The 60,948-nt window shown below is 32.3% G+C and overlaps 1 protein-coding gene across 1 annotated transcript; it reads right to left on the bottom strand.

Moving 5' to 3' along the window:
• Positions 1-17,738: 17,738 nt before the first annotated feature.
• On the bottom strand, positions 17,739-36,677 carry wg (Wnt family member 1 wingless). Its single transcript, XM_085956088.1, has 4 exons — positions 36,613-36,677; positions 20,564-20,826; positions 19,245-19,549; positions 17,739-18,310 (listed from the first exon to the last, which is right to left on the bottom strand). Exons 1-4 carry the CDS (start codon positions 36,618-36,620, stop codon positions 17,741-17,743), a joined length of 1,146 nt encoding a protein of 381 aa, XP_085812214.1. The 5' UTR covers positions 36,621-36,677; the 3' UTR covers positions 17,739-17,740.
• Between the last annotated feature and the right edge of the window lie 24,271 nt (positions 36,678-60,948).

Below are 60,948 nucleotides of genomic sequence, written 5' to 3'. Positions count from 1 at the left end.
GTTTACGATAGTCATTTGTAGCTCCATTGAACCAGCAATTTCTTATCAAAAATTGAAAATAGTATAAACCTACATCTTTGATGGCAGATCTAAAAGAGAATTGCTTATCTACGCGAATATATTAATTAATTAATATAAGTACTTATACAAAAATCATGCTTGTACAAAAATAAAAATAATCAATTGTTCAAACACATTTTTTTATACTGGGGAGGCAACAAAATCAGTCAGTGCGTCGGGCCTTTATGTGACTAAACAAATAAGTACTATATATTATAATGAGATCATATTATCACAATTATTCTGAAGCTCAATTATATATAATTATAAAAGCAATTTATGAAAATTGTATTACTTATACATTTTCATTTTCTAGAAAAATGGATGTATTTAAATTAATCAAAATAACATTAAAACCATGAATGATTAAAAATCTCTCCTACACATTAGGTTAGGTAGATGAATCTCAATAAACTACAATTTATTGTTTTTTAACAGATTCTTTTTGAATTTAAAAAAAATATATGTTGTTTATAATGTACATATTGATTAATTAAAAAACCTTTAATGGAAATAAAATCAGAATCCAAATTCCATGTTTTGCAATTCCATCACTGAATATCGTTGGTAGGATTTCAGTTCGTCTTAAAAATAAGATTGAAAATATTATCCGAGTATTTTAAATACGAGTATTATTTAGTGAATATAACTGACCATACATAATTTTGAAAACATTTCTGAGAAAATAATATATTATAACCAATAGAAAAATCGGTACAAGTCGGTTATCCTGGATACAGCGGCAAATACATTTTGAAAATAGCCGATATACTGGATTATTTGTTAGGATAACCTAACCTAACCTAACTTAACCTAAACTAACCCAAGCTAACAAATAATCCAGTATATCGGCTATTTTCAAAATGTGTTTGCCGCTGTATCCAGGATAAACGTGTAGTCTAAGTATGGAACCGAAAAATCTTTTTGAAAAAAGTAAGACACCCCGCAGGAATCGATCCTGAATCTCTCGGGTATCGCGCCCACGCACACAGACCACTATGCTTAAGGAGCTATAGGTACTTAATTGTGATAAATTTTAATTAATTGCTTTTAATATTCACTGAAGCGCTTTCCAAATTGAACTACTATTGGCGATCGGCTTTTGTATTTTAAATCAAAGTAGGTTTACTTTTAATTACTAACCGATGTCACGGATCACTCCATGATTTTTTGTTGTAGCTTACTTGAACTTGCTAATCATTTTCAATTAACATTTTTTTTTTATTCTACAAATAATTCACAAGATTTAAGAATGTCTTCTTCTTCTTCGGCCATATACACCCCTTAGTCGGAGCATATGGACACCACGCGGCGCCTCCAAGAATCTCTGTCCCGTAGCTCTACCATATACACTCTACAGATACTATTTAGCGGTCTTCCAGGACGCCGGAATCCGGTCGGCTTGAAGAACAGGCAAGCCAGGTTGAGGTTCTCTTCTGGCATCCGCAGCACGTGGCCGAGCTAGGTCCAACGTCGCCTCTTCACTCTTAGCATAATGAGAGGCTGCTTGGTGCGTTCCCTTATCTCCTCGTTGCCCCAAAAGTTATACCACTGCACACCCAATATTTGCCGCAAACATCTGTTTTCGAAGCTCAGTATACGGTTGGTCTGAGCCTTCGTAAGGTGCCATGATTCGCTACTGTAAAGCAGCACCGTCAGAATGCAAGCGTCATCGTAATACGAGACAATCTTTTATTACCAATAGAAAAAATCTTTTAAAAAAAAGTAAGACACCCCGCAGGATCGAACCTGCATCACTCGGGTATCGCGCTCATGCACATAGACCACAATGTTAAAGGCGTCATACTTAATTGCGACAAATTTTAAGTAATGGCTTTTAATACTCTCTGAAGCGTTTTCTAGATTGAGCTTTTGTATTTTAAATCAAAGTGGGTATTACGTTAATTACTAAGCGACATCATGGATCACTCCAAGATTTTTTGCTGTAACTTACTTGAACTTGCTAATAATTTTTAATTAACTATTATTTTATTCAACGAATAATTCACAAGATTTAATAATTCAACATTCTAATTATTGAACATACATAATTTTGAAAACACTTCTGAGAAAATATATTATAACTGAGATAATATTATTATTTGGAGATCGCACAGCCAAATATTGTAGTTAAATTTTGTTGTGTGGCCAAATAAGTCGGTAAGACGAACCAGAACGATCGAAGGAAGATGGATTCCGCGTTGTCAGCTAATTGAAACATTCCGAATGTCTATCGCGGACGGGCCACAGTTTCATCATTTATGACGTACAAGAAAAAAAAAACAAAAGGTATTATGATATGTGATCCATTGTGAATTAATCCGTCGATGACCCACGGAAAGATTCGATACAATGAAAGCAATGTTGTCGATATGATGTCGACAGCTCACGGGAACATTATGGAAGCGCATGGATTGGGAGGTCTCGGAGTTCTCGATTTAAAAGCGATTGATCGAATTGTCATGTTTTATCGATCGTGAGATGTCACGTTGTTTGACGGAAGGAAAAACTGAAATATTTTTAGTCATCATATTATTAATATGTTTTAAGGGGAGGGGGGGGGGGGGTAGCAGTAGGTGGGTCTAGGAATATGTCTAGGAAATCATAAATACCGACGTTCCTTCAATGTAAAATTATCAATATTTATTATATTTATTAAGGAAACAAACAGTTGGATTTTGATTGCAAAAGTATGTTTAAATAATCACAAGATAAAAAGAACTTTTTATATACCACGTTATTAAATTTTCTGTTGAATCATATAAACTTGACAATTCTATGTATTAATAATTTAGGACAAATAAGGCAATTGTCAACAAATCATTTTTTTGCTATTTTGCAACACACAAATATAGAATACTGATATGTCATTTTGATTTCCATAGTAACGCACGTATATATTAATAATTTAGTTGCTAGGATCACCCCCTTAGCAACCAATAATAGTGGATTGGATTACGGATTTCTTCCGAAATAACTTTTCATACAAAACAGAATTAAGTGAATTCAATTTTACTTAAAGATGGCTAAAAGTATTAAAAGAATGCATTGGCATCGTGTTCTGATATATTGTAAAAGTTTCTAATGTCTAGCTAGTCGGGAAGTTAGTTAAAAATCGATTGCAAGATTTGTACTGGATAAACAACCACCGGACAAACAAGAATACGACCTAAGAAAAACGTGGTAAAATAAAATAGAATAGTGAAAAGTTACTGCAACCAGCAAAGTTTCCATATATACATTATAATATAGTTAAGCCTAACAAGATATAAAGTAAGAAAGTACGAAGAACATAAGTATAAAGAAATTACATAAGAAAAATGAGGAAGAATATTGAATAATTATAGACAAAAAGGTAACATTTTTTAAAATATATATGTATATAATATACGAGTATAATGTGTGTTTAGAATAATTATTGAAATTTATTCATAATATGAATGATCTAAGAAAACAGAAAAAGAGAATAACTTATTATTCTCTTTTTCTAACTCTTAAAAAAACTCTTCTCTTAAAAAAAAACATACATTTAAAATTCGATTAACGTCCATTAGGTATACAAAATTTTGGAGATAGCGCGTTTAAATAAAACAGGCGGAGAAATACATATTGTAATTTAAACAAGAGCGCCGAATAAAAGAGTTTTGTGCATAATTAGAATCACTACGACTGACATGGTACAATTTAATATTATATAAAATAATATAAAATAATAATGTATCTCTTTCCAAGAAACACACCCATTTACTAAAAAACATTATTATTTAAGATGACAGTCATTACATATTATCTATTATTATAATTATATATATATAATAGTATTAGTGGTTTATTTTTTGTCTACAAGTATGCATGTACCTATTTGTATTAGACTGGAGTAGGTATGTGATTGGTTATGTTATAGTATAGTCACTTTGACGTTGCAGGGATTTTGTTATGCTTTTGGGTAATATTTTGTGAAAAATAATATGCATATTGTTATAATCTTGGCATAATTTAATGCATGTATGACTGATTTGAACTGTTTCCAGCCCCCTTTTTAAATTTTATGAAAAATCGATTACGTATTCTGTCTCAATGAAAATCACCGCTAGGAATTGTAATGCTATTATGAGCATCTAGCGACACGATGTAAAATATGCGATTTAAGACTATTTATTAAATTTTAGTGTTTTATTCAATATGCATCATAAATAATAAAAAAGCAAAAAATAAAATTCATCGACAAACATTAAAAAAATAAACGGTTATCTAATGTGTGTACATTGAACAGTTAACTTCTTTTTATTATTACCTTTTGTGATTATTTGAAAAAGATAGTGATTTTTGAATTAATTATAGTTTTGGTGACAGTATTTTATATTTAATATAAAACATATTATATTCTAAAAATTAAAATATGTGTAACTTCAAAAAAAAAACCTCTCATTATTTGTATAATTTTAATTGGGTACTTGATTGATTTCTATAGGTCATTAGGTTTGTAAACAATTTTGTTCATGTTAGTATGCTTTTAGAGAGTTTTGGAAGTTAATTAAAAAGCATTAACTGATAAGTCGTATTGGGAGAAATAACATAAAGAGTTTTACATGTTTTTGTTAGCATTTTACCATAATGTGAACGATTTATCGGTTTTTGGAAATAGACACCTTATATAATATTAAGTGATTGGGTGGGATACTATATTTTAAACTAGAGATACTTAATTTTATTTCTTTATTTAAATAATTTAAAAGTAAATCAGATGCAAATGACTAGCCTAAATCCTACGGTGGTGAACGATGTGTATGCATAATAATATTATTAATGTTAATACAAGACTATTATAGTGACCACAGTTTGATATTGGAAAAGCGACGCTACGGTGTAAATAACCAATTAATGGCCCGCAAATAAAAATTATTTGACGGCGAGGAATGGAGATCGCAGAAAGAGAAAGAGAGGTGTTCTGGGTGGTCGATCGTTATTGAACTTATTCAATACCGAGCTGAAATTGCCGAATCTATACCCATCTCACTCTAAAATTCAGTGGCGTCGATGAAAATTTAAATATTGCGCACCTGATAAATAAATTTATGGAAAATAATGAATTAATTTTTGTTCCAAGCATATTTTAACATTAAATCATAAAAGGTATTCGATACACTTCCTAAAACAACTAATAAAACTTTAATATTTAGGTGGGTACAATAAAAAATCGTCATAAAAAACTTAACAAATCATCTGCGTATTTTATAAATAAATCAGTCATCAACACAGTAATTCACAGGGGATGTTCTATAAATACATACAAATTCAAGTCAAGAGTTTGGTGAAGGTTTTTAACCATTTTTTAATTTTGTAGATTTAATTCGTATATCGAACTATGATGTTTTACTATTTTAATTATTATCAGGATAAATATTAACTCATCATATACCTACAATGATTTTATCCACCAGTATAAATTGTCCGCTGAGTGAGGGCACCACATCTTAACATTTGACACATATTTTTTTATTAGTTTTTATAGGTACTAAGTAATAGTTCTAAATTAACACATCTGACGATTTATGATGGTATACCCATTATAAATTAGTGCTTGGATCAATGAGATTTGATTTTTTGCGGTGCTCATAGAGATGCCTTTATAACTGAACTAGGTAAAGAGTCCACATTAGTAGGGTTACGAACTTGGTGACCTGACGTACTGACTAATTTTGAAACCCTCTACGATAAAAAAATAAATATATTCTAACTAACAACGGACCCAGTAAAAATAATAATGTATCTCTTCCTAATCCAATTATTATCGAACGGGGTGGAACAATTATATCGGAACATCGATGTTACGTGACATAAATAATTACAAGATAAAAAGAACCTTTTATATACCACGTTTTTAAATTTTCTGTTGAATCATATAAACTTGACAATTCTATGTATTAATAAATACTTTTTTTGTACTTGATAGAAATACTGAATAAATATAGAATACTGAAATGTCATTTTGACATTATATATATTAATAATTTAGTTGCTAGGACCCACTTAGCAACCAATAATAGTGAGTAGTAAATATTACTTTTTAACGATTTTTTCCGAAACATACAAAACAGAATTAACTGAAAGTGAATTCAATTCTGCTTAAAGATGGCCAAAAGTATTAAAAGAATGCATTTTCGTCGTGTTCTGATATATTCTAAAAGTTTCAAATGTCTAGCTAGTCGGGAAGTTAGTTAAAAATCTTGGACAAACAAGAAAAAAATTGTACTGCACAAGAAAAAATCTGTACCGGACAAACAAGAATATGAGCTAATAAACATGTGGTAAAATTGCTAATTTTTTATGTAGGTAGGTATCTGTTTGAGTGGGTATGTTATAAACCGTTTTGGTGTTAGTTGCTTTAACTTATAGGTTATTTGTGACGGATACGTGTATTTTAAAGATTGTAGAATACGTAATATAATATTACAATTTTTATGATCGGTTTGATCTGTTTTAATGCATGTTTTTAAATCTTCTGAAGAATCGATTGCGTCATTCGCTTAAAAGACACATGAGGGTTCATGTTCAGTTTGGGCTCACCTGCGCTTTAGCGATGTAAAACCTCGTTGGCTGGAAACTGTTCGATACCAATCAGCCGACACCTCATTGGCCGAATACCGCTTAATACCAATAAGCCAACCAATGAACGGCCGAATACGAAATGTCAAAAAAGCGTCTGTACTTAAAGGCACATCAGTTCGCACAATAAGAAAGTTATCTACTTTCTGATTGTAACTACTCACCTAAGTCACAATTTTACAATCACACATCAAGAAGTCAGATTCCACAGTGGTGACACCATAATATCATGTAGAGCTTTACAGTGACGTCTTTACTGACAATCATTGAGCATGGTTTCATAGTCAAATCCGGCAGTAATGGAAAATTTTCTAATTGTGCCGCCAAGTCGCAAAATTTGTTCTAGACATTTTTAAAACCCTCTTTATTAAAAATACATCATATTTCCTTGAGAATTGAGTTATTTGTGATTATGATTTCATGTCAGTAAACATGATGAAAATTAAAAAAATATATTATATTGACGTAGTGTGTATGAAATGAAAACAGTATTATGTTTTTTTTTGTTGCAGAGAAAGTCTCCAGAGCACATTTTTTGACTCGATGACTCCAGATTGTTAACATATAATATGAGTGGATAGCATCGTATCGTGTAATTTTAAACATTTTTATGTCAACCGGTATATTATGTTTCTACCTTTCCTTGTTCGATTCCAGTAATAACTTACCTGTACATTGGTAGTTGAAATGAAAGCAAAAGACAAAAAAGAAAAACCCAATTATTGAATTACGATATTGCAAATTATTATACATATTTTCATAGAATGTTGAAAAAAAATATTTAATAAGTAATTTATTTACCTCCTTCACTGGATAGATGAATATTTATTTTCTTTCAATGCAGCTATGCTACATTATTGCTAATTTTATGATCGTAGCTTCAAGTACCTATTAATATTTTACCGCAAATCAGAGACACATAATATTTTACGTTTAGTGTTTTAAATAATATGTTCAACATCTAAATAAAATTACCCATGTTTTGTAAATATCATGAAATAAAAAGATTTATTAGTTGTGAATGACTCGTAAAGTAGTTTTATGCGAATGAAAAATCTGAAATCGCTTTACAAATCTAATAAACCATGAAATTATATACTATTCTTTTAGATTTAAGTATTTATATTTATGAAGGATTATTTTCGATAATGAGCATTTTGAGAGAGACTTAATGATTGCAACTGTGTTGGTCATAATTGATCATTACTACAATTTGGAATACCTCAGACACATTTTTATTACAACCTTTTTATTAGGTCGTATTCTTATTTGTCCGGTGGTTGTTTATCCACTACAAATCTTGCAATCGATTTTTAACTAGCTTCCCGACTAGCTAGACATTTGAAACTTTTAGAATATATCAGAACATGATGCCAATGTATTTTTTTTATTACTTTTAGTCATCTTTCAGTAGAATTGAATTCATTTTCAGTTAATTCTGTTTTGTATGAAAAGTTATTTCGGAAGAAATCCGTAATTTAATCCACTATTATTGGTTACTAGGAGTCTGGGGTCCTAGCAACTAAATTATTAGTATATACGTGCGTTACTATGGCAATCAATATGAAATGTCAAAATGACATTTCAGTATTATTTCTATCAAGTACAATTTTTTTTGATCGTTTAAGCTAGTCAAGTCAAGTTTATATGATTCAACAGAAAATTTAAAAACTCTGTATATAAAAAGTTCTTTTTATCTTGTACTTAATTATTTTCTTTATAAATTTAGCTACATTTATTAGATATACCTACCTCATCACAATGAAAATTCAAACAATAGTATGTTCAATAAATAATGTAAGTACATTTTAAACCTTGTGTTGGACCCACAGTGGCCGATTATAAACTTGTACGTATGCAGTTCACCGTATCACACTTCACAGTAAAAGGTTGTATCGGAAATATAAGGCCGTATCACAGAAAAGAAAAATAAATAGAACTCTGATCCAAGGTCCTGCAAACGCTGCAAATTGAAGCAGGATTTTAGAAGTGTGCGTTAATAGGGTGGGCGGACAAAAAATGACCTTCACAGAGCACACAGAGTTCCCTGGGCCGTATATTAAAGATCGACCAACTTCTTTGGGTCGTATAGCATGGCATAAAATTTATGTCTAAATAAAACACGGTTCTTGTCGTTTTACACTTTACAGGAAAACAGCAGAAAATAAATTTTGAAAATAGCTGGTATACTGGATTATTTGTTAGGTTAGGTTAGGTTAAAATTAATGTTCATATTGAATCTAATAAAATTGGAGACCGTATTGTATACGGTTTCCCATAAGAGAGCTCACAGCGAACTGTGTCATGGTGAAATGTTTTACGTACAATTTACATGTAACCGATTATAACGTGGTGGGTCCCGGGTCTGGTAAATTCACATGTTATTTTCCAATATGTGTTTGGACCGGAGTATGGATCTAGTAGGTTGAGCAACATACACAAGCCCATACACAAATTAAAAAAAAACAATATGTGTACTTGCCAGACCCAGGATTATAACCTGGGACCCACGGCGTTATAGTTCAACGCTTAAGCCGCGCAGCTATCGCGGCAATGCGGTAACATATTCCCAATAAATGAAGATTTTATCATATTTCATTCAAATAATTACCATTTATTTCAATATGCAACAATCAGCATTTTATACAAAAAGTTTACCATAATATTACATTCGAATTTCGGATGTTAAGAGTTTTGTATCACTCCCTGAGTATATATATTCTTCTTCCACCCTGTCACGTCCCAACATTGGGGCATAAGGCAAGCACAAGTTGGCGCCACTTCCCTCGGTCCATCGCCAACTCCTGCTCCTCCCGCCATGTCAGACCTGCAGCACGTAGGTCACTTTTGTAGCATCGCTGCAGGATAAGGGAGGGCCGGCCACAGCGACGGAACCCTTGAAGCTGTGCCACAAGGGTACGAAGTGCCGCACTCTTTGGCGGCATCCGGAATACGTGTCCCAGCCACGTAAATCGTCTCTTCGTGGTAAGTTCAATCAATCACCGAAGGCTGTTGTGTCTGCTCACGAACTCAGGTGTTTTTAATGCGGTCGTACCAATGTACCCCTAAGATTCGGCAGAGACATCGATTCTCAAAGCTCAAAAGCCGAGACTCTTGAAGCTTAGTAAGATACCATGTCTCACAGCCATACAGGAGCACAGGTAGCACAGGTAGGCAGATATATATAATAGTATAATAGTGGGTCTTAGCCTGTATGAAGGAATGTAGGAAATTTTAGATACTTAATTATAACGATTGAAAATAATCTTTTTTGAAATAAAACTACAGCTGTGGAAGTCATTTCATTTACACCAAAGTAATTTGCATTCAGAATAGCTTACTAATTCGCTCCGGAAATAGCATAATAAAAATCTATTAATGATATTACTATTAATCCAACAAAAGACCACGAGATGACAACCGGTCCGCTAAGCATTGTGACTATTTTAAAATAAATAATTAACCGCGACATCATTAGGTCGTTTGCGGTCGATTTTCTTGCTTATTATTACCGAATCTCCTGCCGCGCTGCGAAGGCGACATTCCAGTTTTTATTGAAATTATGACAATTTAATTATAAAGATGCCTACTCGAATGAAAAGATTTAATTTTTTTTCAAGCCGTTTACAAAGCTGTGACGACCACCTTGAATGAATCGTGGTGACGCAAAAATATATTTTTGGAAATTTATTAGTGTCTGCCGAATTCTGAATTAATAAAAGATTAGTTAATACCCTATACAACACGAGTTTTTAAATTTATTTTGCTGTATTAAAATATTCACTGTCTTAAGTTTTATGACCTATAATACATATCAACAGTGGCGATTTTTTTGACGCAGATGACGCCGTAGATTCGCCAAGAGATTTAAAAGAGGGCCCTAACATATTATTTCAATTCCAATGATTAAATTATACTAAAATCTTAAAATTGGTGTGTTCATAAATGGAGGATGCATTATTATCTACTAATGCATAACAAAATCCCTGCAACTAACACCAACCACACAAATATATATGTACTTGTACTGTACACAAAAAACAAGCTGTTAATTATTATTATTTTATGTCATTATAAATAATATATATTTTTAGTTACATAAGTCTAGAATTCATTTATGTGTCTATATATTTCTGTAGTTGGAATTAATGGTTTATGTTCTATGTTTTATCGTGGGGGGTGTCAAAATAAATCAGTGTCTTGGGCCTCCACGTCCCTAACTAACCCCATTACATATGAGTCATTTTTGTAAAAGCATTATAATTATTGTATTTATTATTATAATTACTTATAATTATATTTAATCATCATTATTTAGATACTTAAATAAAAAATACACTAATAATATTTGTGATACCTACATAGTATTATCAGATTAAAATACATTTAAAAAGAGTGTAAGTAAGTCAAAAAAATGGGATACTATAGTTTAATTGGTTTAACAGGACTCCATCAACTGATCCAATTTATTTTAAGTGAGTGTACCCAGCTAAAAGAAGAAACCGGTTCTGATTTTTATTAAATTATTTATAACTAGTGGCTTATTAGAGCAATAGCACATATTTAAACGATATAGAAGATTTTAAATAATATTTTTGTATACATAATATATACTATGTTATTAATGTGTGCAGAAGTGGGGACTATTTTGACTTTTCTATTCGCCCGTTTACTTTTTAAATATTTTTTTTCTAAATTTTGCGCTCATCTAGAGAACCAGGTCTTTTATTCAAGCCATCGAACACCAAATTAGACTCAGTCGTTTTCGAAAATTTCAGAAAAACCATATGAAATGATAATGGCAATACGTATTTACCGTGTATTATGTTTAAATGTAATAAACAACACTGGTAACTTTCATTTTTAATTTAACTAGCGGACCCACTTATTGTGATAATATCTATATTATGTACTCACGATCGAGTTTATTTATATTGAATAAAATGATAATTATGTTGAAATATAATATATTAAAAATCAAGATCTGAGAGAGTTCGTCTTCATGGCACATATCTACATCCAACAATTGGCGATGCTGCGGGTTTAGTCGAGCTCTTAGGTGAGTGTAATACTGGCGTACATATAAATAAAGCATTTACTATATTCTCAAATCTCAACCTTAAATACCAAAATAGTAGGTAATAGGAAGATAAATTACATTCAAACCGAATCAATATAGTTCTTCATTGTGTTTATTCTACAACGTTTTTATTAGCTCGTATTCTTATTTGTCCGGTGGTTGTTTATCCGGTACAAATCTTGCAATCGATTTTTGACTAACTACTACAACTAAATTATTAATATATACGTTAAAATATAAAAATAATAATAATTAATATTATATAAACTAGATAATAAGTAGATAATACAATCATAGATAGATATATATATATAAATACATAATATATATAATCATAGGTTATAATATAAATGTATTAGATATAGTCATTGTCATTTACTTTTTTGTTTGTAAGAAATAAAAAGGCTTTTTTATTTATTGATTAAGTAGAATTGAATTCATTTTCAGTTAATTCTGTTTTGTATGAAAAGTTATTTCGGAAGAAATCCGTAATCCAATCCACTATTATTGGTTACTAAGTGCGTGGTCCTAGCAACAAAACTATTAATATACACGTGCGTTACTATGGAAATCAAAATGACATTTCAGTATTCAGTATTTCTATATTTGTTTGTTTGTTTTTTCATTTACTTCATACCAAGTACAAGTTTGAGCATATTGAGCATAATAATTCAACAGAAAATTTAAAAACGTTGTAAGTATATAAAAAGTTCTTTTTATTTTGTAAGTATTTTATGTCTGTGTTTGACGCGGACTATCACTAGTAAATAATTGCTCAATTTATAGAAAATAAAAATAATGGTAAGTACATTAAATGTAAAACGGTTCATAGACCATAATATTAAAAGTTAGTCTAACCTAACCGCTAACGAATTAAATAATAAAGTAAAAAGATACTGTGTAACACGATTTCATTATCGTGTAAAAAGTGCGTATAAAACAACAGTAATCCGTCGTTTTTACACCGACATAAATAAAGATATCAATAAAAGAGCCGAGCACAATAAAAAGTTGTGTTTTTGTGCGTCTAAATAAGAGATGAAAGCATGAACCGTGACATCCTGTTTGCCTAGTATTTGTTGCATTGTGTTTTGGCATTCACGCGCCGGCTCGGTCCATCTCGGTCCGACGTCTTAATGCTCTCCTCGAATAATGCCGAATTATCGTCTCGCGTTCGGCCGATTCAATTTCACCATCGCCACCACATCACACGGCCGTGCTGTGACGAATCGATCTTCTACTCCTGGAATACAACTCAATAGATCGAATCACTTCGATTCTTTACAAAAACCTTTTTCACCGATAAGTAGATCGCTGTAAAACCAACTGAATCAGTATACATCTCTATTACTAGCTAACTCTCTATAATGGAATCTCTACAAACTACCATTTTCATTGAGTTAATAATATGAATGAGTATGTAGTGGTCAATGACTTCGGGTCTTCTCAGCATTATTTCGACAGTGTAAGAATTAGCAAATCATTTAAACTATCGCACAATAGTCGCATCTACAGTCAGCATACACTTCACGCGTGACATCGAAGTGCAATAATGCAGAGGCCAGCGGATTTCTATATTGCAAACTTCATCAGCAATGACTCGCAATTTACCGAATATTCATGCATATAATTAGCAGGTCATAGTTGATTAGTTGCTCAGTCTAAATATCTATTAGTTATCGTAATCTCAGCGCGATCAGTAAGCTTCGTGTAGGTCGCTCCTATTCCACCGAGTTCAGACCTCGGGACCATAAGTATTGTAACATACTTTTGTACCAACTGTTTAGGCTGTAAATAAAACTCGCTCTTGCATCCATCTTCTCATCTCTCCTCCTGATGACTGTCCATCTACACCTCCTGGTCATCCCCAAATACATCGGTCACGTCCCTCCAACCACGAGATTCGCGAAAAGTAGAATACAATATGGTTGCTCAGAGCAACCGTATACTGAGCTTCGAAAACAGATGTTTGCGACGGATACTGGGTGTGCGGTGCTATAAGGGATTGGGAGCAACGAGGAGTAAAGAGAACCCACCAAGCAGCCTCTCATCATGCTGAGAGTGAAGAGGCGACGTTGGACCTGGCTCAGCTGCGTGTTGCGGATGGCAGAAAATAATTTCAACCTAACTTGCCTGTTCTTCAAACCAAGCGTCCTAAAAGGCCGCTAAATACTATCAGAATGTATACGGCGGAGCTACGGGATGCTGGTTTGATCTAAGACGATGCAAGAAGACTGGCGAGCGACGTGGATTCTTGGAGGTGCCTCGTTATGCCCATATACTCCAACTAAGAGGCGGATATGGCCGAAGAAGAAGAATACAATATATTATGCTTTTATTGAAAGAAGTAAAAGATTCTTCTATAAATACGTAATTGTAAGTCAACCTCTACTATCTTTCATAAAAGGTACGTAAGCTATCGTATCGAAAATTATAAAAAAAATGTAAATGATCATGAATTACCATTAAGTAAGCGCCGAATCTCTTGAAAAGACGATTGAAGAATTTACAGAATTGCAATTTGAGGTAAGAATTATATTACAAAAGAGAACTTGTCCCAAAATGAATCTCAATCATCCTAACATATTACATAATATATTTCATAATCAATCTAACTCTATGAATAACTAATTATTGCATACATTACATACATAACATCGTCAAAATAAAATATTTGTTATTAATAAAATGAGAATTATTCTGTACCTAATAACTTTTTGTCAAAGCGACCCCAGTCTAATTACGCCTAACAACGCTAGTACCGCTACAGCTAACAAAAACTTCACACTTAGAATTTAGCATGAACACCTTGTATAAAAAGTGTATTGATATGAATAAAATGAATGTTTTCTAACTGATTTAAAATGAAAACTTATATGATTAAATCGTCTCATAACTGAAACAACGATTCTTGATAGTTACCTACGGGAATTGGTTGTTTGCAATAGTTCGTCTATCCAACTGGTTTTAGTGCGTACTTGTGGTCGTTTAGTGCTGCTTGCGTACCATTGTATGACAGAATCTGTCCATCCAATTGTCATTTAATATGCTTAACGACCTCTATCACATCACATCTGCTTCATCATACACTGTTTGTATGGTCTTTACGCGTTGTGGTCAACATGCGCCTTTCCATGCCATGTTGCACTGGTAGCACACATTGGTTGAATACTTTACGCTTAGGACATAAGATATATATACATAAGATCAGTATATCTTATTATTTTCATGTTATATTATTGGCATGGTGTCCTTAAAATAATAATAGGTAATCTGATCGGAGTGACAGACAAAAACACTCTGTAAGTACCTACCTACATCGATCATATTAAGCATCCTTTCATAACTGGGAATACTTACAGCCTGAAAAAATATGATTGCAATTATCACACGTGGAAAACCATATTGGTCTTCATCGCTGTATTAAAATTTACTATTGAGCATTATTTTAGTTTGACTCGTAGGTAGGTACATAAAGACTGTATCGTATATACAATTTACCATATCATCAAATATATAACAATGTTTGTCATTTTTTTTAAGAATAGCATTGCATATAATGGTGTATTAATTGATATACTTAAATAGAATGAATGTTTATTAAGTGATTTAGAGTGAAAACTTACGTTGTCGGGTTTTATGTGTGATCGCGCGTTGATGTTTCTTTTGAGGTTTGTATTATTTTACTGTTCCTTCGCTTTGTGACTTTGAAACTGTGTAAGTTGATAAAAATAGCATCACGCAAAAATACAGAACCGCACTATTAATTCATTAGAAAGATTTAATAACAAATTTAGGAAAATGATGGAAAGCTGTTGATCACTGTGGGAGTAGTGTTGGGTGTTTCAGTGTTTGGTGAGAAAAATAAAATAGAATATTGTTGTAAAATATTTAATTTCTCTTTACTTCATTATTTATAGGACACTCCCTTGTAGACCTTAGTTATCATGAAAAAATAGGCAAAAGTATGAAGTCAGTCTTATCGGTCCTACAATACCTAAAAGAATGTCCTTTCGTCAACATGATAAATAATACTTATCAGAGCGTTAAAATAATATTTTTCTTACAAATTACTAAGAAAATATTGCCTAAATACGTCTAAAATAATACATATCACAATAATACATCTTATTCTATTTCGCAAAAATGCGAATGACACAAACGTTTTCCATTTTGATCATCGACATAAATATTTTTATTTAAATAATAAAATTGTCAATCCGTTTTAAATGCAAATTAAATGGTAAACACTTAAAAAAATATTCATTAATAAACGCGACTTAAAATTTGGCAGTGTTTCAATAGGCACTGTATAAATTTAAGCAACTTTTATCAACTCAATACCTGAATTCATTGACCTATTAGCTATCAGGATACCACATTTTGGTACTAATATTCGGGCCACGGTTAGCAGATAGTGTCACGTACATAACCTAAATGTGGCCTCCTTTAAGTTATTAGCTCAATACATGAATTATTTTTATTTTTATAAATACATATTTACACAGTAGCTTATAATATAATCTAATTTTCTTAATACTGATATCTTGAATTGTTTTCACATAAATTAACATCTTATCTTATTAACATTAATTAATATCTTACAGGAATAAATAATTTAAAATAAAAAAAATAGTTGTATTATCAAAATTATTTTTTACATTAAATAAAATGTAACATGCTGTTTTTTGTGATGAACGATAATAAATAATGTAAAAAAACTGAAATTGTAGTAAAATAATAAAAATTGAAAACTTGAAAACTGAAATTATTTTTCCAAATATAGAAAGATACTAGTTTTCCAATAACTTTTATTGTAACTTATATAATTTTGAAATAGCTTACATAGTTACTAATTCAATACTAAATAAGTGACTTTTCAATGACTGGCCCAAATAATGCATTTTTTAACATATCAGTCTCTAATGGTTACAACAAAAACATGTGTATTATAAAGAGAAATCAAATTTTATTATAAATATTAAATAGTAATAAGTCCAAAGAATTTGGACTATTAATAGGAGCCTAAGTTATTTCGGTAATGACATTTAAAAGTATTTATCAAACAAGCATGGTTAAGATGACTTCACAGATATTGACATCGCTCAGTTGCCATTCAGATTTTCTTATTCACTCAATGGTTACATTTTTTTTTATCGTGCAGTACAGTTTTAAACGGTTTTACACAAATTCTGACTTTTACAGGATTTTTCAATTAAATATTAAGGCCGAAGATTGTTAGTTGCATATCTACTTATCGTGACGGATTGTCTTTTCATACACCGGGAAAATTGGCAAGTAAATGTCATAGCAGTAGTGTGAAGTCACTTAATTATTGAACCAGATGTCCCTTTTTACTTTAGTTTTAAACATTTAGGCAATGACGTATCGTGGGGGTAGGCAGGTCATGCACTGCATAGAGGTAGAAAATTATGGGACGAAATGTGCAAAATCATATTTTATTAGAACAGAAAAAAAAGAAAGATAGTAATCAAAACTTAAGTGTAGACTGTTGTATTTGACCATTAAGAAATAATAAAGCAATAACACAGTTTTAAAAAGTAATGCATGTAGATAACGTAGCGCATTAATATCAGTTAGTAGGAGTGGAATTTTATCTCTGCTTAAGGGCGGAATTTTGCCCAGGGACGTCGCTGCATTTAGGCTCCGTCTCCATAAACGAATCATTTCGTTCAAAATCTTTGATTATAACGTTTAAGTAGGATTATGAATATTTTGTTAAAAGCAGGTGTTAAATTTTGAGAAACAAGATGTTATAAACTCTTTCATTGAAATATTATGTTATGACAGGATAAATAAGATTACAGAAAGTTTTTTATAAATGAATTATTAAATATTATTATAGAGATATTTACAATATTAAACGTCTAATTTGAAATATATGCGGTATTATTAATTAATGTTCATTGCATTTTCTCAAAAGTAAACCTAAGTACATCTAAAAAATGACTGTTTATTCAAGCACTAATTGTTTTATAAGCACGTATGCACTGTTTTCTTTGTCCTGCATAGTTTGCACTTAACCTCACAACACCAATGGAAAGTACAAGCGCATCTCTCGACGACTATTTGCTCTTGAGTCCTGTAACCTCTACCGCAGCACATCAGATCACAACCATCAACGCCGATGGATGTATCATTGCAATGTCTTCCGTGAGTTCCATGAATTCCCAGCCTCGAATTCTTTTCACAGAACCCTGGTGATGACTCCAAGTAAACAAGATCCTTGGTGCCTGGAGGTTTGTGTTCCGGATTATGAGGCTTCAGTTGGAAATTATACCTGTTTCTTTTTAGTCCGCGATGGTGGCCCGTCGCGTGAATACTGTTCATCGCTGAGTTTGTTGTGAATCCGGGGTTTGGGGGATTTTCTACTCCAGGTCTAAGGCTGTTGCTGACCATGACGCGAGATGCCCCGTCGAAGCGGTCTTTCAAGTTGTCTCCGATGGTGCGGAATGATGGTAGTCTCATCCAGCAGGTTTTTACTGTGCATGATCCGGACATACCGTGACATTTACACTCTTGGCGCATCTCTGACTGCACGTGCTATTAGAAAAAAAGAAAACAATCTTAGTTATATAATTAAATACGCGTTTCCATAAATGAGATCAAATACGTCTCGTAAAAAGTGCGATTTATTATATTTCAGTTAATCAGGTTTGAAGATACAGTCGAACTTGGTTATTACGATCACGGAAATAGCGAGATCTCGGATGTAATGAGAACATATTCGTTGATATTTTAGTTTATGACTTTCTCCATACATTTATTCACTTTTATAACGAGCTACTTCTCGGGTATACCGAGCCAAACTGTTAATGTGTCGATCGCTTAAAAACAACATTTTCGACCCAAAGCAATAAAATCCGATCGGGCAGTTAATTAAGCCGATGGTGCTGGGATCGGATTACTTTTATGACATTAGTTAAGTGTCTAAGTACCTAATTGGTGTTTTCACCGACAACATTGAAAAAGTATCCACGCATATGGTTGAAATTGCATGTAAAAAAATCCAAGCTTTGTGAAGTCAGTAGACGCCTATCAGCGCCGGCGGCTCAGCATTTCATGACAATAAACAAATTCTTTTGTAGTTTATGAATGCCATGCTTGTGTCGGGGATTTTTATGATGGTTTTCAGATTTTTTAAATGTTCTATGTTTAAATAGAACGTGGCGCGAAAAATGTTATATAACGAGTAATGGTTATAACGAAAAAATTCTGTCGGTCCCATCTTCCTCGTAATAACCAAGTTCGACTGTATTTTAATATAAATGTGTGGTGAAATGCTTTCTGAAGAGAGACCAATTATACATACATTATTTGTGATACTCAAAGAATAGAAAACCTAATTTATCTTTCGTTGTGATTACTGACAGAAATTTAAAAAAACATTTTCACCTTGCAGCAAGTTAGAAACGATATGCCTAACTTTACTTAACTTTACAAAATTATAACGAAAAAATATAAAAAAATAGCTTACCGCTCTCCCCGCTTCATTGTTGTGGAGGTTCATCTTTTCTCTCAGGTTTCTCCCTCTCTCGCCAGTATCGACGAAGTCTCTGGAGAACTTGAAGCCGTAGCCAATGTTGTCTGAGCAGCCTCCCCATTCCCAGTCTCTAACTCCAGCTGCCGTCGCTGAGGCCGTCTGCAGAGCGTGAGGTGCACGTGCTTGGTGGCTGTAGTCACACGTGCAGGATTCCACGCTGCCCTCCGCGCACGCCCGCGCGACTGCATGCGTCACAGCCGCGCTTGTGATCGCGTAAATGAACGCCGTTTCGCGACAACCTAATAAAAAATAATACATTGTTTAGTTCACCTACTTGATTGTAATGACAATATCAATGGGGTACTGCGCAAATATTTTCAGTTGTTCGGTTTTCAAAAAAAAATATTGAAATATTTGAATTATTTAAAAATCGTTAAATGAGATAATATCTTTTCAAATATATACTTATTTACATGTAAGTACACAATAAATTTACAGTATATTGGTAGTCACCTAATTTCGGTTAAAACCAACCGAAATTGTAGGTACGAATAATAAAAAAAAATATTCCCATTAAATACTCAATGAGAGTCTCATTTGAAGAAGAATGAGCTTAAGCTAATACCGAGGCTAGGACAGGGCACACAATGGGTAAAAGATTTGATGTCCTCATGGGAAGAAGCAATTCGCAGCTCTGCGATGAATGTGATGTTTTAGAGGATATTGTACATATAGCAGTACAATACCCTAAATATAAACGTCACAGAGCACAGCTGCAAATTGCGGATATCTATAAAAATGTCGACGAATTGAAAGGTGCTCTGGTGGTGGGTAAGACGGAAGAGCTTGGCAAAATTGTAAAGTTTTTTAACAGAATAGGAATGAGGACCTGATCGGCGGATCCACTTCTAAAAGAGAAGAGGCGATATGAAAGCGAGTCACAGTCAAAGCCTCGGTAAAATCACCAAAAAAACTTTCATGTCGGATTTGTTCATACAATTTTTGATGGCTAGACGAGTACTTTATCAGCTATAAAACTATCGAGCCAGGGATGCTTCTTGCAATAATTTATAATAAATATGTATATGATGATATTGCCAAGGTTATTAGATTATTCAACTTGATTTAAGTATATATTATATAAGGATTCCTTCAATTAGATTAAATATAGATAGCAACATTAATTAAATATGAGCTAAATATAACCACAAATTGAGTTGTTGAAATATATCATGTAAAAATTATGTGAAGTTTAATATAGGTATGCAAGCAAAAAGCTAGATCTTAAGTGAAACGTATATGAAAATGCTTACCTCTATCCACAATTTTTCCAAACAGATTCTTCCCTCTGAGGAAATTTTTTGCTGAGCAGTTCCATCGTCTGTTGCGGAATTGGAACTGGCACTCAGCCACGGCTTGGTTAGCGCCCTTCATCACAGCAACCAGAACTCCAGGGTTTTCTTTTGCAAGCCTTCGTTGTTTCCGCCGTAATGTACCGTGGACTGCTGGATCCAAGTAAAGTACTCCCGGTGACATTGGAGATATGTTGTTTGGCTCTCCAGCTTTTGCAATTCCCCTGTAAAATATATTTTAGTCAGTAAATTGCTACTAAAGATATTTGAAAACCTAGAGATATGATGAGAAATGTTTGCCAATGTCACAGACGCTGAAGAAAACTTTCGCTAGAGTTATTATATAAAAGTGAATCTGTAATTTTTTTTTTCATTACTAGTTATTACATTAGTTTCAAGATATTCGGCATTGTATAAGTCGTAAAAATTTCAACATTCTTTAAAATTCACCCAGTTCAATAAATTATGAAACGTATAAACAGATTAACAAGAAAATAACACAAGCTTGATTTTGTTATGGGGTTATTTTATTAACTATTCAATACATTATTATACTGTGAAACATGTTCGAATTGTACTAGAAAAGAAAACTATTCCATTACAACATGTTTATGAATGAACAGAACACGAAAATTCTTGTATAATATCTAGGAAATAATAAAAACATATTAATTATACAAAATCACACTATCAAAACGTCAATAGGCCACTAATATATAGATAGACTGTATTTTTTCTATGGCTACCAATTGAATCATACTAAAAAATGAGGAATCATCATCAAATAAATGTAAATTGAACAAATTAAAACCATTAATTATTTATTGTTTTAGATATAAAATCCATAGACAAGATAATCCTGTGTAAAAACTGGGATTCTAAAATAGGAAAACTTAATAAACGAATCAATTATTATTTGTGTTGTAATATTATAATCGATCTAGAAAAGCTCTCTTATTGAAACAATAGGTATAAATTGCCATATTACATAATTAGCTAGAAACTAAAAACCTACATGAAAAATTTTCAAACCGTGTTTATCTGAGAGAAGTGTTAAATATTATACGTAAACAAACGAAAACTATTTGAAAATACCAATAACAAAACTTGCAGAAAATGCATTAATAATGTTTAATTTCCTGCATACGAAAACAATATGGTACATAATTATGTGTCTAGAATTATTACTGTCGATGGGTACCTACTCTTAGTAGATATAATATGCAAACATTTTTTTGTCATTTTAAATTATTCATAAAACTTATCGATGTTTTACTTCCAGTCCACTTGACCCACCTTTGTTTAAATATTGATTTAAAAATCAAACAATAAAAGAAAGGTGTGAACCAGTTCGTAGTGTACACAGTCGAAGGAAATAGTTTTTTTTACGTTTTTGGGAAATAATAATAATATATTATGAATCTACAAATAAATGGCCGAGGAGTGCTGTGTTTAACAATGCATAAAGATAAAAATAACATCCGTGTCGTTGCTGTATTTGTTCTTATGCGTGATCAGTCTTTATGTGTATAAATAATTATTGAATATTACTCAATATTAGTGGATACGATACTTTACTGAGCGAATATTTTGCATTTACCTCAAAAAACCAGTGGCGAAGACTACAAATAAAACCAAAAATACTAAAGAAACCTATTTTATTTTAATATATTATTTGATTTAACACAAAAAATATATACAGTACTGCAAGGGTTGATAGTTTTACAACGTAACACGACATATTCGTTGGGGCGTCGGGAGAGAGAAGTAATTCAATATGTATCGTAGTAGATTTTTGGATTTCCACCATGTGTCCTTCTTCCTCCTTTACTCGACGTTTCCGGCTCGTTGCAGAGGCCATTATCAAGAGATGATATTTATGTTTAATGATAAAAATGTAGTGTAGATATATGAAAGTAAGCTTGGTCTAAGAATGTCAAAAGGAATCCGATTTGTTAAAAGCAAACGTTGCTCAGAGTAATGTGTCATTCGTTACGACCAGAGACACCGGCTCAAATATTGGATTATGCTGATAGCGCCGGAAGCCATGCCGTTTTTAACCGTAATCCATCATCCCTGTTAATATTGTCAGGGTTTCTATGCCCGAAACGCAAAACGAAAGTCCGAAACGTCGAGTAAAGAAGGAAGAAGGACACACGGTGGAAACCTAAAAATCTACTACGATAAAAAAACAACCGTGAAAGCCTCAAACATTATATAATTTAATATGCTTAATATAAGTGCAGTTTACACTAGTAACCTTAAAAATAATGACATTAACTCTGTCTAATTCTTCCACAAGAGGACAAAATGCATCTTTGTAGTTAACGATAAATAAATGATACTACATTATTTATTGCAAATGTACACAGGTAAAAATACGCATTTCGGTGTATATTTATGAATAATATGAAGACCGTTCGGATGTGAAGTTTTCCGGCTACTAATCGTTTAGCTACTTTCAGCTAGAAGCCTTCGCCATTATTAGATAGGCACTAAATACATCAGTTGAAAGGAAAAACTTTCTCTGATATCAGTCTGAATTTTGGTTGCACCGGAAGGTCATTGAGACGAGGGAAAAATTGTTAGCTTTCAAAAAGTTTGCTGCGTCTTATGAAACATGTGAATATATCTTCTTACTATGGATTGATTGACATTGATCATAACAGATTAAATCAGAATAGCTGTAGTTAACGTCAACCATTATCTTAAAAGGCTGCTTATATTGAGACAGTACTGACATAGCCTTGAAGGGTCTAAAGTTCGATATTATGTATAGTGTGTGGTTGAGAAGTGTCAAGTGGTGGACGAAAATTAAAAAGAATGAAGAAGAAAAATTGATATAATTAGTACACAAGTACAAGAATTGTTTTAAAATATTAACGCTTAAAGCTTAAACTAGGTACATACCTATTATATATCTATTTCATTTATTATTATTGCCTTGAACTTAAATAATGTATAATGAAAATATTATATTATGTTCAAAGACAAAACATAATATTTAAATTATCTATAACGGTAGATAAAATAAAAAAAAAAGATTTTTGGATCATTTTAAATGCAACAGTAAAATACTAAGAAATTAAAATATCTAATTAGGTAGTTTAAAACAATACCTAATTATTACTAATAAAAGTCTTCTGTAATCATGCTCCATATATATACCTACTTAACGTTTCAATTAAGATCCAATTCATAGTACGAAAAAAATATTTATATATTCTCTGATATGACGATATTAGAATTATATACTTATAGACGACAGTGGCGTGTTTAGTGATACAAAGGTCCGACGCACTGACGATCGCGTTAAAAGAACATTTAATATTTTGGTCTAATTTTATGTCTAGTTTGAACTATTTCGGGGCCCCATTTTAAATTAATAGCATAAATCCATAGCATCATTTACGTCAATAAGTAATTTAAATTGTACGAAAGACAATATTTTGTGTAGTAACTGGATTTTAAATGAAAATAAAGTAGGTACGTAATATATGAATCAATAATAATATAAAGAAAAATGTTATGTAAGCTGACAATGTATATATATATGCACATTCTGTATGGAGAGGTTGAAGGAAACGAGATATTAAGTCTTTCCGAAGTGTTTTTTCAATATTGAAATCTTGAATACACACGGTTACAATGCCTGATTGTATGCAGAGCCAACAAACAGCTTAGTCCGATATTAGTTTGCTGTGTTCTCGGAATCAATATTGACGTTTTGTTTTAAAGATTGTTTGAGCTCTGAAGGGATTGAAGAAAATTTACTAAACCACTTTATCTTTAAAATATTATGCACCTTTGTTAAACATGGCTTAAGAGTTACAAGTAATAATATAGTAAAGTAAATTATTTAGTCACCTGTATTATTATCATGATGTGAATCATTGATTAGATATTATGATATCATAATATGTGTATAATAATATGGGGTCTAGGACGATTTGGCACCGGACAACTGGACGCCACGGAATTCAAAAATAAATAGACGTTAGGTACTTATAGGTACTTTAAAAAAAATATTCAATATTATTATTTATACTTTATTGATTATGTTATGATTTAAAAGTTGGTAAGAATGTAAATATGCAGACGTAAACAATGATTTAATCGTGCATATGTTTAAGTTTCAACGAAAAAAGAGTTTTTTATTTAATATAAAGCCTTAGGCATGGTATTTCTCAATCCGCGATAAAGAATACATTATGTTAAGAGTAAAATGAATTCAAACTACTAAGTTGTAGATAGAAACTGATTAAAATACCTCGTTTATACGTGTCTACGACAGTGCGGCGTCCAATTGTCCGGAGGCCAGTCGTCCCATTCCCATAATATGTGCATACGTCGTAAATTGTTACATTATAAGGTCGTTTAACGATAATTAAAAATATATATATATATATTATATACGTAACTAATATAGTTTTAATACTAAAATGAGTCTTAAGAGTGTAGATGCTACTATTAACCGTTTGGATAGCCATGAATTATTTAAAAAAATATATTATATTACACTCCTGATTCGTACAAAGGTAAAACAGATCATTTACGGAAGTATATTGCTGAAAATTTGATAGAAAACATGTAAAAAAGTGATCATTATTAAATAAAATACATACATAATAATATAGTTATTGATAAAAATCGTAATTAGTGAAAAAAATAGTTGTTTCTTATAATATGTCAATAGATAATGAAAAATAAAAAGAATCAGACAATATCAGAAAAAAATGTAATAAATTATCCTGTTATGTATTTACTATTATGAATGGCAAATATTTGACTTTGAAGTTACTTATTTTGAAATAGGCGTTATAACGAAACATTTCCATTCGATCACTATGATGGTTTATAGTTTTGTTAATTTTGAAGATCCCATGATATAAAAATAAATAAAAACCGTATATTTCAACTCCCAACGCAATTACTTACTTACTAAAATTTGCATACTGTAAAATAAAAATAGTTTTATAATTATTGAAGATGACAGTGATAGCTGATGACATAAAGTATTATTGGCGGTGTAGTACAAGTGAGTACATTAGTGTTTATATTATAGGTATTTTTGATATGGAATTTTATGACCTTAAATATATTACTGGTTTAAACTGTATCGAGACCCATTTTTTTAAATGTTCAGACGGATCGATTGCGTTATCTGCGTACAGGACAATTGCCACTGCACATATAATTTACCGGAGCAAAAACGTTGAGTAATTCAAGGATAATTTAACTTAAGCAGAATATCCGTTTATTAGTTAACAAATTCCTAACTTGTGTAGTTAGGTATAGATTTTTAGGTATATCAAGATTGATTTTATAACTATGCGGAAAGTACATGAAGTGAAAATGTTAAATAAAATAAATATTAGTCAAACTATGAAGAATAATAATACGACAATGTGTACGTGTGTTGAAATATAAACAGAGTTAACACTGCTCTGAATTTATTTTACGGACAATGCAAACAAAAATACGCGGGCTGATCAGCGCAGTGCATCTTGATTGTAGGTCATTCCGCTCGTATGTAAGCCATCCGCGTCCACTGCATTGCATTACAGAGATGTCAACAAACAATGACGACACTCGCAAAGGTTGAGCAGTCGTAGATGTGGAGTACCTTCAAAGGAAGCCGCTTCCAGAGGCGCGAATCCGTCAGTCACGATTTTGGACGTTCTCACGATTTCGCATATTACAAAGTTAGTTCTCACTCGCGAGATTTTCGTTATGAGATCGCGTCGGAGATTAGCGACAGTTTTATTTATTACGGAAGGATGTTTGCAGGTTTCTTCTTCCGACAAGATTCGGAGTGACGATTGTAAAATGATATTTTTCGCAATGCAACGTGATTCGCGCGATTCAGTATCACACCGCGTGCTAACTTTTTATGGCTGTTACGTGTATGATTTAAAAATGAACTCATTAGATATAGCTACACATATAATTTGAGTCAATTCGTTTTCTAATAATAATACATATATGCTAATAAAAATATAAGAAACGAGAAATATACAATATCAACACGAATAATTACAAGATAAAAAGAACTTTTTATATAGGTACAACGTTTTTAAATTTTCTGTTGAATCATATAATCTTGACTTGACTACTGTGCGAAAACATCTTCTTGGCTACGCTTCTATGCGCTGTTGTTTACTAAATGGGAGGAGCCTGTTAGTTTATAAAGGAATTGCGGTTAAAATGGGCGGAGCATGTTAGTTCACAGTGTTAACACGTAGCCAAGAAGATGTTTTTGCACTAAGTATAGCTTAAACGATCAAAAAAATTGTATTTGATAGAAATAACACTGAAATTTCATTTTGACACTCATATTGATTTCCATAGTAACGCACGTATATATTAATAAATTAGTTGTTTGGACCCTAGCAATCAATAATAGTGGATTGGATTACGGATTTCTTCCGAAATAACTTTTCATACAAAACAGAATTAACTGAAAATGAATTTAATTCTACTTCAAAATGGCTGAAAGTATTAAAAAATGCATTAGCATCGTGTTCTGATATATTATAAAAGTTTCAAATGTCTAGCTAGTCGGAAAGTTAGTTAAAAATCGATCGCAAGATTTGTACCGGACAAATAAGAATACGAGGTAAGAAAAACGTTGTAATAAAAATAAGGATGCATAATAGGTAAATTGTGGTCGAAACCTAAGATTGCCGAACGCTCTTCTATTGTCGGGTGCTTTAATTAAAATGTAGTTACTCCGCTATTCTAATAAGAGAGGATTTGAAAAAATACAACTGGGTGATTGCTATATTGGCGCCGATAAATATCAATGAATTGCATCAACAAATGCACATAGATAGGTAGGTACATACATAACGTACCTACATACTAGATAATATAAATATTTAAATTTTATTATTTGAATTGATGACCCCACAGCTAGAAAATATATTATAAATTGTGCAATAGTCGATGAAATGCTTTCACATTTAAATTATTACTCTGAGCTGCAGCAACACGATGCATTCATAATATTCACATATTATTATGTATATAGGTTTACAAATGGATATAAGTATTAGTATTATATATCTAGAGTGACGTAATATATTTAATTAACCACTTAATTGACAGAATGGGTTTTAAAAGCCTTTAAGATAGTCAGTGACAGAAGATACTCTTTTTGAATTTATCAGAAGGGAAAATAGAGCCAGGACACCTAAGCTGAGAGTGTTTGACTGTGGAGAAAGAAACACAAAATTCCTGAGGTTAATACAGTTTAGGTTATTTGCGACAGGCAGAACATATTGTAGAATTTTCTTTGGGGTGGCTAAGAGTCATCGATAATGATTACGTAACCAAATATATAAAAAGTTCAGTTAGAAAGAAAACACAAATAGGTACCTATGTTTTATATTTTTTTTCATCAACATTTATGGATGGTAATCTATAATGTTTTAAGTAAATGAGTAGATTTTCGATTGGCTAGATTAAAAACCTAATTTAACTACAAATGCATACTTACACTGAGGAATCTACTAAATTTCACACAGTAGAATGAAACAAAATATTAATATTGAAATTAAAAGCAATTCACTCCAGCTTCAATATAATATTGACGTTAATACCTAAACACATGGAATATAGTTTTTATGTATCACTATAATATATTATGGATAATATTACCTAGGTTTTGTGACAAAGATGTATCTTATCAATATGATACTATCTTATTGTACGTATAGAGCGATTTATTAGTTTTTTGAATGATAGAAATTTTTGATTGACAATGTGAATTATTTAAAAAAAAAATACAAAATAACTACATAGTTTATAACTCGAACATATGAAATGTTACAAATATATAACAAGGTTGTATACATAATTACTATCATCACAAAATATGCTTGATTTTACTAAAAAAAAATACATAAGTACCTACTCAAAAGTATTCAGTTTGTAGTTCAGATATTATTTATTAACTGACATTGAATAATTATTGTTAATATTTATATATTTGAAGTGGAGTTTTGAGGAAGCTTGTTAATAAATATAAAATTTTACCAAGTTTTTAACGAAGTATGATATGCATATTATAATATAAATAACATTGAATATTTATATTACAAGAAAAACCGATGATTACATTCAAGCAGTAGCACTGTGTTTATTATTGTGCCACACACAATCTAAAACTGCGGTTTAATTCCCGGCGGTGACTTGCTTTATTTAATTTCCACTTGCGTGAAAAAATCGTACAGTCAAACAGGTATAAAGAAGTCATCAAATTACAATAAAAAAAACTGAATAATAATATGAATGATCAGCATATCATTTGGCAAATTAAGACTTCTTAGAACGGTCTGAGGATGGTGTCCGGAACTCGCGGTATCGTTGCCCGCTGAGTAGTGGTTTTGAACAGAGTTATTCCACATAATAAAGTGGGTACCGATTTGATTTGCGAGCCACAGGTGGTCACGGAGGAATATTGTATAGGTGGTCCGGGATGTGGTTCGAAAAAACAGTTTGATATTATTTAAATAAATTAATCAACTGAGAAGCGTTGAAATCGAATATTTATTGTATTGCATCCGCGATGTTAACACAGAAATAAATCAAGAGGCAGGGAAGTAAAACAATCACAGTTTTTATAATGTCAAAATAATATACCTATATAATATTAAATATATTATACTTGTTGCAATATTGGTGTGTAAAACCCAGTTATCTATAAGAATTTATTAAAATAAAATAGAACTAGATGAGCCTTTCATATAGCGTATAATATTGATATAATAATGGCTTATATGTGTTTGATAGCGTCTAGATGATTTTCAGTGAAAATAAAAAAATCGTGTCAGTAGGTAATACAACACACTATACCCTCTAGGTACGTACCATAATACATATATGTAGGTGGGTATTTAATAAACCTTTAAAGGTTTATTATATTAAATTGTTGACTGTCTAGGAATGATTAACATAATATTATGGTAATAAAATGCTTATATCATTTTGTCTTATAGGCCAAATTTTTTTATCTTCTCAATATGTTTGTTGAAGTTTATTACCATCGTTACAGAGAGTTGACGCGAATAGCTAATATACAATACTTACAAAAGTAATTTAATATACCAGCCACCCTCCACATTGTGGAAATTGGCTCCATCATAAAATATATTATTTGTCCGTATAGTAGGTATAGTATTTTTATCTTAAAAAGGCATGTACCCACCACTCCGACCGCATGCACATTAAAATATAATATATTTCTCGTATAAATTTTATTAGTAGAAGGCGTGCGCTTTCGTAAAATAAAACACTCACAAAAATAATTCAATAAAAAAACCTACATTCCTACATTTATTTGTTTCTATGTAAGTTTTATAAGTATTGCTAGTAAAGTATTTGATACATTTATGTGCATATTTAGTGCCTATGTAAAATATTTTCCATCATTCAGCCTCAATAAAAATATTAGTAATCAATAATTAATACATATAAAATCAAGGTGTTTTGTGTATCAATTTAAATAGGTACTAAAATGACTGAAAAAATGAGACAATGATGACTTAAATTAATAATATTGTGCAAATAATGATTAGATAATAAATAATATTACGTGCATTAAAATGTTTATTTTAAATCATAGGTAGCCAGACGTTTAGTTATAATATTTGATTAAATAAGGTGTAGACATGTTTATATGGTTCATAATAATAATGCTATGATGACAAAGCTTCAACAAAGTATACGCAGATCCACAAGCACTTGAGTTTTTTTCTGAGCTAATTGTTTACACCACGCTATGGAATAAATTATAATACCCTTCATAATATGTTACGAACAGTATTATTGATTGACATAGTCTGGAAAATAGAACACAGGCTATGAAATTTGCTTCCGAGAATTTAATTTAAAACTATGTATGTGATGGTATTGCATTATTTATTAATTATCATATTATTTCTCGCATTATAAAAAATATTATTAGAGTAATTATTATGACGTAGGTATGTAATATCCATGGCAAAGGGAGAAATTACAGGCAATATCAAAATTCATAATGTAGGTACTAGATTTCGCTTGGCCAATACACTGATCTTCTCAATCTTTCTTAGATCGTATACGAAAAATATATACCTTTTTAGATACCTACGTTACAGGAGAATACAAAAATAATAAAAAGCGCGCCACTTTATGGGTGTGTAGTGAAAGAGGGTTGGTACAATTTTATTCAAAGTGAGGAGAAATATGAGATAAACTACGTATTAAAGAAATATGATATTTTATGTGCATCTGTATTTTTAAGTTTGTAAGTAAGTTTAAGTGAAGTAAACGACACGCGAATTTAATATTGTTAATGTTTAATGATACTATTTGAAATTTGGATTTCTTACGTTTTATGGCATGGCCGTCTTTAAGTGATTTTGTTTTCTAATATCTTTTCTTCTTGAACAAAATGTGTCACTATCGCCATAATATGATTATAATATAAAATAATTATAATGGTAAAACAAACCTAGCTTTAAAGTTTTGGTCTATGGTGACTGACTTTTGCATTTATATTTTCTCAGTGGAGTAATAGCTTCGCAATGTGGTGTTGGATGCTTATGCTAAGGTTCTAAAAGAAATGAACGTAAAATACCGAGACTGTAAAAATATGTTTCTACAGAGTTATGTAGTTATTTAGCCACATAGTCAGAAAGAAAAATAATAATTTGGAAAGGGTCATCGTCAACGGAAGCATCGAGGGTCAATATGGTAGACGGTGGTCGCCGACATGTTGGTTCGACCAAGCGAAGAGAGAATAGAAGAGGGTTTGTAATTAGGACTTTGATGACAAATTTGCGAGCTTATTAAAAAAAAACTGTTACACACTCAATGCGATGACGAAAAAAAAATGATGATCGCTAAAATTGAATTATTAAAGAATGGTTATTTATCATTTTGTTTCAAATTAATAAGATTTAATAATAGGAATCGTAGTGTTTATAATTTTAAATAAGTAATTCAAATATCGAATTCAATGAATCGGTTAAATTAAAATTACAATTAAAAAACTAAACAAAGAAATGGTAAAAAAATCCTGGAATTAAAATATAGATTAGCACTTTTTTCTGTGGTCAATAATTATCTGTAAATTGGGGGTTTCGCCCGTTTGTTAGAAATATACCTACCTACCAATGGCGTGTGGTATCTTTTGATATCAGGCATGCTCTTTAAAATCATACTTATGCCTATATTTAAATTATACTTAAGTGTATTTAGGAATATATTATATAACATTTATTTCGTCATGCCGAATATTCCAATTTTTGAAATAGGTTCGTCATTTCTACTGAATAATCGATGACGGATTTTTAAAACAAATTAATGTAGTGGTACTGTTGAAATTATACGTTGACTACGCTATATTAAACTAATGGCGAACTGAAACAGAACAAAAATATACTGTCAAATAGCAAGTCGCAGTTAGTATGTCATTAAATTTATTTATTGTATTTATGGATAGGTATTTATAATATGAGATGGCGCTGCATCCACAGCATCTATGGACCGTACGACCCTGATATATACTTAGTTTATTAGTACGTGTTCCAGTGTATGAAAAAAAATGTCGAACATATCAAATCATCGATAAAGTCTTCCGAATGCTACGGACATTATCTTAGAAGAATGATATTAAAATTCACATAAAAATGTGTAAGTTAAATATGTATTTTTCTAACTATAGATTAAATTAAACGAAGTAGGTAAGAAAGCAAATTACAGTTAAAAAATATGGAATAAGATTAAAAATAAAATAATCTCTATTTTTAATAATACTTACATGCAACCCTTACTCGTAAGCAGGTAGGTGCATTGCATTCTGTAGTAGGTATTTACCAAACAATTAAGTAAGGAATTCTGGATACCGTATCGATCAATCACAAGTGATGAGTGACTACTCACTACTGTGAACGTGAAGCACTATTATTTATAGGGATCTTGTTATAATATTAACTTAAGCTCCAACCTTCAAGATACCCTTTTAACTTAATTACTTGAACAAGTGTTGATAAGTGTAGTGTTTAATAAGGTTAAAGTGTGATCCTTCATCCAAAAAGGGTAATGGATTATCATTTTTTCTAGTCGACTCATACCTGTAGTTGAATTGTATCTAAAGAGGTAGTTTTTTTAATCTATACTGATAATGTAATAATATTATTATTTATAGACAGTAATTTTATGCCGTATTTGTTAGAAAACTGTAAGAAAATTGTAAGATATTTAGTTCGTGGTATTTGAATATTAATTAGGCTAATAATTTTGATATTTATAAAAAAAAACTATGTAACTATCCGTATTAAATATATAATATTATAGTATACTTGAGGAACCTTTAAAAAATTAGGCATATAATAAATAATAATAATAAATAGTAAACGTCAATCAACCGGTTTTAACGCAATTTGATTAGGTATATCATGCATCTAATTATATATAGCTGGATTATTAATATTAATTATCAATTATTTGAATTATTGAGGTAGGTACATAAATAACAAATTCAAATTAAATTCAAAAAATAAGATCCATCTATAAATAAGGATTTGAATTCAGAAACATTGCATTGATCACATTAATATCTACGTTTTTTTTTTAAATTCATTGTTGATTTTCTCTTCTCGTTGTGGAAACGTAGTTCGAAATCATTTTAGAAATGTTAAAAGGGGCTTCCAAACCTGTCACCGCTCACCATTATTTTTTTGAATAAGTACTAAATGACTACAAAGAACATATTCAAAATTTCAGTGGTTTATTCTGTAAGTATTTATAGCCTATATATGTACAAATGGCGAAGGGTGTAGGAAGGCTGTTAACTCATTTAGTGCAAACACCACGACTGGCGCGTTTTGGAGTCGTTGGACATTAGATATAATTAACGTGTTATTTAAATGTGGTAATTGTAATTAAATGTAATTAAAAGGTTAGCAGTGATTGTGAAGATCCGACATAAATAGTGTACGAAAACAAATACCTAAGTGTGACTGAAAAACTTTAGTGTGCACTATTTATGTTGAATCTCAACAACCCCTCGCCACTGGGAGGTGCCTCTATCATTTTATCAATATTCAATGTCTTATAATCCAATGGTTTGGAGAAATTTAAATACGTTAATAAACAATGTATTATTAGTAGTAGGTATCGATTCAGTTTGACGGTACTATTTCTCCACAAAATGAAATAGTTTGCTTGGACACCACATCAATTAGGTACGAGTACTATAAGCACATTTTGATACCTAATAAAAATATTTCTAGAGAAGACTTATTTATCTACAACGTATTTTGATGACTTCGTTAAGTAACCCTTTAATAAGCGCGGTAAATACTGTTTCGATTTTTTAAAATCATGTCTAAGTTAAGGATTTCTCTATGTTATTAAATTTTGATTAATCGTATCCACAATCTTACTTGTTGCATTATTATATTACTACTCGATCAAACATAACATTCTTCTATTATGAAATGGATAGATATTAATCAGGCAGCTTTGGAGGGGTGGAGTTGTATTAAATATCACCGAGCACGTAATAAATGAGGAGATTGATTAATTTGAATAAATAATTTAGGGGTAGGGAAATATTATGTTAGGGATGTACCTAACTATCAATTGCGCATAAAACCTACTTACCTATGGAAGTTTTTTTTTTTTAAATAAATCATATTAGCCATATACCTACTCGTAGATATATAATAATTATGTATAAACAAAAATAATTATACATTCATAAAAACGATGTTACCTTTTTTTACTGGTTCAAATACCTAATTATAACAATGTATTATTGGTAATGTATACCTGTTTGAATTATCAAACTTCTAACGCTGTACCTATATGATTGATCGCAGATATTATGTAAAATAATAGATTAATATAATATTTGAGTAGCTTAGTATTAAAGTGGGACATAAGCCATTTACAAAATTGTACAGGAGACTCACAAACATGTGTGAGAAGTGTCTTTTTTTCATATAAATAATATACCAACTTTAAACTAAAAAATCTCTATGAAAACTACCGTTTTTGATGAATTTTTTGAAAAGAGCATCACTTGCACTACCATAATCAATAAAAACATGAATTTAGTGGGAGGTGGCGTTTGTCTCACTTTGATAATATTAAGCTACTCATTTAAACATAATATGTGTAAATACTATCATTAACACGACACGTTATTTCATTAAAATTCTTAATGTTTAAGCCTTTAAAATCGGACATGTGCGGAAAGGCTAGCAGAATAGGACAACAATACCTAAAAATGTGCGGCATGAATGCTAATTTGTAATACCTATATATTTTTATTGTGACGTACTTATCTATAGTCCTTTGCATTCATCTTGTTTACGAAATAATGACATTCATAATGAATCCTATCCTTTTTATTCTTCAAATGTTGTGTTCATTAATATGTCAATGGTTATCTTTTTAATTTAAGTAAGTATATGTAAGTACCTAAATATATGCACATCTTTATTTTGTGCATATTTTTATTTAAATAAGTACATATATCTACCAATACTATTATGCAGTAACGAAGGGTTGAGGTAGGCTGTAAAGATCCGACATAAATAGTGCACACTAACCTATTTTATCTAAATAAATGTATGACTGACATAGTTTAGTATGCACTATTTATGTCAAATCTTTACAGCCTACCTCCACCCTTCGCCGCTACTATTATGCACAAGATTCAAGTATAAAGTAAATACCTATTCACACAAAAGATCTCAAATACCTACCATCAATAAGAGTATTATTGTTTTTCCAATATCTTTAATAAAAGTCAGTGAAATAATATCACTTCAAATTACCTGTAAAAGCTTTTGTAAAACCAAACAGAAGTTACGGTGAATAGGTGACTATTCATCTATAGCTGAGAACAAAACAAAGTGCGTCGAAAAAAATCATGTTTTCACGCATATTTAGCGTTAAATAATAGTGTTACATTATTGTTTTTACCTGTGATATTTTCAATGAAGTTATAAATAACCAATTATCTGCTTCATCACACAAAAAGAAGAAACGCATTATTCACGTCAGTGTAACCGAGGATTTTTTTTAAACTAGTAGATACATTCAAAAAGAAAGCATTATCGTTATTCTTTTCATGAGGGTTTTCAATTGTTTGAGGAAATAATAGATTGGGCATTTCTACTGTGCTACTGGATGAATTATGTCAGATGATCTAGTTTTGCATGAAAACTGTATAATAATAAAATTAGGTAAGTATTATTTAGTTTACTCAAGTCTTTGTGAAATAAATTAAGAATGTGAACTTTTGTTTAAAATGTATTATAGCTCAATAGGTATGCATTTTTTTCGATTAGGTTTACATTTAAAATATTTATTGAACTAATTAATTTATGAAACATAATATTATTGATTCGATAGTTAAGTATTGCCATTTTTTAAGGTTTTGATACCTAATATAAAATGTACTTTAAATATTGTAGTTTTTACTAGTTTTATAAAAATTAAAATAATATAGGCACTTAAGTAGTACAAGGATATAAAAAAATTTTGAATTAAACAGTTTTGGGGTAAATATAAAATAATACGTTATTAAAGAGAACAAAAAAATTGTAGGTATAATCAATTGTATGACCTATAATAATTGTATCACCAATTTGAAAAAAATATTAAAATAGCAACTCATAAAAACAGTGAATACCGATGATTAATAAGTTATTCAAGACAAATTTCAATCTATTTTATATAAGTAAGTTTCTATCAACTCATTGAAATCATAGATTTTATATTTTTAAAGTGAAAATTCAAATCGAATCATAAATAAGTGAAAGCAAATGTACTAAAATAAAGCCGCCGATAACTTTGTGAATATCTTAGTATATTTATGAATAGTATTTACACAATAAATAATGCTATTAATAGTAGAAAAATTAAATGTGAATACCGATTGAGCACAATAATTGAAATTTTAATATGAAATATGTCAAGTAGGTTTATCAAGGAAATTTTCTCACCACCACATACTGCCTTTTCCTCTCCTCGGCTTGTTCGAATTTTCACCAGTCACTTGGAAAATAACGGCAACCAACACTGTTATCCGAAACCACTGCATTTTGTAAGTTTGTTTTTTTAATCGCAACTATCACAAAATAAACTTTTAACGCTTTCGTGAAAAACTGCTACCGTGCATCATCAAATAAAAGTTTATTCTTTTTCTTGTCAAAGAGATTTTTCATTTTAGACAACACAGTTTCACCGAACGGTTACATATCGGTTATATTTCCACGCAAACTAAAGTTGAATTTATTATTATTGTTAAATAAACTTGTTTTATATTGTTATTGTTTGTTGGTGTTATTAAATAAAGTCACTGATGTAAATTGTTAAGAGCTTGTTAAATGGAAAGCTCGGTCGACGAGCTTTGCAACGCACGAGGTCTGAACGCAAAAAGAGCACCGGTTTGCAAAAAACTATTGTCTATCGGTGAGCTTTCGCGCGTGGCCGATGCAACGTCGATATTAATTGATTTGGATGACCGGTGACAACCCGGAGGCGTAGTCGAATGAGGCTCTCGCGCAGGATGTGCACTGCAGAAAAGAGTGACTCTAAGCCCACGCCTGTGGTCCGAGAGTTACGTCCCAAAAGGTCCGACGGGTGGGGGGAGGGCGGAGCCTCGGCCAGGTAAAATGACAGGTATCGACGCTTATACGTTCAAACTTTTCCCATTCATCCGACTTTATGATTGCACATTTCGTGGCATTTTTCTCAGGAACGATGAGTCTTAAATGCTTTTATTGGGCGCTTTTTATGATGTGTTCGTTTCACGTTCTCACAGGAACTTAAATATTTACCTGTCATTAATAGGGGGTCTTAAATTTATATGTTGGTAAAATACACAGTTTGCAGTATAAGTAAAATGAATGAAACGATGCACTCAGTGACAGGTAATAACACTTTTTCTTTACTCGAAACTGTGCGGAAACTGGATCCAGTTTAAACAAATACAAGTTAATAAAATTTAATAAATCTACTTACCAAATAAAAAAAAACAAATGAGAGTTTTAAAATAACTGAGACTATGTATTTTAGCTATCTAGACTATTCTAGACTATCTTAGCTAATGAATATTCGATTTCATTGATGTGTTGGATGGTTTGTCGTGAATAATTTAAAATAAATATTTTTACAAATACGTAAATTACTTTGCCACTAGTACGTATCATTTCAAACTTTTATTGAAACTATGAAATTGTATATCTTTTATCTTTAGTTAAAATTGAAAATTGATTGTGTTTATTATTATTTCTAAATACGTAGATAACTACTTACATATAAATAAAAATATTCAAATAAGTAGTGCTATTTTTGTTTAGTACCTACTTAGGTATTAGTTATTTCCTGAAATTGGCACAATTTCCGCACAGATACCTGAGTACCAAAGATAAGTTGACAATGTTTACGTGTACATAATAATTTTAGTGTAAGTAGGTACCGCGCGGCTTAAGCATTGTCCTATAGTGTCATGGGTCCCAAGTTCGAATCCTGGGTCTGGTAAATACACATATTGTTTTCAATTTGTATTTGAGTCAGGGTATGGACCTGATAGGTTGACCAAGTGGCTGGTATCCATTTAACGTAAAAACAAAATCTGTTAATATCTACAAACTTCCACTCTGTGGAGGCCCATGTGATCTTATTAGGATCGAACATGGTCGAAATTGTAAGTACGTAGGTGCCTATAAGTATTATGACATACTTATATTTTCCACTCACATTGAATCTGTCTATATGTAGGTATACGTATTTAATGAGTCCGTACAATAATATGAATCATTATATACTTACCTAATAAATTATTGAACTAATCAGTATATATCGTTAAATTCGATCACCAGCCTATTTGAGTATTGTGGTATCAAATATCGTTCTTCTCAAGGAATAAACTTAACTACATACTGGAAATATGATAGAAATAACTGGCCATGGAATAAATACCATTAAACAATATATCAGGTGATTCCATACGAGGCATTGCATCATGCCGTGGAATTGATATAAAATATAGCTGCATACACGTGGCCTTGTCGATTACGTTCAGAAGGGTCCTGGCTGTAGTCTCTACTAAAACGCCTGCTTTAATATCGTATAAAGTTTGAAAGAATAACATCCAAACTGCATGCTGTCAATTTATTAATAAACATTGTAGTATAAATTCAAATTCATATTTATTTATTTTACATATAATGAACATAACAAATTATAAATTCAAAGCATTCACGACATGACATAAAATAAGTGTTAACAATTTTTTAAATAAAAATAGAGAGAAATGTGAGTTAAAAATACAGTAAGTAATAAAATAAAATAACAAAAATAAAAGTAAAAGTAAAAGTAGATCGAAGCAAACAGAGTGAACTATTGATAGACCCTATCTTAAAAACTTATAAAACAACGTCCACCTAAATTCACCCTCACGTAAGTGGAATATATCAATATTCGAAGCGATTTCATTAAACCATTAGCCCTTACTTGAGCTGATAATATAAGAGTTAACTGTAAATTGGCAATAGTTACGGTATGCAGTTCAATAATATCTATAAATTTTGTTTATATCAGACTGGGCTCATATATCCAAAATTTGGAAAAGCAATTTGAGTAAATCGTAACAGAGTTAAGCTATTTTTATTACAGGTGATTATTATTTTTAAGACAAAAAAATGATTTAATCAATAATTTAGGACGTAGTTAGAGGTAACAGTACCTACTACCTATACAAAATGATTAGTGTAGTATCAAATATTTAAAAATTGAAATTGTCAAAATATGGGTCGCTTCTAGTTGATAAGTAGCTTTATATTTTGAATGTGTTTGCATTCCTACTAGCTATAGCTATAGACAGTACTGTAAGATAGGTAAGTATAAAAGATTTCCGCTGCAAGTGAGAATTCCGCATACATAAAACTGGTCTGAATCCAATATACTCATGATGATCCATAGACCAGAAAAGTTTTAACCCCAAATTCCTTAATTTCGTAATAATCTCAAAAACAATATGACGAAAAATCGAACGGAAATACGTCATACCTACCTGCCACTGTATAAAGGCGGAAACCGGATGTCGCTATCCGCTGAGTAAAAAATATAGCCAGTGTTGTCATTATTATGGGAAAAATACTAATAAAATAGGTTTTTAATAAATATTATTTGAATTGTCTGTCATTAGTATTGATTAAATTCAAGGAACTATACAAATATTTTATTAGGTGTCACCTACTCCCAATTATTATAGATTAGGGCTTGAAAGGAAATACATCGTAAAAACTACATTAGGTATAAGTCATGTAAATTAGAACATAATTATTAAATTACAGTTGTTAAGTATATAAGTAATATTAATTATAGTAAATAAGTAATTATTTGGAATAAATCTTTAGATAACATACCCATAATATCTAATAATATTAAAATAAATTGACACACAATAATTATTAATAACAGTAAATTAACTATTAATAACCCCACATAATAATTACTTTATATAGATACACATAAGTTGCACTCTTGATTATTTCAATTAACTTAGGTTTGAAAAGAAGTAGATACATAATTGAAACTAATTATACATTAAAGTTGGAACACACTATTATTAAATATCGTCAAAAATAGTATCAATACATCGGTCATTTTTCATATAAGTACCTATTTAATTTTCCAGGTAGATGGAATGTTGACATTGTTCCTTCCATTCTTCAAATGCTATAGTTTAAAAAGTGGCTTCGGTTAGTGTTACTAATTCAGTCATTTTACAGTACCTACTGTCATGGAAAAGGATTTTAATGGGGGTTAAGGAAGGATGGGATCAGGAACGGGATATAGGATAGGGATAGGTTTGGGGATATAGGAATAAGCATGAGACTCGGGGAAATGGGATGCAGGGTCGTGGGTGGTTTGACTTATTGCCTCTAAGACCTCAGTTACCTGTCCGGTCACTACACTCATTCGTTGGATGTTCCTGTATAATAATAAATTACATAATGATGGAATAAATATAAATATCTCGGTTTGAGCGCCACTCTATGTTGATGCATAGAGACAATAGTGAAGGATAATTAAATGAAAAGCAAGTAGAGAAATTGCAACAATTGTATATTAATAAATAAGATAACTTGCGGGCTACAGTGTATAAAAATGTATAATTACTTAAGTGAATCACGAGCACCTAAAGCGATACAATATTTAGATAAATTAGAACAAAAACCCAAAAGCTAATTCGGTCGGTGGACCGTAACATAAAATGACAATAAATACCGATTACACAAAGGGCTCCTCAGCCTTTTCGCTGCCCTCGATTCCTTCCAGGACGGAATCGAGGAGTGCGTCTTCGAACGTGTGGGGACCGTGGAGTTCCTCCGATCTCCTGGCGTGGGGGGGACGTCCTTCAGATGGCCATCGTCCACGTCTCCAAAACGTCAGGAAATCGAAAGCCCTGTGCCCAGGGCCCGAGGCCCGGAACTGGCCAAGACGTCTGCTTCCTTCGAACGATCAAGACTGAGAGATCGACTCCTGCTTCGCCTTCGTGTAAAAAGCCCGCTAGCTCCGATAGCGCCGGAAATAGTGTCACGAACTCCGTACAAACTATCCCGTGCGCAGGCGCGATCCGGTCGTACTTTTGCGTAGTGTTGCCCTCGTAAAGACTTCCTCGACTTAGTGTGTTATGTTATAAAATAACATGACATTACCTCCAACCTCGGTAAGAGAAGGACAAGCCATAGCGAGGACTTCGACTGTCAACTTCTCGGGGGGGTCTTCTGATAGCATCAATCCTCCCAGGGGTTGGGCATCATGGACGGCATGCTTAGAGATAGCGCGGCTACAGGCGAAGCGAAGGAGACATATAGATGAAGTTTCCACTCTGTTATTTGGTGACAGAGGGAGAGGCTTATGAAGAATCCAAAAAACGAAGAAGATTATTTGCTGAAGAGTGAAGAGCTGGGAGAGGTCTCGTAGATTTACCCTACCTAACCGGTCCACCAATAATTTATAAATTTTAAAAAAGATCTAATAAATATAAAAACACCTAAGCTCGTGTACATGGAAATAAATAAATAAAATATAATAATTTATCACAGATAATTCACATCATAATAAATAGTGGGGATTCAACCCAGCAGTGTAAAACTGCAATATTTAGAATATATAAAGATTGATTTAGATAAAGCTTCCAAAAAGATAGGAAGAGTTGTATAATAATTATTAGTTTGAAAAGATTTGATGTCAGTATAAAAAATTGAAATAATAGCCAAAAAATTTACCTAAATGCACCTCAGATAATAATAATATATGAAATGGTATAATAAATTAATATATTGTATATAAATGAATTAATATTTTGGTTCAAGAAATTTAATTCAATTCATTAAATTGGTAAAGTTGCAGAGATAGTATAATATAATAAAGTAATTAATAGAAATTAAAATTGCTTCCATAATTTGAGTAATAATATAAGCATTGAGTAATTAAGTTGAAAATAATAATAGATCAATGAATGATTTAATAAATTGATTTCAAATGATATTAAGTTATTGAAAAAAAGATGAACCTTTAATAGTTGGCAAAAGTTATAAAGTGCACAAAGCAAAAAATATAAATTCTCAATCGTATATGCCGTGGTTTTTGGCAAGTATACATAATAAAAAATAATAATAAATACAATAAATTCACCAACTTGGTTCGAACAAATAACATATTAATTAATAAACAATGAGTGCCAGTTTGCTTTTGCGTGAGGGCGTATCTGTCGGAACGTAATAAATACTGTGCGTCAAGCACCGTCCGAATATTTAAAAAGAGCATTACTAAAATATACTACTTTCAGATGTCTAATCTGAATAAAAATAACAGTGTGGCTAACAACCAACAGCTGTGATGTGGATTCTCTGTTAAGCCTGAAAGAACAAATGACGTGTGATGGACCTCCAAGCCATGGTCCGGATCCCAAGCAGCGCTCCCACAAATAAAATAACGCGAACAAGGAGGAAACTAAGCTAGAAAAGAATTCCTAGTACAAAATATATCATTAAAATTAATCATCGATTTTAGTATACTACGTTAAAGTCTACAATGGTGTAGCAAGATATCGTCCGTTCCAGAATATACGGCTCTGCTTCAAACTACTCTAAAACCTCGCGATAGCAAAACTAGCCATATCCCTTTCATACACACTTAAAGCTAACTACTTAAAATACTCCGCCGCAGATTCTGGACCAACTCAATCCCGCCAAACCCGAGACGCCATCTCGAGACAACTCCCTCCTTGCTGTTTGAGCTCCATCAAGAAGAGAACTGATCCGGATGAGCTAGAAAACGAAGTTAAGGAAGCACCACACGAAAACCAGGCAACGACGAGGAAACCATGAACACATCGGAAGCTAAATGTAATTAAAGAACAACATGGTTCGCAACTGGTCCGACATTCAAGTTGGGGCTGCAAAAATAAAAAATGAAAGGCTAAAGAGATCGTATAATAACGTCCACTTTCTTCCCTCAAGGAATTTTGATAAGTAGGTTGATTTCCTTCATACAGTCCAGGCCGCTGCACAACATCATCAGTGTTGACAGACGATCGCTTCTATTATTTGCATCACGCCTGCCAACTCACCACCATAAACATCAGAGTGCGGTGGAATCCACACAATCAGCGGCAGATTCCAACGCCAAAAAGAGAGGGGACTAACGGGACCGTCTTCAGCACCGATAGTTCAACCCAAATACCAAGAGGGTTGACTGCTAGAGAAAAAAAATCAGACGCGTCCGAGGAACATCTTCGGCACCCCGGATCACTAAAACACACCGGACAGTAGTGAGACACCTTCAGTTCCCACGACTTCCAAGGAGCTAGCAGCCAACAAATAATAATAAAATCTCCCCGCAACCTGTACCGACAAAGATACATTGAACAGAACAAGTATAACCAATCACTACAATCAATAAAAAAAATATATTATAAAAATAGCAAACAAAACCGTCACGCAAAAACAAGTACAAAGGCAACTGGTATAAATAAAGATCACACGATCACCAGCGCGATGTACTTAATTAGACAATTGTAGGTAATTTTAAATATAGATATTATATCACTAGGTAACTAAACTGACAGGCCCTTCCAAACGCTAAGACAGCGGTTGCGTCTTCCGGGAACACCATAACTCTCATCCTGGCACTATGGTAGTATTTAGAACTATGCTTGTTTACCAAAAGTTGGTCCAGATGCTGAATGTGTGGTATTAATTGAGTAGGCCTCCTTCCCGAAAGGTCTGCAACCACCACCTTTGCGATGGACGTTCACCGGAACAAGGGTGTATTGCCATGTGCAGGAAAGAAGTCAGTAACTGAAATAGTTTACCATAGGTGAGTAAAAATTCACAAAGAAATTGAAATAAAGAAATATAGAATTTTATAATAGAAAATATTACTCAATGACATAATATATGTATAAAATTTGCGATAATTAATTCGATAAAAAGAAAATCAATCCAAAAAAGAAGCTTGTAAAAGAGCAAAAATAATAATTATAATTTATAAATATCTGAGGTGTGTAATAGACAAAAGACAAAACAGTACAAGATTCCTTCACAAAAAAAATTGAATATTAATAAATAGGCATTATTAAAATGCGGCCCTGACAAAATTCAAAATAATTTGTTGAGTGTGACTAGCACGGAAACACACCTTTCCATAATAATAAAAAAGAAAAAAAAACATTTGACAGAGTGTGTGTCATAATGAATGAAGGTTTGATAACTCCTAAAGGTTTCAAACATAGTTGATAATGAATAAAATATCAGCATTGTAAAATATTGCCCAGTAAAATAAGCATGCTAAACAAGCAAAAAAAATTAATCAATTATTAAATTCAGGTTAAATTGAAAGAAAAAATAATTTAGTTATTTCAAATGGAAATGTAATTAAATATCCAATTCAAGATTGTATTTGAAAGAAAAATATTTTAATACTCAAAGAAAATTTTTAAATCTCAATGAAAGAGAATATTCAAAATTAAAATGTACTCTAAATGCATATAAAGAAGTTTTAAATAATAATTATTTATTTATATAAAAAAATCGCAAAATCAAAAAGAATGTAATTAATAATTTAAGTGAAAGTAAATTGAATGTTTATGAATAATAAATAGCGGAGGGCTAGGATTTGAAAAGAGAAAAAAAGAATTTAAAAATATTAATTGATGTTAGCTTATATGCTTTTTTTTTAAAAATTAGGAGAGGACGGAAAGTTGCATATAGTTGAGTGAAAGCATCTAGAATGAAATCAAAAAGCTTTAAAAAAAAATATGTCTTTAAATTAGAAAGGATTGTGACAGGAGAGAAAAAATTAAATTGATTCAAAAAATATGTAGACGGAAGTTTTATAAAGGAAACGAGAAGGAAAATTTTATCAAAAATATTCACCTGTAAAAATAATTATTTATGTATAATAAATAATCATTCCCACGAAAGAACAGAATCTTGAAATTAAATATTTCAAATAAATTCTACGAAGGTGTCATCTCGCGACCGCAAATGGAAGCGCGCTTGATGTTGTAAACAAAAATCAATTTGAAATATGAATATTGAATAGGAATTAAAAATGACTAAATTTATTTCAATGAACGAAAGATTACTTCAATTTTATCAATAATGAACGCGAAATGAATAATTTCAATTGTCTACATTATAAAAAGAACAGATTTGAAAAAACTAATATCGAACTGTCAAACTGGTAAGAAAAACAATGTAAAAACATATTATCCGAAATAAATGTATTCTACCGTCGCAAATAATTAATTGTAATAGCAAAATAAAATGAATAGAAAGTTAATAATTAAGAAGAAATGAATTCAGAATAATTTAGTGTCAAATTTTACCAAGAATGAAAATATATCACTCAAATAATCGATGACAGCGCGACTGTCGACTAAATAGTGGAATAACCCGATAATGATTTTATTCGAGATATAGAAATTATTAATTATTCACAATATAGAAATGGAACGAAAGGACCTTTTGTAAACTCCATTCCATAATAAGGTTCATCCAGCTGTCCAATTGATTTGGTGTTACATCCACATAGTATGTTTCAATCCAATGGTTCTGTCAAATTTGAGGTTAATAATTCTTGTCATCCAGTAGGTATATAAATGTTCATGTCGATATCGTCCTAGTTTAACATCCTTCCTTCTCCTTTGGAACTTTATTAAATCACTTATAGCACCATACTAAACATTAAACAAACTTTTTGCTGAAACAATCAATGGTTAACACAAATTCCGATGCCCAAATATTGACATTTCCATACCAATAATGTGGGTATCACATAAATTATAGAAGAAGTATGTATTGATGATAAATGTGCAAATTGTATTTCAAAATTAGGTGTAAACCATATATAACACTCTTAATATTAATTTGCGAAGGAATAATTGTAACTTACAACACAAAATTAAATAAATTCCACAAGGACAATGATAAAATTGACGTATTGATCTCTATCATTTAGATCGCCATCCTGCGCATACCGCATAGACTAGTCCGACGTCTCTTGCAAGTACCGCGTAAGTCAATAAAAGACTATATAAATATATGAAAAATATAACACACATAGTTACGACCACCGAACCAGAAAATTTTAAGAAAAATATTACGCAAATAATACGTTTTAATTTGTCATTAATTAATTTATAAGTTTAATAAGTACTATTGATAAAAAAAATATCAAAATGCGTCTAAAATCACGCCCGATACGGATTCGTTTGCAACTCCACGACGGTAAACCAAAAAATTCCAAAAGTGAGCCGGCAAAAATCAGTGTAATTAGAACTAATGACTCTGAAAACAAAATACCGTTACGGTAACAATTATTGTATGAAATCGTGATTAGCAAAATTTAAAGTTTTATTATCGGAACAAATTAAATTTAGAGAAAATAGAACGAAATAACGAACGAGTTCATAATCCGAAACAAATAACTGTAGTGTTTAAGAGGTAAGTCATCGTGTTTTGGAAAAGAAATATTCAAAAAGAAACACGATGCTTGTTGGGTGCCAATGTCATGTAAAAGGATTTTATGTCGGGGTTGGGATTAGGTATGGATGGGGATATAGGGAATAGGTTGGGGATATAGGATAGGGATATGTTTGGGGATATAGGGAAAGGGATAAGCATGAGACTCGGGGAAATAGGATGCAGGGTCGTGGGTGGTTTGACTTATTACCTCTATGACCTCAGTTACCTGTCCGGTCACTACACTCATTCGTTGGATGTTCCTGTATAATAATAAATTACATAATGATGGAATAAATATAAATATCTCGGTTTGAGCGCCACTCTATGTTGATGCATAGAGACAATAGTGAAGGATAATTAAATGAAAAGCAAGTAGAGAAATTGCAACAATTGTATATTAATAAATAAGATAACTTGCGGGCTACAGTGTATAAAAATGTATAATTACTTAAGTGAATCACGAGCACCTAAAGCGATACAATATTTAGATAAATTAGAACAAAAACCCAAAAGCTAATTCGGTCGGTGGACCGTAACATAAAATGACAATAAATACCGATTACACAAAGGGCTCCTCAGCCTTTTCGCTGCCCTCGATTCCTTCCAGGACGGAATCGAGGAGTGCGTCTTCGAACGTGTGGGGACCGTGGAGTTCCTCCGATCTCCTGGCGTGGGGGGGACGTCCTTCAGATGGCCATCGTCCACGTCTCCAAAACGTCAGGAAATCGAAAGCCCTGTGCCCAGGGCCCGAGGCCCGGAACTGGCCAAGACGTCTGCTTCCTTCGAACGATCAAGACTGAGAGATCGACTCCTGCTTCGCCTTCGTGTAAAAAGCCCGCTAGCTCCGATAGCGCCGGAAATAGTGTCACGAACTCCGTACAAACTATCCCGTGCGCAGGCGCGATCCGGTCGTACTTTTGCGTAGTGTTGCCCTCGTAAAGACTTCCTCGACTTAGTGTGTTATGTTATAAAATAACATGACACTACCCACTCCTCTTGACTAGCGATCAAATATTATAGTCAAACCATTGATATACTACACTACTGTAGTATATCAATGAGTCAAACGTACATTCCAGAATGCGGGGAATAACTTATACCATGGCAACACGTTATTTACAGAATTGAGATACATTGTAGGCTTTGACATTTAAAAGCGGAAACCACATGTGAAATTAGAAGGGGTACCTAGTTCATAATTTGTCCATTATGCCAATTTATGATGGTGGGCCTATTATAGCTACACAGAAAACAGGAACACACGTTGGTTCTATGAAAATTGTACGCATTACATTTCACCGTTGTCACAGTCCATCGCGAGCAGTCGTTAATAGCCAGTTTATAAGATTCAATTTCATTCAATTATCAATTTTATTTAATAAATTATCAATTTACATTGATTTGATATTGATTGATATTAAGCAGTGGCGCATTTAGTGACGTGGAGGCCCGATGCACTGACTGGTTTAGAGTCGACTGGTCTCCGACGATATAAAAATCTAAATAAAAAAATATCTACAGACATTTTGATATACTTACTTACTTTGGGTAGGTAATATTTAACACACATGTTGTGAAAATGCGCTTCACTTTTACACTTTTACTTACTTTTACTTACTTTCACAATTATTTTTTTTAAACTTTCAATATAATTTAATAACTCTGTGACTGGGTTTAACTTGTCGGAAGCTTCCTTTTAAATTTTCTGACGAGTCGGTTGCATCATCTGCATCATCCAGCCGAGTTGCCGGTTTTATCAGGTTGTCAACTTGTGTGTGTACAGGCTTTTATATCACAGCATTGGATATTGAATGCGTTGAAGAGTGTGGATAGTGTATAAAAACTACATACAAAATCTCAATATTACAATGGACACGATAGCAGAATAGGACATCAACGAAAATTTGCGGTTATCAGCCTTATTGCAAAGTACCTACCTAAGAGTTAATTAGATTTTTAAACCACATTCACTATGTATGAACAGACTCGTTTACGAGTGTAGGTACCTTAATTTTTCATATGCAGCAATATTTCTATAATCTAACCTACTAAATTGGTAATTTGCCAGAGAATATAAGCCAATTCCAAGAATTGATAATCGTGAATACGTTATCGTACCTATTATTTTAATTTTTTCCAAAAGTCGAACAATCCTACGCATGCCCTCCCCCCCCCACAAGTGAAAAGATAAGTGAGATAAACACACATGACAAATTTATCTTAAAGGGAAAAAGGGGAAGGGGGTGATGCAATTTTTGATTAGGTACTATAATTGTGTCGATATTCGAGAACTCCATAATTTAAATGGATTTATTCAACAATACAAAAAAATCTGTAATAATACACAAAATACCCTTAATTTTAACTGATATAACATTTAGAAAACGATTCTGTAAAAAGTCCCAATGCCTTAACACTAGCGATGGGTAGGGGGGCCCGCTTCAATATGTGGGGGCCATGATCCTACGACTGAACCTATGGCATAATTATAGTAGAAAGGCGAAAGAAAGAAACGTAGCAAATATTAAAGCACAGAAAAAAACATACACACAAGAAATAACTTAAATGCATTAAGTCTTTTATTTATAAAGATACAAAAACCCGTTTCATTTGTATTTAAAAAATAGAATAACATCTAAATCCAGTTCTCACATGAGAGGAAGATCAGTTCAGCAGTGAGCTATACCTAACAGGTAATCGACAGCACGTCACATTATGAAATGTCTGTTAAAACATGCTCCAGCGGAGAGGAGGAATTCATTGCCCCTGCCCACGATTGCTTTTCGTTTTTTTTTATATTCAAAACAAATTAAGTCATGGATACATACACTTCAGAAAAGGTAGATGCGCTTCCACACTTTCATTCATAGGTATAGGTGGGTTACAAATTGAATGCCCTTCAGTCGTAGTACCTATGCTATAGTCAGGCCACGGCACGAAATTGCTAGTTCGAATCGTAGTGTTGTTCAGCAACTATTTTTTTATAAATTGCATTTTAAAAAATTATAATTTAAATACACTATTTTTTTATATAAATTATCGTATGGCGGCAGGGTGTAGACAATAATAACGAACCAACACAAAATGATACTGTTAAAAAAGCAGAGGCACGAGTAGAGCCATGATGAGAGTGATGAAATGTAGTATCTACTCACAAAATAATAAGGTGCTAGGAATTATTGCGTTTGATGGTCTAGCCTGGGGGCTCGGCTCTGGGGGGGCACGCGTGGCGCGTCTACATTATAAGTGAGATAAAAACACACCACAAATTCACTCTAATGGTAAAAAAGTCGCCTGCGGCGCTTTTTTATATGATTATATGATGCAAATTTTGAATATTGTGTGTTGATATTCAAAAACTACTATATTCAAAAACTAATTTATTGAAAAAAACAAAAAATCGTTGAAAATACCCTTCATTTTGCCTGGAATATCATTTGGGAAACGTTTATGTTGAACGTCTGTTTTTAACCCTCGCGATAGGTAGGGGGGCCGACAAAGATCCTGGTCTAGGGGCCCGCTTCAGGAGGTGGGTGCCATGGGTATCAGTTTCAAGTTTCTGTGACATGATATTTGGAATTTATATATGGCGCTCCGAATTGCACCGGGATTTCTCCTGCTGTCGTACCGAGCCAGTCCGTTCCTGTAAATTAAATATAAAATAGTTCTACAATTTGACGTGGATCTTGTCCATCTATTGAGAAGATTTCTGAAGTTTTTTGTTTTATGAAAAATGATCGTTGTAAATTCGCTTTACGTATTTCATTTTCTACCCTGGATGCAAATACACAATGGAAAATAATAATTATATTTTCCAGACGCGGAATTAGGTCCCACGAGAAACGACTTCAGAAACATATTATGTACAAATCAGTGGCGAAGGGTGAAGGTAGGCTGTTAAGATCCGACATATAATACGTATTTGTTTTCATCGAACTAAGACTACAAATATTAACGGGTGGTGTTAGTTAAATTTTAAAATTCAATTAAACCATTCGAAAACCAAACCACGATAGATAATAGTCAATACTCGTCTATCTATAAAATATCTAAAATTATGCCGTTAAATCATACATCATTTTGGATATTTTATAGATAGAATAATATATTTTATTTTACAACGTTTTTCTTAGCTTGTATTTTTATTTGTCCGGTGATTCTTTGTCCGGTACAAATCTTGCAATCGATTTTTAACTAACTTCCCGACTAGTTAGACATTTGAAACTTTTAGAATATATCAGAACACGATGCTAATGCATTTTTTAATACTTTTAGCCGTCTTTAAGTAGAATTGAATTCATTTTAAGTTAATTCTGTTTTGTATGAAAAGTTATTTCGACACCATTAATGGTTGCTAGGGGGGGTCTGAGGTTCTAGCAACTAAATTATTAATATATACGTGCGTTACTATGGAAATCAATATGACAATATTGTCATGTCAAAATGACATTTCAGTATTATTTCTATCAAGTACGATTTTTTTTGATCGTTTAAGCTAGTCGAGTCAAGTTTATATGATTCAACAGAAAATTTAAAAACGTTGTATGTAAAAAGTTCTTTTTATCTTGTAATTATTATCTATTATGGTTTGTTTGGGCAGAGCTTAATTATTAAAAAAACACCAACATCATGTGTAATACGTATGTATTCTTAATTCAACGAAATGAAATAAGTATGAATGAAAAAGTGTGCACTATTTTGTCGGATCTGGTATACCTACATAATAATATATACTTCAAACGAATTCAATATTCCTACAGCTCAATTTCCAAACATTATAATATAATAATATAACTAATTTAATAACTCAGTTTTTACGGCTAAGAGCTCTGCTTCTTTTTGTGTCATATCAGACGTAGGAGCTGAGTTCGGCCATTTTCTTCGTGCCCGTTATTGCTTTATACATGGATGGAGTTCTGAGCTCAAATCAGTATCGAAGGTTCTTGAGCCAGGACATTCTTCTTCAACCAGAACATCGCTTACCGGAGATCATTGGATGATAAGACGCGGAAGTCTCGGAATGACGCAATATGTGGCCAAAGTATGCCAACTTTCTTGGTTTTATTTTTCTGATTATTTCTTTGATCTTTTTCATCTTCGATATCACCTCGACATTTGTAACTTTCTCTTTCTAACTGATATGGATACGGAACATGCGTCTGTACATCTAATCCATGTATCGAAAGCTTCAAGTTTTCTGAATGTTCTGTGAGTGTCCACGCCTCCACTACATGTAATGGGACCGAAAAAACAGGATCTAACCATTATCATTCTGGGTCCTAGGTTAAGGTCTTGGCTACAAAGAATTTCCTCGGCCGTTCTTAATATTCAAAGGTTTACATGGATTTACCAGCGATCAGCGCTCGAAATGGAAAAATTTACGAACCGGAGCGCTCGACAGTTTTCTGAAGATTTTTACATAGTAAAGTTATCAAAGTTTATGTGTTTTTTTCATAAAAATAAGTGTGTTAGATTTTCTATTATATGGCCTATCGAGCGCAGACGGTCAAATTATTTATTCCACGAGACGGAGCGATAATTTTACCGATTTCACGAACATGAACGGTGCTTCGGTGCGTTCCGGTTCATTTCGAGCCCTGCCAGAGATACACACAGAGTGAGCGGCACGTGTGTTAATTCATCTAGAATTATTGTTTGAATGTCTCGGTGTATTTTGGGCATAACCTGTTAACTACAAAATGTTGAATTTATAGGAGATTGAGCATTGAATTGCCACCTCAGTTCATTTTTTGCCCAACATTGAGAAAACACTTAAAAATAAATAACTGAAGAAGAATATGACAATAATTAGATTGTCAATGACTCCACTAATTAAGAAAATAATGTAACTTACCAGTGATCAAACTATGATAGGGTATTTGGTCATGTTTTGACGCAACTAACCGCTGTGATTGTTCACATATCATCATATTATTACCATAGCGTTTTGAGCATTTCAAATGAAATATAGATATCGCTTATTACCAAATGGAGGATAATATAGTGATCCATTTTTTACACTTAACATAAAATGACCAACAAAGCAGTTATCAGGTTATGCCCAAACAACAGCGATCTGTATTGACGTCATAGCTAAAAAAAACTCGTGATCTGGCCTGACTAAGTAGGGCCAAGCTCTTCAGTGGCGACTGATGGATAGGTCGCTACTATATAATCGGTTGCTACTATAATGTTTATCTTGAAAAATAATTTATTTATGAGCATTAAGTTAAGAGCTACAAACAATGCAGATTGGACTTGCACTTGAACTAGTATGCACTTTAATCCTGTAATCAATTTATATTTAATTATATCACAATAATAATAATAAAAGGCACTCAGCTCGAACAGGTGAAAAGCTACATCTATCTGGGACAACAAGTGTCTATAGATGGATGTATATTTGATGAAATTGTTCGCAGAGTAAAGCTAGGCTGGAGTGCTTTTGGCCGCCTGAATAATGTCTTCCACTGTGCCTAAAGCGCAAAGTGTTCAACCAGTGTGTGCTTCCCGTGATCACATATGCGTGTGAAATATGGACCCTAAAGTAAAAGAGAGATCCAGAAACTTAGAGTAGCACAACGGGGTATGGAGAGGTGCATGCTGGGCATAACGCGAAAGGACAAGAAGAGGAATGCGTGGATAAGGAAGCAGACAAGGGTTTGCGATGTAATAGAGTTTATTAAAAGCCTTAAATGGAAATGGGCTGGACACATAGCTCGAAGAAGAGACAATCGTTGGACAAATCTAGTCATCCAGTGGTATCCAAGAAGTACAAAACGTCCGCAAGGTAGACCTAGAGGCAGCTGGATCGATGTAATGATAAAGTTCTGCAAAAGTACGTGGCAACGCAATGCACAGGACCGACAGAAACGGAAGCAGTTTGAAGAGGCCTTCATCCAGCAGTGGATAGATTCAGGCTGATGATGATAATGAATAATAATATTATGCAAATTAATTTATGAATTATTGTACTTACTATAACATTTGAATATTTTTTACGACCGGGTATCGCCTTTCGGCACTATGCACACCAATGAAAAATGGACAATGATACATAATACATATACTTATAGTTACTTCTCGTGTGTATACCTAATTAACACATTAAATGATCGTAGAGAAGTATATGGTATAAAGTCTGAAGTAAGTACAGGGAATTTAAAGTGTTTGAAAATATCGTAGTAGATAGGTGCATTAGATAAACACTACAGCGCTTGAAATGGAAGATTTTTTGAACCAGAGCGCTTGATTATTTTTTGAAAATATTTACATATTATTTACGCAATAATTGTATCGTGTCCGGAAACTTGTGTGTGTGCAGTTCGCCGTATCGGAAATATATGGCCGTATACCTCTTTAAGTCGTATAGTATCTACTGAAATACAATTTATACCAAAATAAAACACGGTTCATCGGTTTACACTTTACAGGAAGCCAGGAGCATTTTTTTTGAAAATACCTGATTAGTTAGGTTAGGTGAGGTTTTCATTCTTGAATTCATGAATTTTGCCAAAATCAGCTATGAAAATTGAATTATTAATGTTCATATTGAATCTAATAAAGAGACCGTATAGTATACGGTCATCTCTTTTCGATAAGAAAGCTCACGGCTAACTGTGCCACGGTGAAATGTTTTACGTAACCATTTACATGTAACCTAATTGTATGTATTATAATATAGAGAAATATACCCGCCAAGCTCCGACGGTCAAATGGTGTGGCATGTAAGATTAGGGCACACTGTTGTCAGCGCCGCAGATGAAAATCGAGGTTTACGTTACGTCACAAATATTTTTTTTACTATGGATTCCGACAAGTTTCCTATAAATTAAAAAAAAATGTAAGTATTTTTTTACTTTTTAACAATTCTCAAACCGGAATGACATATCTAATTTTTCCACGAAACGGAGCGATAATCTTGGGAATTCCACTAACAAGAGTTGCGCTCCGGTGCGTTATGTCCATTTCGAGTTCTGCCACTATTAATACATTAAAGTAAGCATATTGAAATGCAGTACACCCAGTATTTAGTTGAGTTGTTGATATTTAATAATATAATATTATATATATTATTGCCATGTCGCATTACCTAATTTAATAAAAATTCCAATACTTTAACCTTGTTTCATTATTTATGAGAGTTTCAATCCAGATAGAGAAGAGAAAATCTTCTCTATCAATGTATGACTCCAGTTTTGTCCCTGGCGGAAACCAGGTCGTAATAGCTGGTCGACACAATTGAAGTTCAGACAGACTTGAGAAGATCTTTAGCATCAGAATGAAAATACGTATATTTTCTAATCGAAGGAACTCAACAATGCTAAAACACAACTTAATTGAATTTAGTATACTGATAAATATTTACTAAATTTAGATTTAATTTTAATTATTTCAAATAAAAAAGTATAATATAAAAATCTTTTTATAGGCAATTTATTTCTGATGGATACTGCCATCTCCACACAAAAAATATTGTTATAATGATATCTTTAAAAATATAGACATCTACGTTACCGTTAAATGATTCTGTATTAATAATATTTCCATAGATGGCAGTAAAAACAATATAGCGAAGACACCGACCTTTTTACGATTACCTTAGTTGGCGTTTGAAATTCCAGATGACCGATTTAAATAAAAGGTTATAAAAATAGCTTCTCACTGAGATTAATAATTATAATCGCTTCAAAATCAAATTCTGAATCAAAAAATGGTCCAGCCCACTTATAAAAATAATATCGTCACACCCATAGGTACCTCATAGATTTAATCTAACGGATTCCTTTCATACTGATCCTAATAGGATCATAATATCCACAGGGTGGAAGATTTTGTTTTTACGACAAATTGATGTTAACCACTTGCTCAATCTATTAGGTCCATGCTCGGGGCCAAAACACATATTGAAAAACAACTTGTGATTTTTTTGCCAGACCCGGGATTCGAACCGGGGATCCACGACGATATAGGCCGACACGTATTAAATAGATGGTACATTGCTCTAATGGTGAATCTAGAGGTTTTGGCAGCTGATGTCAATAATATTTTCTGGAAAATTTCCCAATTTAGCGTTCAGATATTATTCTATAGAATCGGTGAGATTGGTCGCATTAGTTGACCATTGCTCATTAGCTCATTGGAGATAATACTCGTCGCCAATTTGACGCCGCCGTTGACCAGGTGATTCTGGAACCGCTTGTCGTTAGTAAAATTGTTTTATTTTTTATTTTTAGTTGGTTCCTGTAGAAGATCCTCCAAATTTACTAACATATTTGAAAAGAGGAGTCTTTCAATACCTATACAAGTTTTTTTTAATAATATTAAAATTGTAAAAATGTCGTGACAAAGTTTTAGTAAATTCTTGTCAAATTGATTACAAAATTAAGTCTAGCCGTTGGTCCACATTTTTCTCCTTTTAAATCTGCATTCAATCGGTCAATTAATTATTATTAATGCAGATTGGCACTAATAGAAATGCATGGCTTAAAAATTTAAATTACTAAGTACCTATACTATGCAACGTCATAAGCATTAATGATTTTTCTGTGAATTTTAAAATTGCATCCCTTTCATAAGCTCTTCTGCTTTGCTATATTAAATTATTATCATCTAAAATGCTGTTAGCACCAGAGCTGCAACTACAACCCCTAAGTTTTTAAAGGTTTTGTTTCAGTGGAAATATTTGAATGGCGTTCTACTGGCGTGGGTAGGCAGATTGAGCGTCGCTTGGGGGCGGCAGTTACTCGAAGGGTGGCAAATCAAGGAGAATCATTAGGTATATATAGAAATAGGTACCTAAACTTAGTAATGACGGAAATATCTTTCCATTAAAATAATCAGCTCACTGGTTGGAAACAAAATGTATTAACATAAAAGGTTTAACAGGACTGTATTTTTCGTCGGGTTCGCGATGTCTAGTTTACTTCCGTTGTCCATGGATGTCACGGCCTTAACACGTGTTTATTTGCGAATTATGCTTGAATTATGGTAGGTACAAGGTACAAACTTGCCTAGTTAATTTATACAAATATTTTGCCAGTGACTCGCGAGTTTTGAAAGGTGTCAGGTGTATTTTTAAATGTATCTGAAACCGTGGACTCACAATATTATGGTCTATTGAAATAGAGATAGCATTTAAATTAGATTTAGTGGTATATATTTTGTTAGTAATGTATCCATACAACACAATTCTTAGATATTGGAGTCATGAAAGGATGATAAAAAAATACTTTAAAACAATGGGGTGGCATTTTGACGCTGGTGCCTAGGGGCGGCATTTTGTCTAGGGACGTCACTGGTGCCAGGGTTTGATCCCGAAACTTAAAAAAAACTACTATACTTTACTGTCACCAGTCGAAGATATTAGCTTACCCGTACTGAAGAATTTCAGTTTTAAACAGTGATATTAGTTAGGTAGGTTAGATTAGTTATCTGTTTGCACCTAACGAATGATGTCTGCCGCAAACTCGGAGACGTGAAGGCTTTCTATTTTTGCCATATGAATCCATCCTGTCTCTCTGAAAACGCTGGATCTTTTGTCTATTTTGTTTGTAGAAGTTGGACCTGCTTTCTTTATTTTTTTGTGGTTTCGGACAAATTCGTTATAGCGGTCGATATACTAAAACGCCGTAATAATTAAAACAGTTTTCGCCATGCATTGACGTCCCTAGACAAAGTGCCGCCCTTAAGCCTCAATTACATTGAGCTTGTTTACAACCTGCTTATTAGCTTATTCGATGATTACACTGGGCGACTTTACAGGCATATTGTAAATTCGCCAATAAACAGCTCGTAAAGAAGCTCACGTCCAGTCAAGTAACGTCAAGTAACGCCCACGATGGCCGCGTAGCTTAAGGGCCGGTCTATAGTGTCGAGGGTCCCAGGTTCGAATCCTGGGTCTGGCAAGTACACAAATTGTTTTTCAATTTGTGTATGAGTCAGAGTATGGACCTAATAGTCCTAATAGGTTGAGCAAGTGGCTGACATCCATTTCTCGTAAAAACAAAATTAATTTGTTAATACAAACCTCCACTCTGAGGAGGCCCATATGATCCTATTAGGATCGGACATGGTCAAAAGAAAAAAAGAAAGAAGCTCAATGTAATTGAGGCTTTAGACAGACTGAAAATACCGCCCTACCCTCACTCCGATATTCATAAATTGTAGGAATTATTGATTTGTATTATTAATTTCTTCTTTGGATCAGAATTGGTTTTCAACTTTTAATAACATTCCAAATAACAAAAATAGTTGGTCTTCCTGTGTGACATTTGTGTGACCTATTTTTTTTTGAAACTTATTGCTTTCGATACTTGTTTTTTTGCACTTGTTTTAAAATCACAAATGCTATCTATAATGAAACGAAAAAATATACTTCCCATACCTATTATATTAAATTAAGTATGCTATTCATAATATTTAGGAAACATAAAAATTCATCTGAACTGTGATAAAACTACAATTATTTATTTAAAAATTTTAATATTTTTTTTCTCCAAACCTATATATTGAAGCTATTCTTATATTACCATAAAATCCTATTTCAGGATAATTATTATTGTTGAAACGGTCAGTGTTTTTTGGTTTTAATTTATTTATTTAATTAAAAAAAATATATTAAGTAATATACATATTGTAATGTAATATAGAAATAGAAGTAAAACAATCGCAAACACCCAGGTTTTGAAAAAATCACATAAATATTGTGACCTCACTGGGAAGCAAACCCGGAGCTCCCGGATGAAAGGTCAACACCTTACACACTGCACCAATCATAATATAAGTCCGTAAAAGGACCTACGTTATAAGTCATTTGCTAAAGCTTAAACCATTCTATCTAGTATGTACTATTGTACAATATCGTCAACATCTCGATACTATTTAGTGTTTTTTTTTATGGAATAAATGCATTTACCAGAGTTGTTTATTTCACCGAAACAAAAAGGCCTTGTTATCGATTAATTTAAAAATACCTCATGCATTACTTTATATTGCTGCTTCGTTCACATCATTATTGAAAAATCAGAAAGCTCAACCGGTAAACTGAATTTATTATTTAATCCAAAAATAATTCTGAAAACCATCTCATTCCCACACGGACGTACCGCCCTTTGGATGATTCAAATTGAAATTTATTTACTTTTACACTTAGTAAACATTAAAAATTATAAATTTAAGACGTTTACAATATGACATTTAAAGAACAAAGAAATATATGGAGTAATAAAAAAATAGAATATGGAGTAAATCATCTTATATAGCACTACAACCCTTGGCGGGTCTTGGCCTCCTTCAAAAACTTCCTCCATCCTGGACGAACCAGCGCCGACACTCTAAAGTTGCTTTGACCGAGGATTTTTAAATTTCTCGTGGCGTAGTCCAGCTATCTCAATTTTGGCAGTCCAGATCTTCTCTGTAAAGAGTAAATAGGTACAAAAATATAAATAAGCATACTATAAACTCCACAATTTGTATGCATTCGGCTTCGTTAGTAAAAATCCTTCTGTACACGATGGGATATATAAGATTATTTTTACTATATAAATTAGGTAATATTTTATTTGGAATAACTGGCCTCAACGTAAGTGCATGGCAACTAAAAATGATAAAATCAAAATATTCACAGGTTAATGTTCAATTTCATTTTTTTTTAAACATATTGTGGACATTACAATTTATAAGTTTAAGAAGTTCACAACATGACATGAAACATTATTATAAAGAAGAAAAGTAATAAAAACGATAAAAATGAAAATATAAAAAGAGAACGTAATAGGTATAAACATAATTAATATAAGTTCAAAGAAGTAGGTACCTACGACGAGTTTGCTAAGGAGACCGTATTTTAAGAATTTATAAAATAGCATCCACCTAAACTCACCTTCACGCAAGTGGAATATATCAATTGGCATTACCAGTGGCAGGTTGGTTCTGCACATTGGGAGAATAAACAATTGATGCTCTCTATTTCTAAGATACTCGTAGTAAGTTATCAGTGACACACAGGTCAACACTGTCCAGAATGGCAGAGTTCTCATTTATACCTCGTATAAGTCGAAAAAAATATGTAAATGTTTCGAATATAAATAAGGAGTTTTCAGGGCTTTAGGGTTCTGTTCTGATTTTAATTTAACCAGCTCTGGTTGATACTACTGCTCCAGCCCACGTGATTTTGGCGCATTGTTCTCGGACAATGCTCCGTCCACTGTGATTTAATAATCATAAAACTTGGACAATTATCATAAAAGCACCAAATAAATTTTTCTGATCGTAATAATGGCGTTGACACCTCAATACGAGCCGAGTTGAACCGTTAATAACCGCTGCGCAATAACACTGTTTTATTGGCAGATTATGCCTTTCAAAATCCCACCCTATTAATTATTTTTGAAGCCGTATTTATATTTTGGTAATTACCTACGACTTTTATGATATTTAACGGCGATTCGTTGATATTTTTAGAGCCATTAATAGGTGAAAGCGTTGACATCTGATTATATTTATGAATTTTATAATATATAATAGGACATAGAGCATTTCATCCAGGACGATTATTATGAATTATTTCATAATATAGGTAAGTACTAGGGATTCCAATCCCGGGATCCCGAACTATTTTCGATGCCTATGAATCCCGGGATTGGTAAACATAACCCCGACACTTTCGGGATTGAGTTTTTTTATCAATTTTTATGGAGAATAAAATAAAAACGAAAATATAACAGAAAAAATACTTTTAATAACATACAACTGCATTAGAAATAAACTAAGTTTGTTGTTGACAATTCATTTTATTTTTTCACATAAATTAATAAAAATGAGAAAGATTGGAAAAAACAATGCTTAGCACTTTCAACAAAGTGATTCCACCATGTTTTTTTTAATGCGTTTGTCATTTTTTATTTTAATTGAACTTGTATTTGTATTTGTCATCTTTTCATAAATACATAAAACTGTCTTACTTTCACATTATTATTTATTTCCAAGTATTCCTATGTATTTCCAAGATTGAACGTATACAATATTAACAATACATGTCTTAAATAGTATAAATTATACCAGATTTATTTTTGACTAATTTTGTCAACGTTATTTATATATACCTATAAACATTGTATATTAACTATTGAAAACAATGCTAATCCCGGGACCAGTCCCGGGATCGTCAAATCGTAATCCCGAAATCCCGGGATCAAGATTTTGGCTCGGGATTGGATTCCCTAGTAAGTACCTACATAAATGATACATTTCTTTTCCATCGTATTAGGTATTTATTATTAGAATTCTGTA

The sequence above is a fragment of the Rhyacophila brunnea genome, unplaced genomic scaffold (assembly GCF_057557595.1).
Source record: "Rhyacophila brunnea isolate RB1 unplaced genomic scaffold, BYU_Rbru_1.0 scaffold_5, whole genome shotgun sequence".
NCBI lineage: Eukaryota > Metazoa > Arthropoda > Insecta > Trichoptera > Rhyacophilidae > Rhyacophila > Rhyacophila brunnea.
Note: the sequence above shows the minus strand (reverse complement) of the source record. Positions and strands in the feature narration are given on the sequence as shown.

Bases quoted from the DNA above. Each gene is read 5' to 3' on its own strand.
- wg (XM_085956088.1), bottom strand. The intron at 19,550-20,563 runs GTAAGCATTTTC...ATTTTTTATTAG, and splicing joins TGGAAAAATTGTGGATAGAG to GTTGTCGCGAAACGGCGTTC. The intron at 18,311-19,244 runs GTAAGCTATTTT...TTTTTCTAATAG, and splicing joins ACAATGAAGCGGGGAGAGCG to CACGTGCAGTCAGAGATGCG.